General features: G+C 40.6%; 1 protein-coding gene across 1 annotated transcript; it reads right to left on the reverse strand.

The window, feature by feature from the left end:
* Positions 1-42,142: 42,142 nt before the first annotated feature.
* On the reverse strand, positions 42,143-56,160 carry slc6a1b (solute carrier family 6 member 1b). Its single transcript, XM_079596795.1, has 15 exons — positions 55,815-56,160; positions 54,646-55,004; positions 54,289-54,420; positions 54,102-54,202; positions 53,907-54,016; positions 53,507-53,639; positions 52,938-53,072; positions 52,760-52,863; positions 52,254-52,378; positions 50,766-50,878; positions 49,183-49,314; positions 47,990-48,092; positions 46,046-46,146; positions 45,794-45,961; positions 42,143-44,237 (listed from the first exon to the last, which is right to left on the reverse strand). Exons 2-15 carry the CDS (start codon positions 54,878-54,880, stop codon positions 44,130-44,132), a joined length of 1,800 nt encoding a protein of 599 aa, XP_079452921.1. The 5' UTR covers positions 54,881-55,004; positions 55,815-56,160; the 3' UTR covers positions 42,143-44,129.
* Between the last annotated feature and the right edge of the window lie 4,788 nt (positions 56,161-60,948).

The following is a 60,948-nucleotide window of genomic DNA, read 5'->3' on the forward strand; positions in this document are numbered from 1 at the left end:
GGGATAATCTCACGACTAGTGGTTTGAATTACGCCACTGGTTCCCTCTTCACCCGAACCCTTCCTCTGTCACCCCTCATCTTAGTGTGCCCTCTTTTGGGACTTCTTAGCATCAGTGTGTGTCTGGGTAATTATGCTCAAGCCGGGACAAAAAGCGCATGGCACTACACATTAGCATAATGATTTACGAGGGAGGTCACGCAAGGCAAAGCGGAGCGGAAATTAGCTGCTTCAGGCAACTGGCAGCAACATCATTATGTTATGCAAAAGACACTTGACGCTAATGCCTAAATAAATATGCTGCGTTTAGACTTCCACACGCAGGATAAATGCAAATATAAAAATAATTTAAAAAGTCCTTCTTCAGAATGGACTTTGCATGCACTGCGTAGGATTGCATTTCTAAAGAGCGGGAAACCTTTTTCCCGCCATTGATAAGCTGAGAAATTGAGCCAACGGCCGTTCTTTTATCGTTTTCTGCAATCTCTTTATCTAAGATGCTGCCGTCTGGTTGCTAATAGATAATGCTGAACCGAGAACTGATTTCAGAATATCTTGCAGTTTCAGCAGCGAAAAATGTCTAAATATTGGAAAGACTGTAGCATTACTGAAACTCCATAAATAACATAATCTAAGCTGACATTTAAATTTAAAATGAAGTAGCATTAGCATTGAGTCCTTGTGCAAAAGGCTCAGCTTGTCTGCGCTATTTCGGGCCTCCTCATTGAAGATAGCCACATGTGAAACTCGCGCTGATTGCATTACTATGTAGATTGATGCAATTGCCAACTTTGCCAATTGCTGATTTATTCCCGAGTGTGTTTGTTTCATATTCTGTGAGGTACTTGGCTTATTGAGATGGCCTGTGTTATGTCATTTCTTTCTGTTTCTCCATATTCTAAAGATATTTCTAAGGATAAACCAGCGATCATGTTCCAGACTGCTTTGCTGGGATGTCACTCATGCACATTGTCTCCTCTCTTGTGTTTTCAGCACATGCCGTTTCAGTGTTTTTCTTATCTAGTCATGTCCTCAAAATATTTCAGTTTTCTCTCGGTTCAGTTTGTATCATGTTCACGCTAATCTATTGCATTATTCCCATGAAGGCATTTAAATGTCTCTTTCTCTGTTGTTTTCAAGAGTGTGTTAATATACCATACCAATCTTACTATAGATATAGATATTTGGGACATATAGAGTGTGCCACCTTCTGCCCATTTCGGATGGCCTTTCTAAACATCGGCTAATACTGATCATACATCAAGTGCTTAAAGCTTCACTCGGCAAATCTGGCAGATTGAGGGGACTTAGGCCCCATCCACACTACGGAGACCTTTTGCTACGTTAGCACCTCCCGTCCAGACTACAACGGCAAAAACGAAGACCTAAAACGGAGAAGTTTAGAAACGTTCTGACCCCGTTTTGCGTTTTGAATCTCCGTAGGGTGTTTTAGTGAAGACGGTAAAACGGAGGACTTTAGAAACGATGACGCAGAGGTTCACGCTCGGCTCTATGATCGGGTGTCATCAGTCATGGCGTATCCTTCCCTGATTCGTCAGCCACCCATCACATGACCCGTCCCCGGGAAGAAAACATACAAACAGCCTGGACTACGTAACGTTAGCGACTGCAACATGGATAACGAAGATAACGAATTACAAGCGTTACTGACGTTGATGTCTTTGCTAGCAGCTGTTGTGCAAGTAAATTCTGCATTTTACAACGCTATACTGCCTACATGCGGCTGTGTACACCGGACACGCACGCCCAGTGTTGGTGAGTGCTCACGTGATCCGGTTTTAATGTGGACGGAGATCAATTCTAATACGCAGCTAAAACGCTGGTGTGGACGGAGATCGTATTCGTTTTAATTCTCCGTTTCTAAACTAAAACGCAGTAGTGTGGATGAGGCCTTAGCCAACATTTTTTATGTTTACAACTCTCACGGCCGTCCCCCACTGCCACGAGAACCCTCCCATCGAGTTTGTGCTCGTCAGCGCGTGTGCACCAGATTTTCTGTGAACGCGCCCGTCCCTTTAGCATCGATCAACACCATGGAGTAGAAATAAAGTCAAGGGTTGATAAAGCACAATTACCTGTCGAAAAGAAATGTGGCAAGCTCTGCATCCAGCTTGAACCCTTTGAAATCCCGTAGATCCCTCCATCTTTCAAATGCCGATGTTGATCCTGGTTATATTACAGGCACGGTCGCTTTCTTTCTTTGTTTCCTTCTTTTCTACAGGTGTTTTCTTTTTCTTTGGTTGTTTTAGACTAGAGGATGGATACCCGACCCAAGCCCGCCGGGGCGGGTTCGGACAGATATTTAGAAGTTATGTTCAGGTTCGGGTCGGGCTCGGTCACATCAGCGCGATAAGGCATTGAACATTTTAAATTTAAAACAGATTATTATGTAGGTAGCCAATGTGCCTGATGCTTTCACTTGATGCAAACGTTCGTTTTTGCGATTAAAATACATGTAAAATATTACCATAACATCCGTCTTCCTGTGTGCGGACATTTGTTTATGTAGCCGTGACAACGACACACGTGCATGCGCGCCTGTGTTAGTGCGCTTGTTGCTCCGCGCGCTGATGCGCTCATCTGTTGACATTTCCGAATGCCTTCCTACAGTTGCTTACTAAAAGCGGCTTTCCACACAAACAAACGTATGTGTCATTAGTATGAGGAAAAAACGGGATTTTAACTGCCGGGCTCGGCTCGGGTCGGGCTCGGACAGAAACATTCGGCCCGATCCGCACTCTATTTTGGACCTCATGCTCTGGTTGTTAACTGAGGAATTGGAAGCTTGTTAGTAGATTTTCTCTCCGCCATCACGCTTTGTACAATCCAACACACCTGCGAACTTCAGGTGCGCGAGGGGGGAGGGGGGGGGATCTGTGGCGTGTGCATGAAATGAAAGCTTTAGCGTAAGTTCTGCTGGGAAGACTCAATTGTTGCGTCACTTATTATCTTCTCATCTATCCAATCACGTTTTAATACTAGAAGTATAAAATACCCGTACTTACACTTGAGTTCGCAGATGCTGACGCTTCACTATTCATCTATTCTCCGAGTCTTTCTGGTAGAACTGTGATTGACAGTCAGATCTCACACAGCCTGCGCTGATTGGACCAGAAGAACCGGGAGCGGTGGGTTTTTGCAAAACAAATAACAGGCTCCAGGTGGAGGTAGAAGCGCAGGTTTTCTTCTAAAACCGGCTGATTTATGTTGTTCTGTCGGAGCATGGTGTCGGTTTCAGTGAATATGATAAAAAAAATCTTGCCGACTGTAGCTTTAATTAAAATAGTGCCTTAGTTTGCAGATCAGTACGATGAACTATGTTCTGTGATTGTCTGTAAAACACATTTACCACATAAATCGCGACTTTGGCTCAGCGTCAGCTGTGATTGGATAACTGGAGTAACCAGCGGACCAATGGCATCGCAGCGTCTCTAATGTTGGTTTGGTGTTTCTGAAAGTCAAAGTGTGTGATCAGAATGATGTGGTGTAACTCCCTCCAGAAGCGTCTCACACACGCGAGTGTGTTCCCGAACACCAGCATCCGAACGCTAGAGAACACGACAGCGTTTACTGTGTTTCTCTGACATTATGATGGAGGGAAAAGAGTCCGATTGCAGAAACGTACATTTTTATTATTGATATTTTGCACCAATTTCCCATGAAGTGACGATTTTGTTCTCTTGAACACATTCACACAATTGGAATATGGCACAAAACATTTGCGAATAAAGCAGCGCTTCCATCCCATACGTTCAATTTACAACTTTGGATGGAAACACACCTAATGTGACTGTGAATTTAATAGGCATTCTGGTTGACTGCCAACTGTATGTTGACGCTCACAGCTACTCAAATGAGTTCGCCTTCACTGGTGTACATAACGTTGCGTGACATGCTTCATTTGGCATGTATAGCTCCTGTCTCATATTCTATACCATCACTGCTGTCCTGTGTTCATATTAACTAGCCCTCGGTGAATTCCTAGAGCTCTTGAAGAACCATTAGTATAATTGAAATGCTAACATATCACCAACATTGCCTTAAGCAATGCGAGAACTCAAACATTAGATGAACTTTTAAAAATCGATAAATGTGTTTCTTGCTGAAAAACACTAATGAAGTAAACAATTACTTATATTAGTGAAAATGGGAAGTGCAAATAGAAAGTCCCACTTGACTAACATTAAGAGTCGAACAAGACTGTTTTCTGGTTTGAAGATTTTAATATGTCATACATGGTTAAACTCATGTTTGGGGCATAAGATCACAAAGTAATTGCTTTGTAAATTTCATTGCCATGTGATGGTTCATTAAGACAATCACTTAGCGATTCATAATGCAAACATTTCTAAAACCCCAAACCCGAGAGAGAGAGAGAGAGAGAGAGAGAGATTGATTAGAGAGAAAGATAGAGAGAGAGAGAGAGATTGGAGAGAGAGAGAGAGAGAGAGAGAGAGAGAGAGAGAGAGATTGGAGAGAGAGAGAGTTAGAGAGAGAGTTAGAGAGAGAGAGAGAGAGAGAGAGAGAGAGAGAGAGAGAGAGAGAGAGAGAGAGAGAGAGAGAGAGAGAGAGAGAGATTAGATGGAGAGATTGGGAATTAAAGTCCTTGGAAAATTACAGTCCTCAGGAATTCTTCTTTGTTTGCACGTCCCCTTAAAGTGCATCCCCACATTCACAATGTTTTCATCGCCGCAGGATTACTGGGACACTTTGATGTTTAATATAAACGGTTTGGTTAAAGCACCTCATGCAAAATAGAAGAAATCTAGTTCAAGTCTCTTTCCTCTTCTTCTCCACCATTTGGTTACTGGATTCTTAAGTCGACATCAAGATTAATTTAGGAAACCGTTTACACGCATATATGTTAACATTTTGATTGCACTTGCAATTGTTCCTCTGTTTTGATTCTCATTACTCTTGGGAAAAAAAGGTCCAGTGGGGTTCTACACAGACTTGGTTTTAAAGAAAATGTTCTGAAATGTCTTAAATGATTGGGTAACACTTTATAACAACGTTCAGTTGTAAGTCATTTATCTACGATAAATGGTAATCTACGAATGATGTGTAACAGATTTACAAGTGATGAATAGTGTACACTTTAGATTAGGGGATGCAGAAAGTGTTGTAAGTGATTAATTCATGCGGTTACACATCATTGTGTTAAACTGTTACTTTCCTACAAATGATCTGTACGTGTGTACAAGGCATTACAACACTTTCTGCACCCTCTAATTGCTACATACATCATTTATTAAACATTTATGAAACGCATATTCATGTTTTGTTAATTATTAGTTAATCATTAACTAATCACTTGTAAATGACTTATAACTGAATCTACAAAACATACATAAAATATTAGCATATCACTTACTAATCATTTATGAATGCTTTGTAAATTATTAGTTAATCATTACCTATCACTAACTATCTCCGGGTCTGGCGGTAGCACTTTTAGCATAGATCATTGAATTGAATCCGATTAGACCGTTAGCATCTCTCTCAAAAAAATGACCAAAGAGTTTCGATATATTTCCTATTTAAACCTTGACTCTTCTGTAGTTACATCGTGTACTAAGACCGACGGAAAATGAAAAGTTGTGATTTAAAGTTGTGAGGAAAAATATCAAAACTCTTTGGTCATTTTTTTGAGAGAGATGCTAACGGTCTAATCAGATTCAATGATCTATGCTAAGCTATGCTAACAGTGCTACCGCCAGACCTGGAGATCGGCTGATTGGATTAGAAACGTAAAACTGTTTAACTCTCGGGGGGATGGAGAATGAGCCTATTTCCAAAAAAAGTGGAGTGTCCCTTTAATAATAGTCCAAATAACAGGCCAACAGGCTGAGCAACACACGAAACGCAAACGTTACCGGACACTGAATGAAGGAAAGGTACAATTTAAATAGGAACTCAAGGTAATTAATGACACACAGCTGATTCAAACAAACTCATAATGACAGAAACCATGACAACCAAGGAGTGGCGGGGAAATGAACAAAGGGAGGGACCGTTTACATGACAACGATGTGCTAAAAACGGAAACGTTTTTCTTTGTAAGATGACAACATTATCAAAATGATCCCCGGTTACACAGATCTGCGAACGCGACTAATAATACAACTAATAATGCTGTATTATACATGCCGGAGTATTTGGCGATGTCACTGCGCCAGCGCACATTTACAGTGTAGTAAAAACCGAACGAGCCGAACGCACATGCCTATAGACAAAAATGACATAATTTATAATGTTTTTGACCGTTTTTCATTCTAAGGATGTTAATCTTGATAATACTGTATTACTACTTTGTCTACTGGGTAAATTTGATCTTTAAAGCCAGAAACATTCACTGAATACGGTAAAGTCCCGTTTCACTTTCTTTAAGTAAATGTTAAAACCTTAGAACACAAAGGCTTCGAAAACATGCATCACCCTCGAGTCTGTTTTCTGTTGAAAGGAACTTTTACTTTTTCATGATGACAAAATGCTATATTGTGTTATTCTTATAACTAGGGCTGTAAACGATTAATCGCGATTAATCGAATCCAAAATAAAAGTTTGTGTTTCCATAATATGTGTGTGTATTGTGTATAATTATTTTGTATACATAAATAAACACACATGCATGTATATATGTGATAAATCTTTGCATGCATATATATTTTTATATGATTTATATTATATATAAATAACAATTTTTTCTTAAACGTATACATGCATGTGTGTGTATTTATATATACAAAATAATTATACACAATGCACACACATATATTATGGAAACACAAACTTTTATTTTGGATTCGATTAATGGCGATTAATCGTTTACAGCCCTACTTATAACCACTTGTGATGATGTCCGTATGCCCCCCTTTTTCTTACTGTTAATATCTGTATCCTTTCAGTTGCAGTACACTAAACACAGAATAGCCTATGCATGAAGTCACCGTTTTCAGAGGTTCACATTTTTGTAGTTTACACAGAGATAAGGATGTCGGTTTCAAAAACTTGCACTTTGAAAACCTGTTTTCAAAAGTTTGTTTTCAAGCCACCAAAACGCTGTTGTCATGTAAATGAACGGTCAAAATGCATAAAAAGTTTTCCGTTTTTAAATGGGCCCTAAAAGTCAATGATAACTAAACAAACTGAACCTAATGAACCTTAAAACTTGCTATAGTTATTGCTGTGCAATTTAATTCCAACAGCCTCTGGCTTTTCACAAATCATTTCTTTTGCGATACAGTGCATTATGTAATGTTTTGACAGATACCAACTTGGACAGTTTGTGTGACATGCCTTCATTCTACAAGGCAAATCAAAACAATCCCGACTACATTAGATAAACAGTGATAAACATGGTTTGAGCACAATGTGTTTTGAGTAGTCAATGACTTACATATCATGTATTCATTTGAATATATTTCAGCATTTGATTTTGCTTATTTTCATCTCAGGAACAATTGTGCCGCTCTCACTTATTACATATTTTCTTATATGCTTTATGCATTTTCGAATTTACTGTATTATTTGTGGTATTGTGATGATGGTGTGGCTGCACACCAGTTCCACACTTGGGATCAATAACGTGTCTGTCATTCGTCCGGTCAGCATGAGTTTCCATCGCTTTCAGTTCTTTACAACTTAAAACCATGTATAGGAATGTTATTTTGTTGAGGAGATCCTCTGCTGTGCTAGTAACATAATGGAGCACAATTATCTGAGGAAGAAAAGCACAGTGGCACTGACAAATGTAGCTTTTCCCATGCATGAAACATTATGCTCCTCCATCAGGGGCTAAATAACCCCTTGTTTATCTGCCTGAGGAAAAGAATAGATTTCCAGGAAACTCTCGTGGTATATGGCACATGGTATATGTTCCATGAAATCTGGGCTGAAGAGCTCCTGACATATTTTGTGAATTTCAATTAGTTGTGGTTGTTGTGAAGCCAGGCATTTGTACCTTGGTTGGCACTGCTCAAATAGGCGCTGAAGATCTGTTTAAAGAGACCTTTCATCAAGTACGATCCACAAAGGCTTTTTAGTTGTTAGATAATTCAATATGAACTTGTCCACAAATATATTTAAATCATAGCCATCGTAATGTACCATTTATCAACCTCGCTTTTGTTTGTACTACACCTTTTGAACCTTTTAAATTGAAAGCGATGGAAACTCATGCTGACCGGTCGAATGACAGACACATTTATGATCCCATGTGTGGAACTGGTGTGCAGCCACAGCATCATTAAATACCACAAATAATACAGTAAATTATAAAATACATAAAATGACAAGTGATAGCCAGTGTTGGGGGAAATGCATTACAAGTAACTTGAGTTACGTAATCAGATTACTTTTTCAAGTAACTAGTAAAGTAACGCATTACTTTTAACATTTACAACCAAATATCTGTTACTTTTTCAAATACGTAACGCAAGTTACTTTGTTTTCCCATTTATTGACTGACAGCTCTCCTGTCCTCATGTTGAGACAAATCAAAGTGCAGAGGCGTTGTGTGTGTGTGTGTGTGAACATGATGTTTATTGTAGTTCTAGAGTGAATGTGAGCATTTACTCATCTCACTTGCACAAAAAAATATTCAATATTCCTCAAAATGTATAAAATCAATGAAATGCAGAATATATTCAAACCTCCAAAAACTAAATATGGTAAATAAAACATAAATTTTTTATTTAACTTTATTGACCAATGTACTTGCTTCTGACCTTCGATGATTCAGTTATATAAGCAAAAATTACTACAGATAGATAGAAAGGTTTGCTGGTTTGCTTTCCTCTACTGTACACATGTCATTTAGCCTGAGGATTATTATTTCACTTTTGGTGTGAAAGGCTCTTTACATTTGCCCAAAAATATAACTTTTGTGTTATAAAAAAAACAAGTCCAGCCCAGGTGGGAAAAAAAGTTACGCAAAAGTAACGTAACGCATTACTTTTCTAAAAAAGTAACTAAGTAATGCAATTAGTTACTTTTTAAGGGAGTAACGCAATATTGTAATGCATTACTTTTAAAAGTAACTTTCCCCAACACTGGTGATAGCACCACAATTGTTCACAAGACAATAAGCAAAATGTTTTTTTTTAAATCAAATACTGAAATATATTCAAATGAATACATGATCTGTAGTCAGTCATTGACTACTTAAAACACATTGTGCTCAAACCATGTTTATCACTGTTTATCTTAATGTAGTCGGGATTGTTTTGATTTGCATTGTGTAGAATGAAGGCATGTCACACAAACTGTCCAAGTTGGTATCTGTTAAAACATTACATAATGCACTGTATCGTATCTCGCCAGAATGAGCCAGTCGTGGAGGTAGTTGAGAATGCGAACGCCATTTGTTTGTACTACACCTTTTTTCATTTAAAAATAAATGTGTACAACTTGTACAGTTATACTTTTAGGGGATTCTTTTTTTAGGGATGCAATACTGGGTTCCCTATCAGTCAGTCACATTCAACGTTACGTCAGACGTTGACGAATTGGGATCTGGCCTGAGAGCCACCGCTGCACATTCAGCTGTTCACTTCGGAGCCGAGCGGTTCTTCTGTTCCTGCTCTATCCAGTCACAAGAGTGAAGATGACGAGTGTCTGCGAGTTCTTCGGGAAGAGGTCTCGGCTGACGGCATTGCAGCAGTGGTCACGATCTCCTGAGCAGTTCTCACAGTTTATACAGCCCTAAAAGAGTTTTCTGCACACTGCACTATTTCCTGCCAGCTGTGCTGCGGACATTTCCCCTAAGCTAATTTTCCTGAAAGAGCAAACACAATAACCCACGTGTTTCTGGATGTGGTCGTTACCTACCAGCCAACATTTGTATGTGGGGCCGATATGGGTATGAAATGGTTTGAAAAATTGGCCCCATATAGCATTTTCTGCGGGTTACATAATGGCCCCATATTAATTGCCCAGATGAATTTAATCTAGGATTGAACTACGTACTAGGTGGGACCCAAGTGGGCAACATGCGCAAAACCCATCTCGGTCCCAGCTAAGCTGCCGACGGCTGACAGTCACGATCGGTATCGATTGGTATCTCGGGGCGGCCCGCACTGGTTCTCAGCGCTCCGCCCTATTGCCATTCATTCCGGAAGAGCAGTTTCCTCTATCTCTATCTCTCAAGATGGCGTGGATGGCGGTGTGCGACACTATGCCTTGCCACCCGGGTCCCCCTCTCCCATCGCCAGTGGGCAGCAGCGTACGGTTCAAGGGCGCTATGCCTTCTCACGCACCCCCTGCCTGACCGTGGAGCCAGGTAAGTGTTGTACCGCACACTCAAGCCCCACTTTGGGATGCTATGCCTTCTGAGTCGGGTCCCTGTGCCCCACTGCGGGTACATCTGTGGTCCCTCTGGTCCCGCTTCTACGGTCTCTGAGGGCCTGGCTAGTGCTTTCCAGTCCATCTCACTGGCTCATTCAGACCATCAGACTTGGCTATGAGATTCAATTCACCCGGTGTCCCTCCTGTCTTACTGGCGGAGATCGCAGTCATACTGGTGAAGGATGCGATAGAGCCAGTCCCTCCAGCCGATATGAAGTCAGAGTTTTACAGACCCTACTTCATTGTACCCAAGAAAGGCGGTGGGTTACGGACAATCTTGGACCTGCAAGTTTTGAACCAGGCCCTTCACAAGCTCTAGTTCAAGATGCTAATGTAGAAACGCATCTTCGAAAGCATCTGTCTTTGAGATTGGTTTGCAGCTATCAACCTAAAGGATGCGTACTTTCATGTCTCGATTCTCCCTCGACACAGACCGGTCCTGTGCTTTGCGTTCGAGGGGCTAGCATATCAGTACAAAGTCCTCCCTTTCGGGCTGTCCCTGTCACCTGGTGTCTTCACGAAAGTCGTAGAGGCAGCTCTTGTTCCCATGAGAGAACACGGCGTTCGGATTCTCAACTACCGTGATGACTTGCTTATTCTGGCCCGGTCACGAGAACAGTTGTGCAAACACAGGGACATGGTGCTCAGACATCTCAGCCAGCTGGGGCTTCAGGTCAACTTGGAAAAGAGCAAACTCTCCCCCGTGCAGAGGATCTCTTTCCTTGGTATGGAGTTGGACTCAGTCATCCAAACAGCACGCCTCACAGAGGAACGTGTTCGCTCACTGTTAAACTGCTTGAATTCACTCAAGAGCAGGACAGCGGCCCCACTGAAATCGTGGAAAGGTGGGGTTGGGTGAGAATGAGTGTAGGTTTCACAGAAAGGTGACCAGTGTAGGAATCGGTGTTGTGTCAGGAGCCAGGTTGAGGTTGAGTGAGGAATAAGTGATCCAAGGTATGCAGTGGAGTAACCAGCGTATGATCGATGGAGCAGTACCATGTGTAAATAAGGTCCAATTAGTTACCTTATTTGTGAGTAGCCACAGTAGACACTTTGGCTGGATGATGACATCATGGTTTTCTCCAGAGCGGCTATATATATATTAGGGCTGTCCGTTAAACGCGTTATTAACGGCGTTAACGCAAACCCATTTTAACGGTGTCAATTTTTTTAGCGTGAGATTAACGCCTAGCAAACTTTGTCGTTTTTTTTTCACATGCTTTTGCAACAACTAGTAACGTTATTAAAACTACAACACCACACCGGATCTAGCTAGACCAGAAACAAAACAACGGGCACACACTTGTTTGGGTTTGCGATGCGAACCGGCCAAAGAGTGGACGAAGAAGCACAGCGCCGAGCCGCGTCTAGGACAACTCGCATCGCACATCGGATGCGCATTTTCTCAGTTTATGGTCAGCAATAAAAACGCAGAATGGCGCCGCCGGTGTGTGTACACTCATAGAGAATAATGTGTTTGAATTTTAAATACGATGCGCGATGCGGAGCTGCGCTTCTCGTCCGGTGTGCGAACCCCTTTAACATTACGTTTTCAGTGGATGAATGATGAGCGTGAGACGCCGAAATGGATGCCAATAAGATTCTGAATGGAAAGTTTACTTTTAAAAAGTTGCCAAATGGTTCAATTGACAAGACCAAAGTGATCTGTGTGTTGTGTCATTGTGAACTGAGCTGTCATCGTCCAGTCTGAAATACCACTTGATGGTCAAGCACACACACCGCTGATGCGTTTCTACGCCCACTCGTCATCAGTAACGTCACCTCGTCAGTATTTCTTTCACCCTTTTATTGATGGACAGTGTTACATTGTGTGAGAGATTATTTGCTCCAAGTGAGAATGTTAGTGTGAAATTGAACAGTATAATGCCAATGTTGTTTTCAATAAACATTTGCACAAAGCAAGCCGATCCACTTTTCCATGTTGATAAGAGCATTAAAATGAGAAAAAATAATGGGACAAAATGAAATCAAGAGACATTTGGAATAGATAAAAATGTGCAATTAATCGCAAGTTCACTATGACATCAAATAATCAAATAATTTAATCGTTTGACAGCCCTAATATATATATATATATATATATATATATATATATATATATATATATATATATATATATATATATATATATATATATATATGAACTAAATGAATAACTAAAAAAACACACACAAATGAAACATCACTGAACTTAAGCTGGACTGTGACACTATCTTCTTCTGGAAACAAACTTGTTGCATTATTTTCCTGTCATCACTGTAAAGCTGCTTTGAAACAATATGTATTGTAGAAAGCGCTAAACAAATAAATGTGACTTGACTTTCTTGAGGTCACACAAGGCTAGCAGATTGTGGAAGTCTACAGCCTGAGGTTTTACTACCAAAGGAGTATCATCCTTAGGGAAGGTTGAGAGTAAGACATCCAACTCCTCCATTAGTGTAGAGGACTGCAAGCGTGGCAGTGTCCTCATGTCTGATCCAGGTCTCAGTCGGGCCATGAGGTGGACACCTGACTTACTGGTAATAGATGTAAGGAAGTCTGCTTTATTTACTGCTGACTGGCAATTCCAGAGACCAAGAGGAATATAAAATGATGTACTACAAGACATAGGGAATGCGTGCAGTTTGTTAGGATTGTGCCTCCAGTGTTTGACGCACGGTTTACGAGTGTTAGTGATAGAAGGGGTTTGGATGCACATAGTGAAGACATGTCAGACACAGAATGTGAACAAACTGTTGAAGAGATGATGAATAAAGAGACGTGTCCTGGCTCGGTGAACTCGCACAGGTGCAATCGCTGGTCTTCACACTCTTTGGTCTTCACATGATAAGGGCTTCACATTAGGGCTGTCGTGATATATAAACCAATTATGTTCCTGCCTGATACATTACTGAATTCAACATAACCTTCCTTGCTATTTAACAAAACAAAAGGACTCCTCTAGCACACCTTAAAAGCTTAACCCACACCACACCACACGGAAACAAACACAACTTTAGCATGTTAACACCAACAAAACAAGCATTTCCTATCAATGACAACTGCACTAAAAATAAATGAGACAAGAAACAGATACACTTAAGGGCCGTTCACACCAAGGATGATAACTGTAAAGATAACGATAAAGATAACTATATATGCGTCCTCACCAACGACCGATAACGGTCTTTTTAAGCACGCGATGTCATCTGTCATTTCAAATGCGCGAGACCTTTAAATTAGAATGGATTCTGATTGGCTGTTAGTGTTTTATTGTTCGACAACTGGAAAAAAATCGTTCTGAAAGTGATCCCAACGATATCGTTCCTCATATCTTTATTGTTATAGTTGTGGTGTGAACTCTGTGATTCGTTAATATGGAGAACGATTTTTAGAATTATATCTTTATTGTTATCTTAATAGTTTACATTTATGCATTTGGCAGACGCTTTTATCCAAAGCGAATTACATTCAAGTCAAGTCAAGAATATTTGTATAGTGCTTTTTTACAGATTGTATCAAAGCAGCTTCACAGTATTAAATTAAAATAATAATAGAACGTCCATGTTTGGTAATGCTAATCAATAGTATTATTCATTGATTAATTAAATTTAATATCCCCAACTGAGCAAGCCAAAGGCAACAGTGGCAAGGAAACGAAAAACTTCATCAGGTGACCCAATGGAGAAAAAAAAAAAACTTGGGAGAACCCAGACTCAGTCAGGTTCTCCTCTGTCGATTATCCTATACATTTATACATAGGTATGTGCAATCCCCTGGGATCAAACCCACAACCTTGCGTTGTTAACACAATGCTCTTTCCACTGAGCTACAGGAAAGCTTGTTATTGTTCTTGGTGTGAACGGCCCTTTCAACTTATTCTAATAACCCTAACCTAGTTGACATGTACTGTAGTTGCAAAGTTGGTAATATCTAAAGTCTAAACTAATCGAAATAGAGTAACCAATTTATCTTTTTTTTTTTTTTACATCCTCTGCATTTCACCTCCGTTCTAGCTTGTGTACTAATCTTCCTTTGTACTATGAATATTGCCGGTTCATATGCCAAATTACTTTCTTGTGTATACTAAATTAATGAACTGAAATGTAAGCTAAACTGAAAGACTGTAAAGTTCTATCATTGGACAAGAAAAAAATCTACACACAATACAAGATAACACTATACTTCTGTCTCATATACCTCAGCAGAACAAAACTGCTTGTCTTTGGTTGAAGTGGTGGTGGTAATGATTAGGGGTGTAAATCGGGGCCTTCATGACGATTCGATACGATACCGATTTCTTAAGCCAACGATTCGATTATTTTCGATACTTCAGAATTCCCCGCGATACGATTCGATTCGATTCGATACGATTCAATGCTCGATATTTTTACATGATGATATCTATTAAGTTTCAAAATAAACCAACAAAAATAAATCATTTAATTAGCCTTTTATTGAGAATACAGAAACAGTATTCTATCTATTCACATAATAATGTGTATGTTACACTATAGCATTTTTGCTCAATGCACTGCAAATGAACAGAAAATAGAACAGAGATTCGACGTGTTGCTGCAGTATCTTATCTCACACTGACAGGGGACATTCTAAAACGACCAAACTCAGTACACATCATATTAATAAACCATATTATGTATAAAAAATCAGATGAGCCCAGAATATCAACGCGACGCGTTAAGCGTTTTCTTATAGTGGTTTTCTATGGTAAGAACATGCTTAACGCGTGATTAAACGCGTCGCGTTGATATTCTGGGCTCATCTGATTTTTTTATACATAATATGGTTTATTAATATGATGTGTACTGAGTTTGGTCCTTTAATATCACTGTCTTCGTACAGTAAGCCACGTTAAGCGTTTTTCACGTTAAGCGTTTTAGAATGTCCCACTGACAGTCTTTCTCTTTACAAACGGCAACATCTCTTACCAGTGCTCCATCTATTTTCCTGAAGCCAATATACTTCCACACCCTTGACTTGACGCCGACTGGAGTGTGTAACGTTTCACTTTCATTGCCAGCTCGCTCTGACGGTTCCATCGCTCTTGGAAGTCAGACTCAACAGTGTGTGAACTGTGAACATAAACGTAATGCGCGCGGCGCGTGAAGCAGTGTGACGTAGAAGACAATAATGAGGATATCGCCACCCGCAGCTTAGGAGTAGGTTGCACGCATATGTCGGAGTGGATGCTGAAAAATGACAGGCGGCAAAATAAGCACATTAATCGATATTCTTGCGGACGCAACGATGCATCGAATCGCCGGCTGTATAATCGATGTATCGATACGAATCGATTGATATTTACACCCCTAGTAATGATCTTGTTCTATTTCTCCATCATGCTTCAACATCTCAACAACGGTTGTTCAGAGAAAAAGAGCTATTTCTGGCCGGTACATCGACTGAGGGTTAAATGCATTTTTCTCTCCACAGAAATAAGGGTCTAACAATACTTGTACGTTACTTACAACTGTTGTTGCAGCATTTTCTTCTTTGAAAAGGAAATGTGTTTGCTATAAATAAATATTTTGATTGTTTATCCAGTGGATTGTTCATTTTGTTGCATAGAAACATTCTGTTACATTCATCTTCTAGTGGAAGGATGGCACTTAATTAATAAAAAAATGCTTAAAATAATGTTTTAATGAACATTTGTATCCTTAATATTTTTATGTAGCAAATGTTTTATACAAAACAAGACACAAACACTATGTCACACTGTCTGAGGGTATTCATTCAGAAGTAGTTGTGCACAGGCGTTTTATAAAACGGGTCCTTAATGCTGATTGGTCAGTAGTCAATTCACCAAACAGATCTGTGTATCAAAACAGTTGCTATGGCAACTGAAGCTTCTAATGGCTGCCGCAGAGATTTGATGACTTCACCAATCAGCGATTGACTTTTATTTAGAAAGCGGGACTTATTCCACCCTATTGTGCACCCTTATACTGTTCCATGTATTATGTTTTAGTTTTTTGAGGCCACACCATTCCCCATGTCAAAGTCCATCTCATGCGGGAGATATATTGATGTGTGCATGCATTGTGGAAGCCTGCAGTGCAGAGTTAATATTATTTGAAAATAACTTTGGCTTTAATATTTGTATTGGGTGGTAACTGTTTTATGAAAAAGCAATAAGGTACTTGAGGAATGCTGTTTGTATTGTGAATATAGTCATGGCTGAAGGAGTTTCAGGCACAATCAGACCTTATTGGTTTTTTTAACAGACACAATCAACCAATTCTCAAACTTATTGAATTTGTACCATAAAAAAACACCTATAAAACATTTGCAACCAGTTCTGCAATGACACACCAACACGAGAACTGCGAGTTGGTAAGTAGCCTAGCTGAAGGTGGGTATGCAGGTAAGTATTAAAACTGACTTCAGCAAACTTGAAAAACATAGGCTTGAAGCGATCGGTACACTGAAATCCACTGGACAGTATTTCAAATATTTAAATCAACTCCATAACTGTCTTTTCAAATAAACAGGGAACATAAACTTTACGCTTGAACTTCCATAAACAGAAATGCAAGCAAGTATTTCCAGGCCATACACACAGATAACTTTCACATCCAACTCAGAACATCCCAAAAGCAGGTTAACAGGCTATTCAGATACTCACAGGTCATAAAGAGTCACTTATCTTGCCAATCGTGGATAGACAACAGAGTAAACATGCCGGTCAATTCTACCCACAGAAGCATCTCTTACCTTGAACATATGAGTAGATCATGAGTAGATCATGGATAAACTGGTAGTAGACACAGGTAAGTACAGTTCCTTTGAAGCAGAGTGAATGGCGTATCCTATAATGATACAACAATGCCAGCCGCTGCCTGAGGCTCCTAATGCCGCCATTTTAGATTGCGTTCCACTTCGTGAAGTGGACGAGGGAAGTTTATATGGACAGACCCTCGTTCCCTCGATTTTGACCGAGGAAGCGAGTCTACTTCATATGTACACTTCAGGCAGCTCCATATACCACAATGCAACACGATTGTGACGTCAACACATATTGCGTTTAACTCACCCCACCACAAACAACTCTATGATATATAAATTATTTAAAAATGTTTTTTTAAACAACTCAAACACATCTATATACATATAGAATGCTGCATTCGTAAGGGGAATTTTTTTAATAATAAATCAACCCCATAATGGATTCCAAGTGATCAAGGGCTTCGCACGTTCCAATTCAGCCGATTGCAGTTTCCGCCAGTAGTGGGCACTCATGCAACGTAAGCAATGACGTACATCTGAGTGAACGAGACGGAGGGAAGTTAGCGAGTGAAGGGCATGACGATTTTGGATGGGAACGCAGCCTGAGAGCAAGTGTGGGGTCTAAACCAGGTGCTGATGAGCTGCAGGTGAACATGATTAGGGTCATTATTATATTCATATATGAATGAATGAATGAAATGAATGATTAGGGTGATTAGCTGTCTGAAGTCACCCCATTTACCCTCACTCACCATTCCCTACATTACTCCACTAATATAGTTCCCTAAGCAGTGAACGAAAACAAGTGTGAGTGAATTCGGACACTGAATGCGTCGGAAGGGATGCTGTTTTTTAATAGTTTGTACTTGCTGTTTTAATAATAATTAGAAACTTAGTAAATTAGCAGCTCCAGTAGTAATGAAAAGATTTATCTCGAACTCTGTCATGAAAACTATGTATAAACCTTAATAACAATTTAAAACTCAATTAAAAAGGAATTTATACATGTATTACGCTGTAGCCACATTGGACCAGCGGTTTGGGAAATTGGAAATTTATTCGGCACACAATCCTCACAGTGCATTATGGGTATTCTCTAGCCGATGAGCGTACATCAGTTGTACATTTATTATTGCAGTGCATTGTGCGATTGAATGAGTACCCAGAAAAGTACCCAGAAAAGTATTAATTTAGCTTTTTAAAAAATTATTTCCCTCATGTTATACTTGAATATTTCAGTATCTCTATGTCAGAGTGCGGCTTGTAATCTCCAAGTTGAGGCATTAGCATTGTCAGAGCCACCAATGATTGTGTCAAAGTCAAGGAGAACAAGCTCAGTCACAGAACCTGTCTGAAAGGAAGGGAGATCTCCCACTGTACGAGGCACTGAAGTGTCAATAGATTTTTTTTGGTCCCTTTGATTGTAGATAATTACCTCAGTGATTTGAGTGTGGGCAGCAGGGGCCGGCTGAAGGGCCATTACCGCCCGCTGCCTTTCACCGTTCCCTGGGAGAGAACAAAGAAACCATGACCACAGTCAACCCAAGCCCAGTGTAAGGATGAGTGATGTGAAATCATTTTCCCTCATCACCTGCCGGGAGGTCTAAGATGATGGGCAATGGGAGCCTGATTGGACCTTCAATAGCATTATACTGGACAGCAGAATCATGTCTATGCTTAGTCTCAGACTCAGCTCATAAATAACGATATGCACCTGTCAAAGATTATGGGCTCTATCGTACACCCGGTGCAACTGTACGACGCGAGTGTGTTCTGCTAGTTTCAGCCTGACGCAGTTTTCATTTTCACGTCCTGCGCCGCGTTGTTTAAATTGCAAATGCATTTGCGCCCATATGTGCGCCCATGAGCTGCTGGCCTGAGAACGTCCTTAAAAATAATGGGAGATGAGACTCTGATTGTTTTTTTAGCACGTTACGCCCAAAACACACCCATTACTCATTGAGAGAATATGGACAACCATTTTAGATCATGCTCCGGGAGCGCCGATAATTTTTTCCCCGTCGTTAAACTAGCAAAAGTGGATTTGGACACACACTAAGTACACTTGCACTGTGTGCTTTAGACCATGCGCTTAGATCAAGTTACAGGAAGTGGTGTAGCGCAAATCCAGGAATTAATGTTCAGAAGTGAAGGGAACTTCATGTAGTAGCTGCATGGGGACCCTGTTAATCAGAACACAGTTCATGGAGGATTGAGAATCACTGCATTAAACTAAAGTCACCCAAAAATGAAAATTCTGTCAATTTACTCTTGTTCTAATATAGTAAATCAGTAAATGTTCTGCAGTTTGTGAAATGTTGTAGAAATATTATATAGTTCCCCAACAGTTTTTCCCTTACATAATATTACATCACCAGTCTTTTGTGTTTCAGAAACATACAAGACATGCTAGCGGCAAAGAACCTTTAAAAGACAACAAGTAGCATTCACTCTTTAGCATTTAGTGCCTTTTATGGTATACAGAGTCCAAGTCTAAAGAATTCAGTCACAATACTTCTCAAAATCAAGGAATGCCTGTGGCGAGACTGGGAGAAGGATTACTCATTGGAAATAATACAGTTGAAATATTTAGACCTTTATATTATGATCTATAAAAATAAGGGATGTCAATAGATTAATTTGTTTCAATTACAATTAAAGTAATAATTGAGTGTATCAAGTAATCAATCACAATCAATTACTTCCATGTCATTAGCAGAGTAATTTTTTTAGAAATTTTTATTTTTAAGAGTAGATTTAAATGTGGGTACTTTTACTCGAATACATTTCTAGTGAAAAAATACTTAATTACGCTGGGCGACGTTCCTCTCATTACTTTAATGCAATACATGTTTAAAAATGGATAGTTTATTCAAAGCGTACTTATCTGACAGTTACCAATTTGTAGCTGTAAATGAAGAGATGTCATATCGATCGCAAATTCAGTATGGAGTACCACAAGGCTCAGTACTAGGCCCGTTGCTTTTCATCCTGTACATACTTGAGAGATATCATTAGGAAGAATGGCGTTAGTTTCTGTTGTTATGCTGATGATACTCAGCTCTATATTTCTTTGCGGCCAGACGAAACTTACAAATGCACAACATGAACATGTTTTTTTTTTAAATGGGGCTAATCTTTAAAATTTTCTTGTAAAATGGGTCATAACAGGCAGAAGATCAGGACAGGCAGCAAACAGCAATGGGAATAATCCAGGCAAACAAACAGGTTTCTTCCCCGATTGCTGCAACTTCCATTTTTATTACTGATATTTTGGACCAATTTTCCAGGAAGTGATGATTCGAATAGGATGGAAATAGTGCTCATGCGTTATTTTGCGCACATGTTAAATTTGCTTTAGATGGAAACATATAAATTGAGGATACATCTAGAAAGCTTAAATCTGAAAGCTTTTTGCTACATCCAGTGGGCAACATAGACCATGTATCATTCAAAAACGCATCCCTCTGGGCAAACACCCATTAAATCAATTCTGAAATCCAGAACCGGAAAGGGAAAGTGAATGTGCCCGTAATAATACACAAATTAATTCAGAAACACATTGTCAGATCATGTTCTGTTTCTATGGACTTGAACTGGCCGTATATGACACCATTTTCAACTAAAAACTGACAACTTTTTATGTGTTTTGGGCATTAATTTACACTCTAAAAAATGCTGGGTTGTTTCAACCCAATTTTGGGTAAAATATGGACAAACCCAAATGTTGGGTTAAAAATGTAATGTAAAAATTTAACCCAACGGCTGGGTTTGTCCATATTTTACCCAAAATTGGGTTGAAACAACCCAGCATTTTTTAGAGTGTACACGACAACGCTGTTTTGGGTCCTGAAAACTGAAACATTTGAAAATGGGTTTAAAAGTGCACGTTTTTAAAATTATACCGTTATCGTCTCTATATAAACTATTAAAACGTAAATTTGTGAAAACAGTGACATCCTTATGCATTGCTTTGGCTCGAGGTCATGGTGCAAAGGACCCTACACTCTAAAAAATGCTGGGTTGTTTCAACCCAAATTTGGGTCAAATATGGACAAACCCAGCAGTTGGGTTAAATGTTTTAATTAAAAATGTTAACCCAACGGTTGGGTTAGTCCCTATTTGACCCAGATTTGGGTTAAAACAACCCAGCATTTTTTAGAGTGTAGGTTGAAATTACTCCGAACCATCCCTTTAAATTAATCAAATTTATTGTCAAACTCTATCAATTTATTTATTACTTTATTAGAGTATATTTTATCCAGTAGATGTGCGATTGAATGGTAAAGACTGACCAGCACACTATTCAGAAGAAAGAAAGTCATATGGGTTTGGAATGAAGTGAGGGTGTGTGATTAAATAGTTTTTTGTTTTTACATTTTTAGGTTAATTAATCCTTTAATAACTCCCAGTCCTCTTTCAGCTACAGTGGTTCTGAGAAGCATGACATTTCTGATAAACTAGTTTCTGGTGCAAGATTAAATGTCATTTGTGTTTGTTAGCCTCATGTGACATCTCGCTGTGTGTGCATTGGATAGATGATGTAAGATCTAAAGAGCCATTTGTCCCGCACACAGTCTTCGTTTTCCTCCCCCACTCTTTTAGACATGCTAAGTTGCTCTGCCTCCAGGCAGCCTGTGTCTGGTAGCACTTAATATCCTCTCAGCAAAGAGCCCGATCTCAGCCCATTTTCACTGAGGTTGACACAAGCTCTTGAATGGCTCTTGTGGCACATGGAATTTGAAAATTCATTGGAAGATTATTGGGGGGAAAACAAAAAAGGCAGCTGCTTTTGGCAGGCACGAATTCAATGTCATCCATAGCTCAGTCTCCCGGCCACAGTAGACCAATGAGAGACGAGCGCTCTCAAGCTGAAAACACAACAATGAGAGGCTTTAGATTGACAGGGCTGATTACAATCAGAGGAGGGTGGGGGGGATGAGCCCATCTTTGTTTGCAGTCTACATCTGCAGAGCCCAGATAATTTGTGACCAGTATGGAGTACAATTATGCCGTATTCACTAGGTCAGGATCGTACACACTAGCTAATTTTGTGCCGGTAAAGCATCTTTACCAGAAAAAGGCAGCATACTACAGTACCAGATACTGGCGATGGATTCTTTACGTTTCATATTCTCATATGTGTACTATTCATCGTTTGAGACGCTTCTGCAAGGGAATTAAACCAAATCAGACGTTGACTCAAGCATATGTGTTTGAAGGCATTTATAGACTAACTGTCCTTCACATGTAAATCAGGCATTTCTATCAGATCTACATCCAGTTACAAAATAGAATATGAATGACCACAGTGTAAATGCAATCAGCTAAAAAACATAACCCTGAAATATTATGTTTAATATATTAATATTATGTTTAAATTGGCCACAAATTAGGAATTGCAGATTTATTTTTTTACGTTTTGCCTAACTTTTACAAGAAATTGTAAATGCAATCAGCTTAAAAAAAAAAAATTAAACAAAATGCATGCTAATGTTATGTGTAAAGACAATTACAGATTTATTTTTCTTTTGGCCCAAGTTTTATGTAACTTTCACAAGACATTGAGTAAAGCACACACGTCTAAAGAGTAAAATATGTCCTCACCTTTAATCACAAGTGTAGTCTGTCATCACTGCTGCTTTCACATATTATCCTGAGACGTGACATTTGACTTTAAGTCCCAAACAAACATAGCATTCCTTGATTAACCTGGCAGCTCAAAACCGCTTGTTGACTCGAAGCAGAGCGCAGTCTGGACTACAGAACATGATTATGTCATATCTAAAATAAAGTGTTTGTGTAGATTGTTGACAATACAGTGGAATCTCAACACTTAAAACTTAAATCAACCATGCATTCTGGGGTGAGGTGGGGTCTTTTGAAGCACTTTAGCACATTTATTTATCAACCACCCACAATACTGCTTTACCAGGATCTGCTAGCACTGAGATTGTGCCATGCTTTCAATAACACTGTGTCCTAAACTGACGTATCAGATTACAAGTGATTTGTCTGTCCACACCAGAACAAACGACACGACTACAAAACATGACAAATCGATCAAATATCACAGCGAATCAGAAGAGCTTGTGGGTGGAGTCTCTCTGCAAGCGCTCTGCACTCACAACCAAATCAATCAAGAATCACAGCCAATCAAAAGAGCGTGTGGGTGGAGTCTCTCTGCAAGTGCATTGAACTCACAACCAAATCAATCAAGAATCACAGCCAATCAGAAGAGCGTGTGGGCGGAGTCTCTCTGTAAGTGCACTGCACTCACAACCAAATTAATCAAGAATCACAGCCAATCAGAAGAGCGTGTGGGCGGAGTCTCTCTGCAAGCGCATTGCACTCACAACCAAATTAATCAAGAATCACAGCCAATCAGAAGAGCGTGTGGGAGGAGTCTCTCTGCAAGTGCACTGCACTCACAACCAAATTAATCAAGAATCACAGCCAATCAGAAGAGCGTGTGGGCGGAGTCTCTCTGCAAGTGCACTGCACTCACAACCAAATCAATAAAAAATCACAGCCAATCAGAAGAGTGTGTGGGCGGAGTCTCTCTGCAAGTGCATTGAACTCGCAAAGAAATGGATAAGTACATAAACCAATTCATAAATATTACACCTTTGTAAAATTATTAAAAATACAAACTGAGTGACTGAAACTATCTTTTTCACAGAATACACTTGTTTGTTCACAGTTTGAACATTCTCATGTCCTTTAATTTATTTTCAATATCTGAGGTGAATTATCCATTGTTGCTTTCAGTATGGCTATAAAGATCAGACAAAATTATATTTCAGTCAGGACTACTTTGAGAATTAAATATATGGACAATCTTTGGATTTGGTGAGAGGCTTAGGCTCTAGTGCACGAGCTGCCATATACAGACAGCTTGAGATACATCCCTGAGACACAAATCCCCCAAGCCTTTTAATAACCAAATGTTTCTTAGCATATGTTTACAGAAGGAGATACAATGATTACGTGCATAGAGTTTCTATACAGAATCCACTGCTCATTATGAAGATGCTAGGAGGTGAAGGGGTGGAGGTGTGTGTGTGTGTGAATGAGCTTAAATACTATAGTTGATTAGAGTCATCATCTGAGCATCCGCTGATATAGTTTAGCGGTCACTGGTCTGCCTGACCCACGCTTCAATTCCATTCGATCACTCAAGCTCTATTTAAACTTGTATTAGACACCCAAATAAACATGAAATAAAGCATATGATACCTGAGATTATCATAATTATACTTTGTATAATTAATTATACAATATTATATCTAATATTAGGGCCGGGCGATATGACTAAAACATGATCTGGAAATTGTTTTTCACTCTAAAAAATGCTAAGTTGTTTCAACCCAATTTTGGGTAAAATATGGACAAACCCATATGTTGGGTTACATTTTTACATTTTTAACCCAACGTTTGGGTTTGTCTATATTTTACCCAAAATTGGGTTGAAACAACCCAGCATTTTTTAGAGTGAATGTTGATCAATATCGATATTTATCATGATATATAATTTGATAATGCTGACAGCTTAAATGCACAGTAAAATTGAATTTAATTATATATGTTAATTTTATGATTTTATTAATGATTTTATAATAATTTTATTATAACATATTAAATATTGTTACACCTCTAGCATATGCATTCTTTATTGTGTCTTCATCTGCTTTGAGTCCAGTAGCATCTGTTAAAAAATTCATAGTTAATCAATTTGAATTTTAACGAACAGTAGTCTGCCATTTCGATATGAACTGCTTCCACATTTCTTCCTCGATCATAATCCATAGGTCTCTTTCCCAAGCCACTTTAAGCCCACTAAAGTCAGGGGCATTGCCGTCTCTATATAGTATATAGTCATACTGTATTGTCACGGGTATGGTGCGGATGAAGACAGGCTGAGGCCCAAAGTTCCTAATTCAAACTTTTACTATAATAAAACTTAAACAAAACTGGTACAGGCAAGGGTAACACTCTCCATACACAATAACATATACAAACAAACACATTGACCGACCACTGAAAGAAGAAAGACAGGAACTTAAATACACAGAGGATGACGAGGGTACAACAGGTGATGACAATGAAAGATGATTAACTGATTAACTAGACAGGTGATGAAAATGAACTAATGAAAATGACGACAGAGATGAAGAAAAAACACTGAATGAGAAAAACAACCTAAAAGTCCATAGAAACAACAGAAACACATTAACAATGTGACAGAACCCCCCCCTCCCCCCAGGCGCGTCCTCGCGCCGTAAAACATCCAAAGGGGTGGGAGGGTGGGCGCCCTGGAGGCTGATGAACAGGTGGCCGATCTGGAGCAGGAAGCCTCCAGGGCGGAGCAGGACGTGCAGGTGGCCAGGGCGGAGCAGGATGAGGGCGTGGCCATGGCGGAGCAGACGGACCCTCAGGCGTCCATGGTGGTGAGGACCCTTCGAGTGGCCACGGCGGAGACGACCCCTCGGGCGGCCACGGTGGTGAGGACCCTTCGGGCGGCCATGGCGGTGAGGACCCTTCGGGCGGCCATGGCGGTGAGGACCCTTCGGGCGGCCATGACGGTGAGGACCCTTCGGGCGGCCATGGCGGTGAGGACCCTTCGGGCGGCCATGACGGTGAGGACCCTTCGGGCGACCATGGCGGTGAGGACCCTTCGGGCGGCCATGGCGGTGAGGACCCTTCGGGCGGCCATGGCGGTGAGGACCCTTCGGGCGGCCATGGCGACCGTGTCGGCAGGGCCTCCACGATCCCCTCAGAGGACTTATTGCCCCCCCCCAAAATTTTCTTGGGGAGGTCAGCACTGGACTGGACCCGCGGCGAAGAGGACTCTGAGCTGACCGGGGCCAGCGGCGAAGGCGGTCCTGGGCTGGACGGGATCAGCGGCGAAGGCTCTGGGCTGAACGGGACCAGTGGCGAAGGCCCTGGGCTGGACGGGACCAGCGGTGCAGGAAGCTCTAGGCTGGACGGGACCAGCGGTGCAGGAAGCTCTGGGCTGGACGGGACCAGTGGTGCAGGAAGCTCTGGGCTGGACGGGACCAGCGGTGCAGGAAGCTCTGGGCTGGACGGGACCAGCGGTGCAGGAAGCTCTGGGCTGGACGGGACCAGCGGTGCAGGAAGCTCTGGGCTGGACGGGACCAGCGGTGCAGGAAGCTCTGGGCTGGACGGGACCAGCGGTGCAGGAAGCTCTGGGCTGGACGGGACCAGCGGTGCAGGAAGCTCTGGGCTGGACGGGACCAGCGGTGCAGGAAGCTCTGGGCTGGACGGGACCAGCGGTGCAGGAAGCTCTGGGCTGGACGGGACCAGCGGTGCAGGAAGCTCTGGGCTGGACGGGACCAGCGGTGCAGGAGGCTTGGAGCTGGACGTCAACCGTCCAGGGTCGGAGAGGGACCAAAGCGGAGAATGGTGTCGGGGTCCATCTCGACCACCGCCTCTACTGCGGCCTCCACGGGTCCCGCGAAATCTGGCCAGACGGGTTCCCTCATACGACCCTCCATGGGCAAAGGCTGGGAGATCTTGGCTCTCCTTGGCCAGGACGATAATTTTTACCCAATCGTCCATTTTAGGGGGGTCGGTCAATCTGTCACGGGTATGGTGCGGATGAAGACAGGCTGAGGCCCAAAGTTCCTAATTCAAACTTTTACTATAATAAAACTTAAACAAAACTGGTACAGGCAAGGGTAACACTCTCCATACACAATAACATATACAAACAAACACATTGACCGACCACTGAAAGAAGAAAGACAGGAACTTAAATACACAGAGGATGACGAGGGTACAACAGGTGATGACAATGAAAGATGATTAACTGATTAACTAGACAGGTGATGAAAATGAACTAATGAAAATGACGACAGAGATGAAGAAAAAACACTGAATGAGAAAAACAACCTAAAAGTCCATAGAAACAACAGAAACACATTAACAATGTGACATGTATATGGCATCTATATATATATGGGCATGGCGTCTCTCTAATAAAGGCAATTTCCAAAACCCACAGACAGACATAAACAACCATTACTTGTGGAAATGAAAAAGTAAAGTATATCTAGTCTTTGGAGTTTGGTGTGTTGGTTAACAGGGGTTTGGCCGCAGTATTGCATTAAATCTGATAATGTTTTGCAACTTATCAAAACTTGATCAAAGAAATATCAAATGCATTTCCATTTAGCAGACACATTTATCCAAAGTGACTTAAACATGAGGAATACAACAAGCGAATCATCATAAAGAGGCAATGCACACAAGAAGTGCTGGTAATACAAAGTTTCAGACATGGTTACAAGCAAGAATAGAGAGAGATTAAGGAATAGTGAAAGCATATAAGGGAAGATTTTCTGTTTTTTATCTGACGGAAGAGACGAGTTTTCAGTTGTTTCTTGAATATAGTCAGGGATAAATGCAGAGAAAGGGTCTACAAATGTACAAGTGGCATAAGACTATAGTTACTTTAGCCCTCATAATATGAGTTGAATTATTTATGACCTGTTTACAAAGATCACTAAGAAAATAGTGAATTTATGCACAGCTACCCACTACTGCAACGACTATTTTCTCCTAATAGCAACTAAAACTTTTTTTTGAATGAACTATTCTTTTAATAATGATTTATTCTCATAAACGTTTATCTCTATATAGACATTTTCTTATTGAAGTGGAAATAAATGAGCGCTGACATGAGAATGAATGCACTGGAAGATGTTTTACTACAAACAATCCTGCTTTATCTAAAAATAAACAGCATGGGTTCCCAGGATGATTGTAAACTTTTTTTGTGTGTGTGGAAAAGAGGGATGCCCAATTTTTTTGCTCTTTTTTCCCCCTTTTCCTATTTCTTTTTCAGAAAACCTTCAAAGCCGAAGTTGTTCAAAGGGCCGGGGGTTTGGGAGGAGGACCAGACAGGGCTGTTTTTAATTCATCCTTCTTAATTAACAGTCTGGGCAGCAGCTCCCAAACACTGAGGCTTGACTCACTGTTTTCTCTTATTTTCCCCAAACAGAGCAAGGGTTCAGCATGAGAACGAGTGCTGGGAAGAGAGGGTGTTTAACACACTTCCTGAAGCATCTCTGCCACCTTCATTCAGATCCTCTTTTCAACATTTTGCTGGAAGAATCCAAACATACTGTAGTTGTTTCGATTTTGAAGTTTGCTTAAAGTTCTTTTAAGAGAGAATATCAAGTGTGTTTATGATATGTTATGGTGTATTCAAACTTGTAGCTCAGTTCTCTTAATTGGTTCTTTTGGTCTACAAAAAATAAAGAAATGCATTTCACTTTTATTGGCAAGTTTTGTTTTATTTATTTATTTATCTTTAGATCTTGGTATAATTTTTCTTTTTAAGTCCAGACCAAAATAACAAAACTCCAACCTTAGTGATGCAGATTTGAAGTGACTGTTATGAAAGTGAACCAAGAACCACACCAACAATTACAGGTTTTTTTTCAAAACTTTACACACAAATCCAAGAATTGCACACACAAAATGCCTCACATCTCTTGCAAAATGAAGCACTGCATTCAACATATCACAAACATCTCAAAAGCAAACATTTGTCTTGCGTAGCAAACCTTTGCCATAATATAATATTTTTGGATATAACATATACTGTACACAGAGTTATTCAAAACCTAAAGCTATTCTTTCATGAGCTCATATGTACATTTCTGTACAAGATTGAAAGTAATTGTCAGAGAGATGTTGAAAAATTCACGGTAAACCCGAAAGCCAGACTGAAACCAAACTATTTGTATTTTCACTGTAAGCATTTGTGGTTGTGAATACAGTATTACACAGTCTGAAAAACCTTCAACTCGACCTTTGGCCTTTTATAGGCCTATTCTAAAGCCATGGTTGGTTGGTGTTCGGTAAAGCAATGAGTGTTTTCAGATGTGAGGAGTGTGTGTGAGCGTGTGTAAGGAGTGTGTGTGAGGCTCTGATGAATTACTGTGGCATTTTGACAGGTTGTGTTTGACTTCCTGTTATATTTGTGTGTTACATAGAGAATTGTGTGTTGTTGTTTTTTTTTTTGGCATTTATGGTTTTGCAGATTTGGTTTGTGGTTCTGGTGTCTGAGTGTCAGGTTAGTGTGACAAGTAAGGATTTTGTGTGTTAGCAGTTGGAAAAAAAACCCTGCAACCATGTTTTCAGCTTCCCCTTTTCCCAGATGTACCATTTTGTTTATTTCCGTTCTTGACACTGTGGCAATAATGTGTCTCGCTGCTAGTTTAATTCTGGCGTCAGACTGTAATTAGAATAAACGCAGTTCAACGTCTTCTGACGAGAGACGGTCCTGACAGGCATGACTTCACTGGTTCCCGTCTCACATGTCCCATGCTGTGGATACATCAGTGTTCTTCATCAGCTGAGCTTTCACCTGCGATCAGTGCTCAACATCTCAACATCTCACTGATTGGCAGCACTAATTACAGCGAGCCGCCAGCTCTCCATGTTCGCACCAAACCCTGTGCTCTGACCTGACATGCCTTTCCCGTTCAGAGCCTGACGGATGTGTTTAAACATTGATCCGGTCACTATTCGGAGAGAAGGTGTAATAAGGACTGTGGCCACACATTTGTGGGGATTACTTTCTGGCAAGAATTGCAAAAGCGATTTCAAGCTGAATTTTTACTGTGTGAATTTAATTTCTTTTTTAGGATATTATATTTCATGTAGTGTGTAATAGAGCTTTTTGTGAATGTAAAATGTCTGCAAAGTTTTAAAGATCACACTGTAAAGGTCTTGTCTCCTAAAAGATATAATCAATTCTGAGCTGCCTAAAAATTAGTCGTCAGCAATTTCAGTCTCACTTCCATAAATTTGCATAACGCCCATCTCTGGTCTTGATTGGCTGAGCAGCATATCTTTGCCCCGCCCACAAACACTGTAGTGTATCTGAGACTGGAAGAGTTTGGTTCATGTTGTTCATGTGGAGAAGACACTGTTTTCTGCTGACAAAGCAAATCCACTTTGATGAGATTGATACGGTAAAACCCACGCCATCATTACTGTTCGTATAACTGTGATCAAGAGCTGAGATTCAGATATGATAATGAGCGTTTGCTTTCTGACCAATCAGAGCAGAGCAGCTCTCAGAGAGGCGTCACACTGGGCTGTCAGTGACAGCATTCCCTACGGTCATAGCCCAAGCTATATGTTTCACAGGAAAACTTCCATAAACATAGTTTAATGAAGGCCTACCTGGGTCTGCTCAAGAGCCTAGGACCACAACATCAAATTAGAAGCTGTCTCTTCTAGGGAATGTGGCTAGGGAACCTGAAGGAACCCCAGCCAGTCACTATTCGGGGACGTACCACCCAAAATGCCACCAGGACGGCCTGACCTGGTGTCACTTACATAAACACTTCAGTCTGGCAACTTCCTGTCTGTCTGAAGTCAGAGCCTCTGGACACTTGTCTTTAGGAAAGGCATCCAACCCGAGGGACTGCGAAGCTGGCAGTGAACCACTCGATCCGGATCTCCGAGACTCAGCATAGTGCATACAACCCTTGCTAGCGAGGGGAGTTACTCTGCTCGATCCACGGATCTACCCAGTGCTTATGTTTCAAAGCACTGAGGAGGTCTGAGAAGGTCTAAGGACTGATCTAACTGGGAGGCCTCATGAAAGGCCTACGACCGTCTGACCAGACTCCGGAGTCTGCGTACTCATAGTAACCCTATGATAAAAGGGGGGCACATGGTCCGCCTGGTAGGCAAACCAGGCTGTAGGCAGGATAAAAGAGGTTCCGGGAGGGAACCAGTAGCAGAGAATGAACACTTTAGTCGAGCCAGGGCGCAAGCTCGCCTTCAGCAGCTGCCTGATAAGGCCAGATGAACTGATAGGAAGCAGCCACTAGCTGCCTGAACCCAGCACTGCTGGGAGACCACTCACAGGGAGGCCTGGTGAGGCCTACTACCTGATAACCACCATAAGTGGAAACTCCTTCAGGGAGGCCGGGTGAGGCCTACTACCTGGTGACTACCATGAGTGGAAACTCCTCCAGGGAGGCCTGGTGAGGCCTACTACCTGACAACCACAGCATGAGGGGACTCACCTTCAGGGAGGCCTGATGAGGCCTACTACCTGACAGCTACAATATTTGAGAGCTCACCTTCAGGGAGGCCTGCTAAGGCCAGCCAGTCCTGGGGCCCAGTCTCGGAGCGGCCTGTTTTAGCCAGCCTCTTGAAAGTCTTCCTATGAAACCTACCACGGACCAGAGAGGTCGGGGACTGAGCTACATGGTGGCCTGATATGGCCAACTGCTGCTGGGGACTCGCCTATCAGGGAGGCCTGGTCAGGCCTATTAGCTGATAGCAAGTATATTGGGAACTATACTATTTAAACATAACTATTGGGCCCACCCACAGGAGGCCTAATTAGGCTAGCTACCTGGTCGCGAACATAATGTATGTCCCACAATGTTGGGACCCACCTCCGAGGAGGCCTGTTAATGCCTTCTACCCATCAGTGAGTCTACTGCCCGAACCACAAAGGCCAACCACCTGAGGCAAGCTGGCCTAAAAAGCCCTCTTGGAGGCTGCTCGGTCAAGTAGGCCTGCTGAGGCCTACTACCTAAACATGCAGCCTTCGTTGGCAGAAAAGCTGTTTATACAGCGCCTACAGCATCCTGGTACCTAATCACATTGCCAAAGGCAGTGTACTCAGCAACAAAGCAATACCCTTTAAGCAAGGGGAGTACAGCATACGCCACTCTGCCTCAGTAGAGGCCCCAGATTGAGGGGCCTACCATCTAAACGCATCGGCGTGAAGGAGAGTGTAATAAAAAAACAGAATAAAATGAAGTTTAGAACTCTCCGCTCAACCGATCCATCGTGGTGTGAGTTAGACTGATACAGAGCTGAGAATGGAGTACTCAGAACTACCCTGAGTCGACGGGGGAGCAACAACCATCTGCCCCTGATAATTTTAACAGGGTGCCTCGACTACCAACCTGCATTACTCTTAACACTCCTGAATTCAGAGAAGGGGGCGGGCCTTTGCCGAACAATTATTATGGGAGGAGACTGTAATCTAGGGAGGAAGGAAGCCCTCACATAGTGAATGGCAAAAATGCTTCAGCAGAACGTCTCCACTATCTCTAGCGTAGCCTAGGCCAGCTACAGAGGCGGCCCAGGTGAGGGCCAGCCTGCAAGCATAGATCTACCTGAGGGCTCAGAGAAGCCACAGCCTTACGAAAAAAAAATATCGACCCGATCAGATCCGAACAGCCTACTGAAAACCCAAACAGAGCTCAAGGGGGCGATGAACTCAGGATAAAAATGTCAGACCGTCCCGTGGGCCGTAAGGAATGCCTGGGGAGTCGGGAAGAGAGGAGAGGGCTGTGATGTAATGAAGCCCTCCGGGGAGATTATCCATCAGCGATGCTGTGTGCGCTTGTGCTGGATAACCTCCCTCAGATCCCTGTTCTTGCGGGAGTCATGCCTCTTCTGCGCCCTGCTCCTCCATGGAGGGGGCGCACGAGAGGGCTCTTCAGAGGGCGAGACCGGCGAATCGAGGAGAAAGGCCTTCTCTATCTCCCAGGTTTAACCACAGATGCCTCTCCATGGCCACCATCGCCGCCATCGACCGACAGTTTGTTTGGTGGCCTGGAGAGCAAGGTCAGTGGTATGGCACAGCTCAGTGACCGCCTCAGGGGACATCCCTGCCCCCTGGTCGAGATCCCGCAGCAGGTCGGCCTGGTACGCCTGTAGTACCACCATGGTGTGCAGAGCAGCACCGGCCTGACCCGCTGCCATGTATGCCATTCAAACGTGCTGATGTTTTTAACGGTTTGAATGGCAGAGTTGGAGCTCTCAGTGTCGACGCCCGCCCAGACACAAGATAGTTCGCAAACGTCTTGTCAATGGGCGGCATCGACACATACCCATGCTCTGCGATCCCCTCAACATCAGCGAAACTACCCCGCTGATGTCTGTGAATACGGGCAGAGTATGGGTTCTTCCATGCCCTCTCGATCTCTGTGTGAAGATCAGGAAGGAATGGAAGGCTCACCGTTCGTCAGTCTCTCCCCTAACGCGCCACCAAGGAAGCTGCAGCCTGCCGGCGGAGTGCTCCATAACGTCCACTAGCTCCGCATATACGGGGTGGAGTGGTTGAGAGGGCTCAGGATCTACCTGATTGTCACCCTCATCAACCATCTCCTGCTCGTCCTGAAGAACACTCGCTGCAGGAACAGTAGGAGAATAATTCTCATCATCCACCTGCAACTCACCCTCGTCAGCCGTCGAATAGTCTGAGAGGTTTACACCCCTCCATCTGGGAACCCCATGATGCAAGTCGCCGCTCTGCTTCAGCATGAGCGGGACCTGAACCATGAGGTCCAGATGCTGAGCTCTCTTCACAGTTTGCTCGAGAACCTCCCGTACGTGCTCTACACCCAAGTAGAAAACGCAGAGTTCGTGTGTGTCACCTGGCGTGAAAAACCGTGGGCACGGGTCGGCACACTTCAGAAAACGGTCTCCGTGCGTTTCATTGTAATCTTACCGTATCTCCTCTTTAGAGATACAGACAGAACATTCCTTGTCATGTTTGCAAGGCGCCCTTTTATATATCCAGGTCGCACGTTAATCATTCACGCTAATGATTCACGGGCTGCCTCCGGTCAACATGATTGCCGTGATTTGATAGTGATTTCAGACACCTGTCACGCCTGAGGCATTCCCCTAGCGTCATTCGATGCAGTGCGAGTTCCCTTTCGAAAGGGAACAATAATGTTCTAGGTTCATGTTAAATTATATCAACAGCATTTGTGGCACAATATGGATTATTAAAGAAAACAATTTGGACTTTATAGCAGCTGCGCCTATGATGGCAAAATTGACTTCATATATCATCGTTTGTGAGATGGAGTGTAATGCAAAAAAACAAAAATACAAAATATTCCCTTTTTCCATGTTTCTAATCAGTGATTCTAATTGCAATGTCTTGCAACATTCTGCTCTTTCTTTGTATCTTCACATTATGCAATAAACTTTAAATAGCAGTGTTTAATCACTTGGGGACAATACAATTAAAGGCAAACAAAATCAGTTTGTCATATACCTTGCATCATTAGTTTCTTACAGCTCTCTAGAAACTGCAAACCTATATCTTTTACTTTCCACACTTTCATTTATCCCCTTTCAGTAAGCCAGTGGTGTCCACCAGTCAGCATTCCCTGCTGGTTTAGTTGATGACAGCTTCAGTATAGCAATTTTTTCGTACTTATACATTTTTAGTTCAGTGTCCATATCAGCAGCGAAATTTGTTGTTAGTTTCATTGTCAAATGAACTAATTCTAAGTGACTGTGCAATTGCAGCTGAAATTTATCGCAGGGAAAACTTATATTATTGCAATATGATTTTGCAAAGCAACAGCATAAAACCCACAGCTATCATTGTCTTTGTAGTCGGTAACATGAGAATACAATTCTTCAGTCATAATATAACTATTATATTATATAACTAATATAAGGCTTTCTGTGGTGTAAGGCCTTACTTGTATGTGTGCTTGTATGTAAAGAGAGAGACCAACAGTCAAATATACATATTATATACACATACTGTTATACAGGTGAAACTGGAAAAATTAGAATATGGTGCAAAAGTTCATTTATTTCAGTAATTCAGCTTAAAAGATAAAACTAAATAGACTCATTACATGCAAGGTGAGATATTTCAAGCCTTTATTTGTTATAATTTTGATGATTATAGAATATGTGAAAAGGTTTTCATAAGCTGTAAGTCATAATCATCAAAATTATAACAAATAAAGGCTTGAAATATCTCACTTTGCATGTAATGAGTCTATATAATATATTAGTTTCACCTTTTAAGTTGAATTACTGAAATAAATGAACTTTTGCACTATATTCTAATTTTTCCGTAATTTCAGTAACTTCAGTGGTGTGATTGACTAATCAGAAAGTATTCCAGAGAATCATGTAAATCAACCTTAAGGATTTATTTGATAAATTCAGACAAAAATTATATCCTTAATTCTATCCTCATATCCCTCATTTGGATTATTTTCCTGTTTGTATTCAAATGTTGTGCTTCCAGTCTCCTTCGGCAAGAGAATATAAGATGAATGTGAAAGTTGAATTTTTTCTCTGACTATGAGCTCCTTATATATTAGGAGACTAATGTAGCATGTCCGAGGCTCTCAGTGTGTGTGCAGCACTAGAACGCAATAGTAGGAGGCAAATGGAAATGCCATCACTCAATCTCACAAGTGATTAGACAGCCAGAGACTGTGCTTTGCTCTCAGCTGATTTCTCTCACCCTCAGGGAGAATGTTAAAGTGTTTTGTCTTATTATCAGAAGTGGAAGAGGAAATGATCACCCCATTATGAACTCATTTGTGTTGTAAATTCACTTTAAAGTGCTGCCATATGCTGTCAAATGCCCCCCCCCCCCCCCCAAAAAAAAAAAGAATAAATCAATCAATCAATCAATCAATCAACCAATCAACCAATCAACCAACTAATCAATCAATCAATCAATCAATCAATCAATTGGGGCATGTTGTCATGTACACTTGTATTGCTATAGATTTGATCCCATCCAGTGATGATGTGAGCAAGCCTTTGAGATCTGATTGTATTTTCATGTGTGTGTCTTAACTTCTTATGTACAAAGAACTGAGAATCTGTAATCAACCCAGACAGCAACAAAATAATTACAATCCACATGTACCAGATGTGGCTGGGCCGACACTATGTTGCTTTCTGGGAATTGAAATGGGTAACTGGAAGCTGGGTACAAGTGACAGTATAAAATAATTTACCCAAAGCTGAACTTTTTTTTTCACTCAACTTTAGACCATAGACAAAGACGCTCAGGACCTGCTGGCTTTTTTAATTAAGTGGCGCTCCGATTGCAAACAATAAAAAATATATGCTGGCATCAGGAAAAAATACGTTGGAGACACACAGTTGTAATCAAGTATCAGTGGAGGTGGTGAGGACTAAAACTGACATTGATTTGTAAGTGACTTGTTACTGTAAGTGAGGGGAAAATGTACAGATAACATTCATCCGTCGCATTTGAGACTGTCATTAATAGGTTAAGTTTATGAACATGCAAATGGTTTGTTTATAATTGCAGTGTCTGCAGAGCTGCAGTATCATGCTCAACCAGACCTGTGTAAATTAGTAAGTTATTCATTACAAAGCGGTTTATGTTTCAGTAAGATTAAGGAGATCGTAATTGTAGTTTTTTTTTAAATGTTGTAAATCTAATTAAGAGAGCAGAACTTCTTGCAAGATGTGTTATTTATGATAGGGGTGACTTCATAAACTCCATGGTATTTAACTTTTCTAATGTCCTAGTTCAGAGCAGTATTAATTACAGTACATTTTAATCAGTTTTTTTCTTGTCATGTTTAATTTGAGGGAAAGATTTTGAGTGTAATATGGTAGCCAGTGCACATGGAGTACTGGTCTAGTGGGATTAGCCTTTTGCCTAGCACATATTTTGGTGCACTTGTAAACATGGTCTGGTCTTTGAAGCAAGGCAAGGCTTTGCAGTTGACCTTATTGCTAATTACATATATCATTCTGTTTTACCTAGTTATATATATAGCCGCTCTGGAGAGAAAACAGTAATGTCATTGTCCAGCTCAGTTCAGTTCTCATATAATGGTGTCAATGCAGGCAGATCAATAATATTGTTGAATATTAAGTGTCCCCAACTAAGCAAGCCAAAAGCTCAGTAGACCGGGCTGGAGCCAGAGGGAAAGAAGAGCCTGGTGGAGTCGAAGGGCTGAAGGGATGAGGCAGAGCCGGAGGACCAGAAGTCAATGGCGCAACCAGGGTGATGACTGACCAATGTGGAGCCGGAGGGGCGAGGGAGCCTGGCTGGGTCTGAGGGATCACGGTGGAGCTGAGGGAGCATTGAGCCGAGGTGGAGCTGAGGGAGCATTGAGCCGAGGTGGAGCTGAGGGAGCATTGAGCCGAGGTGGAGCTGAGGGAGCATTGAGCCGAGGTGGAGCTGAGGGAGCATTGAGCCGAGGTGGAGCTGAGGGAGCATTGAGCCGAGGTTGAGCCGATGGGTCGGATGGCCGAGGTGGAGCCGATGGGTCGGAAGGCCGAGGTGGAGCCGATGGGTCGGATGGCGAAAGTGGAGCTGAGGGAGCATTGAGCCGAGGTGGAGCTGAGGGAGCATTGAGCCGAGGTGGAGCCGATGGGTCGGATGGCCGAGGTGAAGCCGATGGGTCGGAAGGCCGAGGTGGAGCCGATGGGTCGGATGGCGAAGGTGGAGCTGAGGGAGCATTGAGCCGAGGTAGAGGCGATGGGTCGGATGGCCGAGGTGGAGCCGATGGGTCGGAAGGCCGAGGTGGAGCCGATGGGTCGGAAGGGCGAGGTGGAGCCGATGGGTCGGATGGCGAAGGTGGAGCTGAGGGAGCATTGAGCCGAGGTGGAGCCGATGGGTCGGATGGCCGAGGTGGAGCTGATGGGTCGGATGGCGAAGGTGGAGCTGAGGGAGCATTAAGCCGAGGTGGAGCTGAGGGAGCATTGAGCCGAGGTAGAGGCGATGGGTCGGATGGCCGAGGTGGAGCCGATGGGTCGGAAGGCCGAGGTGGAGCCGATGGGTCGGAAGGCCGAGGTGGAGCCGATGGGTCGGATGGCGAAGGTGGAGCTGAGGGAGCATTGAGCCGAGGTGGAGCCGATGGGTCGGATGGCCGAGGTGGAGCTAATGGGTCGGATGGCGAAGGTGGAGCTGAGGGAGCATTGAGCCGAGGTGGAGCCGATGGGTCGGATGGCCGAGGTGAAGCCGATGGGTCGGAAGGCCGAGGTGGAGCCGATGGGTCGGATGGCGAAGGTGGAGCTGAGGGAGCATTGAGCCGAGGTAGAGGCGATGGGTCGGATGGCCGAGGTGGAGCCGATGGGTCGGAAGGCCGAGGTGGAGCCGATGGGTCGGATGGCGAAGGTGGAGCTGAGGGAGCATTGAGCCGAGGTGGAGCCGATGGGTCGGATGGCCGAGGTGGAGCTGATGGGTCGGATGGCGAAGGTGGAGCTGAGGGAGCATTAAGCCGAGGTTAGGCTGAGGGATCCATGCTCCAAGGCAGAGCTGACGACTGGGAGCCCAAAGGCTGATCTGAGCAGCATGGCTGAACCACTGGTTGACCTGCGAACTGAAGGGAGACATAGGAATAGGCTGTCTTTGGCAGCAGAGGAGGGAGAGGGAGGCTGGGCGGGACCATCCACGATGAAGGAAACTTGGGGCTGGACAACAAAGACTTTTCATAAACTTAACCCATTGATGACCACCAGCAATACCAGTAACAGTAATACCGGCTCACACACCTGGTCAGACTTGGCAGGCTTTGGCATTGGCTCTGGGTTTGAGGCTGGTGAAAGGAGTGAGGAAAGACCACACTCAGTCCTATATAAATAGAAACATAATTTTTGTTATTGCAACACATTTTTTGTCATTGTAACAGATTGTCATTTCACACCCCTTTCACATATGCAAACGTTTGTTTTCATTGGTTATCGATCAACCTTTATTTAAATCTCAAATTTTTCGGAATTGCTGAATATAACTAAATAAAAATATGGAGCTTTAGGCATTAAAATGTCATCTCAAAAAAAATCTGCTGGACAGTCCAACTAAAACCAGCTCAAGTTTCTGGTCCAAGCTAACCTACACATTTGATTGTCAACTAATGTGGACCTAGCTGAGCTGGTGGACCTTCTTTTACCAGAAAAAGAGATGCCAGACCCCTCTGAATCTACTCGTGCACTCGTCCATTGCACACTCCCTCCTAAATCTCCCTCGTATCTGGGTCACGCGGCACTAATGTAACTGTTCGGACTCGCACCCGCCCCGAGGCCAGGGGACTGAGGTTTACCAAGCTTTGCTAACCGGCCTCCATTACACCGGCTTGGACCAGCAGATACCAGAACATGCTCTGCAACAAACCTATAAACTAAAGCTGGTTTTAGCTGGATTATCTACAGGACAGAGCTACTGTTATTTCAAATGTACCTTGCTGTACAAGTTAATTTATTTGGTTTGCGTTGGCAAATTTAATTTACCTTTTATTAATTACCTTTAATTTTGAAATTAATTTACTGAAAGCTACACTTACACATACCCGATTACACTTTATGTACTATAGTGTTATTTAGGACTATGGTTTTTATCACTGCACCAGAATCCTGTGCTGGCCAATCAGAATCTCATGCAGGGAACCAGACAAAAAAATTACAAAAAAAGAAAACCGGTAACACTTTACAATAAGGTTCATTAGTTAACATTATTACCTACCTTAGTTAACATGAACTAAGAATGACCAATAGCATTTATTCATTTTAGTTAATATTAGTTTCAACATTTACTAATGCATTATTAAATCAAAGGTTGTATTTGTTAACATTAGTTAATGCACTGTGAACAAACATGAACACACAATGAACAGCTGTATTTTTATTAATTAACATTAACCAAGATTAATAAATACTGTAACAAATGTATTGCTCATTGTTAGTTCATGTTAGTAAATACATGAACTAACGTTAAATAATGAACATTATTATAAAGTGCTAATTCTAAAGTGTTCATTCATGTTGTCCTAATCCTGCACTTTTTTTTTTTTTTACACTGAAACTGTTAAATCTGTGTAGCCGATTTCACTTCTACGCCACACTAATATTATTGTGTGCTTCTTCTGCTGTACGGGACTGGAGGCTTACATCATGAGGCTGGTCTCTGTTCTCGCCAATTGCTCAAAATAAAATCTAGGCCAACATATATTTATATTGCTTGTTTAAAAATGAGCTAGATTCTTCTTCTGTTCTCCTACAACAGCCGTACTATAAGTATGACAAATAGTTCCACAAATACCACAAATACTTCTCATGTTGAATTTTAGGATTCATGCTCCCCCAGTGCTGAGGTCATCTAACTTTAATAATAAAGGCTGTGACTGTTCTGATTGGCTGTCGTTGCGTGAGCTGCTGTCATAATAAAAGTTAATAGTCTGTAAAAACTGAACAACTTGTGAGCAACAAAGCAGAAATCTGATCCTCTCAAAATGAGCTCGAGCGCTCCTTGGAATATCAATTTCTCGAAGTGCTTTACTCTTCCTCAATATGTATGAAATTGAGTCATTTTTCGCACAAAAAAAAAAAAAAAAGGCATTGTAAGGACCTGGGCCACCTTCAGGTTAACACACCATCTATATTCATACACCATACACACTCTTTTAAAATGACAATGACTTTATAATAAATGATGAATGGATGCATGAAACCAAATACTATTTAAAAGAAAAAGATCATCTGCAATAACTAAGATGCATCAGTATTGGTCCATTCAACATCAACAGAGGCAGCGCAAAATAAAGAGATTATTTCATCCGAGCTTTTACAGCATTGACTAAAAAGCCATGACATAGATTTGTCAAAAACAAAGGAACCAAAAAAGACCATTTCAAAACACTTATTAATACAACATACTTGCAGAAATGTGACATGCCAAAAAATACAATAATAAAAACTCCATGTTTCACGTGTCATGACACACCACAGACGCTCTGCTACTGATGTTCAGTTCCTCGCTTGTCCTCTGTAGAGCCATCATAACTCTACAGGCCAATTCATTAGCAGAACTAACAGAGAACAGAACAGATCAGATGTTCAGCACCTGTCGGTTTTACACATTTCAAATACATATATTTTACTGGGCATGTGTGTGTGTGTGTGTGTGTGTGTGACATCAAGATACAGTTGAAATGATTTGAATAAATGCCTTAGCTAACAATGCATATCCTGGCCTACCATGTGCAAAACACTGATAAGAGAGTGTGTGTGTGTGTGTGTGTGTGTGTGTGTGTGTCTGTGTCTCTCTCTGTGTGTGTGTGTGTGTGTGTGTGTGTGTGTGTGTGTGTGTGTGTGTGTGTGTGTGTGTGTGTGTGTGTGTGTGTGTGTGTGTGTGTTTGGACACATTTATTATCTAAACAACATTTAGGACTGATCGGCAATGGCAAGTATTGCAGCTTAACATTTTTATTTCACGAAGTCTAAATGTCAGTACAGAACAAATGTCACAGATATGTGGCATACACACATTAAGGCTTAACATTTTGGTTTAGGGCAGTACAAATACTAATATTAATAAAAAATAAATAAAAAAAAGTGCCAGTTGAATTTTGGCTCTTAGTTATTAGGCTTCCAGGCTCTGAGGTAATGCTTTATTGAAACAGATTTACAGTTAGTTTGCGCTGCGCCTGAAGTGATTCTGTGATTGGTTGAGTCCTGACGACTCCCGGGAGAAAGTCCTCGTCTCGTCCTGATCAACCCCCCGCCAGACTACATTTAACATGCCAACCGGATCCACGAGCACAAGCTATTATATCACAGCGGCGGTGAACGCGGGCCACGGGGAATGTCACAATATGGAAATCTGCGATGTAACCTCTAGGCTGAACCGTATGGATATCAGCTAAATATCACATAATAGAGGAACTTCCAATAAAATAACATTTGTGATTGCATTCTGAACTGAAAGGTTTGTATGGAATATTTTAGATGATTGTGAGCGTGCATTTAATAATTAAATTGTGTCATCAGATTTTGGTATATAAATAATTTGTTGTTCCATTTGACAATCAGAACTAGATTAATAACGCAGCTCCATTGGGACAATTAAGGAGTTATTAGGAGATGAATTATAATTTCTGGCCAGAATCCACCAGGGCATTTATTAATCCACGAACAGGTCAGACCATTATAATCAAACATCATCATCTGAGCACCACTTAAAAACGTGAAATTGCTTATGTCTCTCTTAATCATACAGCATATATATTTTTTGTAATGATCAAAGCTTTAATGTTTGTGCACCCAAACACTTTCTTCTGCTTCTTATTAAACATGTATTTAGCAATGTCATAACAGGAGAAAAGGATAACATTTAATTAAACTAACTTAACCATAAAATGAATTTTGACAAGCACTAAATAATTATTTGACACAAGACATAAAGCACACATTATAATCTATAATACTTTATTTTTTTTTTAAATCAGATAACATATGGCAATCATGCTTTTATATAACACCATCTAAAGACATTTATTATATATATATTTTTCTTTACATAGAATATTTTACATTAGGCCCAAACAGTTAGAAATATACAAAACAATATTTTGTTCGACTAGACATATTATCTATTCTCGTATAATCTTCCATCATTGTTATTCATTTGTTATTACTATTCTTTTTTACATTTCATAAAGATATGTGCTTTAGTTTCTGAGATCGATGCATTATTGCAGTAAACAGCAAATAATATAAGGTTCTTCAACAAGACAAAAACCTCAAAACGGACATCCACAGGTACTTTTACACGGTACAGTTTTACAACATTGTTTCAGAGAGAAATCTGATGAATGGTAAATTTATACAATTTCACAAAAAAAAAAAAAAAAAAAAACTCTTATTGATTGCACATTTTCATCAGACGTCTTGCAGAGAATAAATCGACTAATTAATCCAGATCTCTGTCACATGCAGCTGCCGTAGAAGCAAACTAACAGTGCTCGTTTTCAGATACATTTGTGGCTTGTGAACTTAAAGCTTTGTGCTTTTCACCAGTGGCATTTCAAAATAAAACAGTGGAAATAAAACACTCACTTCTCTCTGTCTCACACACACACACACACACACACACACACACACACACACACACACACACACACACACACACACACACACACACACACACACACACACACACACACGTATATGCCTTTATATTATTCAATGTAAATGATTTATTGCCCAACTAGTCTTCTGTAGATTTAAAAAGAACATAATTTTCCTTCACATTTTCCTCATTCGAACGACGGCTTTGTCTGCTTTTGACACATAGTGCTGGTTTTCAACGATGTCTGAAAAAAATGACCCTAGAAACCATGGCAACAGACTATAGCTTCTGCTCAGGACTGATTATTCGCTGAAGGCTGCTCACAGCTATAATCGTTTTCGATCCAGGAGAGCAAATTTTGGTCACTTTGGCCATTTTTCCTGAGGAGTGGCACGCAAATGTGGTGAGCAGGATTAACAGTGGTTTGGCGGGGTACGTCTGCCCCAAAAAACGATTTTTCGGACCCTGTGCAGTGATACGGTGCGACGCAAAACAGTTTTTCAGATCTGTCAGTAGCATAAACATGAATTTGGTCCTTCTTACTCTCACATAGAAAACATGTACTAAAATGATCCTAAAAAACACATACAAAGTTATTTTTTGTCTTAGAAAAAAAATGAAAAAAAATAGTAACAGTCTTTTTTGACGTCAATTTGCCCCCGCGGCTGGTAATGCATGACGGCCCGGGGCGTTTGTAAACCCAAATCCATACTGGTCTTGTGCTTTTCAGGGTTTCACCCGAGGGCTGGACGGGAGAAAAGGGCTTTTTGAAACTGTAGAGTCTTGAAAAGTGTATTCTGGCTAGTTAACCTTGACGTCCAAGGTTCAGTGTCGGCCCGTTGCACACTCCCATATTCTTACTCTCTGCTTTTATATAGCTATATAGATATAGTATATATATATAATTTTTTTCAGATACAATCAGATACAATTCGATTCTAACCTACAACTGCATTTTAATACATTAATTACATGTAATATCAAATTAACACTGTGCTGTTGGAATTACGTTGGGACGCCAAATCTTGAATTATCATTTAAATCCTGTGCTTACACTGTGACCCTTTGTTTGTTTTTTTTAAATCTTGCATATGAAATACAGATTAACCATAGAACATTGCTGGATAGATTTTTTACACCATACGTGTATATATATATATATTTATATTTATATATATGTACCAAAAGAAGTCAAACTGTAATCAGGTTGGGTTTCCCTCGGAGGTAGGTGAATATACTTTAGACATGGAAGTCCTTGGTTGTGATCGACTCTTTAATTCTCTCTCTGAACGCTGACCTTTGATGATTCGGGTGGAGGAGGACGGGGGTTAGATGTAGGCCTCGTCGCTGGCTGGGATGGGGTTTTCCGGCTGTTGCTCGGGACCGTTCTCTTGAGTCCGAACCACCGATGTGGGCTGGATCATTATCCGGAGGCGCTGCAAACGGGAAGGAGAGTCGTCAGCTGCTATTTCAGGAAAGACAAACTACACCCTAAAGTCCTTCGTGGGATCGATGGACGTTGCTGGGTTGTTTCAACCCAATTGTGGGTCAAATATGGACAAACCCAGCCGTTGGGTTACATTTTTTAATTACATTTTTAACCAAACGTTTGGGTTTGTCCACATTTGACCCACAATTGGGTTGAAACGACCCAGCATTTTTTAGAGTGTACACTGTAAAAACATATTGTTGGTTTAACTTAAACAAGTCACCTGGTTGCCCTAAAATTAAACATTTTAGTTAATACAACAAAGGAGATTGGTTTAATAAATAGAAACTCAAAATATTATGCTATCTGAAGCACATTCATTAACTAAGTTGATTTGACAGAAGATAAAAAGTTGCGATAACAAATCAAGAACATTATTTTTTACAGGTAGCCTATGTAATCACGGTATGTTTTACGGTATGTTTTTATTTATTTATTTATTTGTATCCAGTTATAATGAAAAATGTAAATGCTGTTTAAATTGTGTTACAATTTTTGATAAATAAAATTACAACTACACTTAAAAATGCTGAATTGTTGTTTGAACCCATGGTTGGGTCAAATATGGACTAACCCAACCATTGGTTTACATTTACATTTAATCATTTAGCAGATGCTTTTATCCAAAATGAGGAGAGCAATAGAAGCAGTTAAACTAAGAAAATAGGAAAACAATATACACTCTAAAAAATGCTGGGTTGTTTCAACCCAATTTTGGGTAAAATATGGACAAACCCAAACGTTGGGTTAAAAATGTAATTTAAAAATGTAACCCAACGGCTGGGTTTGTCCATATTTTACCCAAAATTGGGTTGAAACAACCCAGCATTTTTTAGAGTAGTGCTGTGACCCTTCCCAGTTTAGTCTAACACAGTTTTTTTTATTAAATAGATATAGAATAGAAGACAAGTAAAAGTAAAGAGAAAATAAAGTATGCATCAAGTGTTGCCGAATTCATTTTTGAAATAAAACATTTTAAACCAATGGTTAGGTTTGTCCATATTTGACCCAAACTTGGGTTGAATCAACCCAGGATTTTTTTAGATTGTACGGCAAAGAACGTACAAATGAAGAGTGAAAGCATAAATCATGACCTTGATTGGTACAATTAGGATGTAATTGAAGCCAAATCTAAAACAGTGTGTCAGGATCATCACAAGCTGCAACCACAGTGAATTGAGATTGCTGCTCTTTGTTCCTAATTACCCGTCTGAGAAACCTGAGGTAGTGAAAAACACCTCCAGCCGAATCTCTCATTTCTACAATCAGTCCAAGTCGGTGATTGCATGCTCAAATGGCAAGAAGTGAAGACTAATTGATGCAATTAGAATGAATCCGATATCCACGAAACAGAAACAGTGCATGCTTCGCCCCATGCTGGAACATCTGCATTAATAATGCATGCAGTCTGAATCAATTACGCCACTGTCGTCAGTGGAGAGACTTTCATGTTCCCCGACACTCGCACCTGTGGCTGCGGGGACATGCAGACGCTAGCGATACCTCTTTATATGAGCCCTTCAGGGTGAGGAACATGTAGCCCATGTATCCTGGGATAAGAACCATGGATGACAGGGCCATGCACCAGCCCACGCCTTGGCCCCACTTCGGGAACACGTAATTGTTGAGTTTGAGCGGAACCATCTGAACGGCGCTGAAGATGAACACACCCTACGACAGAAGGAACGAACACTCAGTCTGTATTTGCATCTCGAAAATGCTTCCAGTGCACAAAGACTCGCTGACTCAACTTACCCCCACGATCAAAGGAGTGAACACGACCCAGCACAGCTTCCACCAAATGCAGGGCTGGTAGCCAATCATCTCCTCAATATTGCCGTAGAATTTATTGACACCTGCAACCGGCACAACATGAGAATTAAGAGGCGAGGTATACGGTTACAATTGGGGTGTGCACAAATATCCGGTCTGGAGTCAATTAATCATATTATTCTGGAGTAATAATCATATTATTAGGGGTGTAACGATTCAATACATATCACGATACTGAACTCACGATATGATATTATTGCGATACTCTAAGACATCTGGTAAAAGGTAAAAAAAAAAACTGTTTATTTGTTTATTTATTATTCTGTTGATTAAAATGCAAAATTTGGTATGTGTGTAAATGAATAGACTTGGACTTGGTGCTGAAACCCAAAGCACAGGACAATAGTGACACCAGAATAACAATATTCATGATTCTGAAGTATTTTTCCATACATATTGTTGACAAGATATATTGTTACACCCATAGTCATTATTTTTCGAAAAATAAAAATACTATTCAGATTTTACTATGTCGCTTTGCTGGTCGTAAATCCATGATAAATCCCAAGCACTAAAACTCGCAGTTATGAATAAATGCACTAGGTGGCGCTGTGGAGCGTGTTTAACCAGTGGATTGTTTTTGATCTCATAACGTTTTCGTCTGCTTCCTGAAGTTTGGAATTACTTAGATTAATATTATCTTACTAAAGCTTGCTTTATAAGCGTTTCCCCGTTCGCGCAGCGCTTAAATGCTTTTGTTCTTTATATTTTTTGTTTACACATATGTGACCCTGGACCACAAAACCAGTCATACGGGTACATTTTTTGAAATTGAGATGTATACATCATCTGTAAGCTGAATAAATAATCTCTCCATTGATGTGTGGTTTGTTAGGATAGGACAATATTTGGTCGAGACACAACTATTGAAAATCTGGAATCTGAGAGAGCAAAAAAATGTAAACATTGAGAAAATCTCCTTTAAAGTTGTGCATTTATGTTCACAATTGTGCTGCATTCACTCACAAAAATACATGTTTTATATATTTACGGTAGGACATTTACTAAATATCTTCATGGAACATGATCTTAATATCCTAATGATTTTTGGCATAAAAGAAAAATGGATAATTTTGACCCATACGATGTATAGTTGCTATTGCCACAGATATACCCGTGCGGCTCCAGACTGGGTTTGTGCTCCAGGGTCAGATATTGTTTCATGTTTTCAACTAAAATAAAACCTTAATGAAAGCTTCTGTGTATATTGGCTAATTGGAAACTTGTTCAGAAATGGCGACAAAAACTTGATAAATACATCTTGAACACGAACATCTTTCTAGTTAAACTTCATTTAAATAAACACATATTCGAGTATTCGATTTTTCTGAGCTTATATTCGAATACAATATTTGTGTAAAATGGCCATTCCTAGTTACAATGCATGAGCAGTTTGAGGATTACTGGAGGTCTGCGCCTCGCTTCATACATGCTAATGGAGAATCGTGCAGTAGTTTGCATAATCAAGCCTGCCATGCACAACAATTAAGATTCTACAGGTTCATATTCATTCAAATCAACTGACTGTGGAAATGAGTCTGGCACCGAGATTAGCATGAATTATATTATCTGTGATAATAATTAGCATGCGTTGTGTGTTATGTCTGGATGTGAAGAATAAAAAGCAAACGAATGCATAATTACAAAAACCTATAAGCAAAGCATTCTTTGATTTCAATGATGGTGTGATGAACAGATCAACATATTTCAGATGTGATCACTTAATAAATGACGTCATTTAAATAAAATGCATGTTAAATATGTCAGGTCACTTCAGATCATGCTTGAAATATCAACTTCTCAGCAATGTAATATCGGCTTGGAAAAGGAAATGCATTGATTTATTGGATTTTTTGGCATATTTACCATAGAACCAGGATATGGAGACGCATTCGAAGAACACCAGGAACAGCAAACACATCCCACTGGCAGAATAGTAGTCGAACAGTTTGAACACGTAGAGACCGCCCTGTGGAGAGAGCAATCGCCACGGTTAGCAAGCCATGTGGACTCGATTGGTTCAGAAAAGCGCTCGCTCATCTAGCTAGCAGTGTTAGCGGGTTTCAAACATGCACTCTAAAAAATGCTGGGTTGTTTCAACCCAATTTTGGGTCAAATATGGACAAACCCAGCCGCTGGGTTACATTTTTTAATACAATTTTTAACCCAATGTTTGGGTTTGTCCATATTTGACCCAAAATTGGGTTGAAACAACCCAGCATTTCAACCAGGATTAGCAAAACCAGCTTCTCTTCTCTGCTTTGTTGAGTCACATGACTGTCCTGAAATATATGCAGTATATATTATTGCATATCCAACGGAGCATGTTAGTGAGACGCTGTATTACCACATGCACGTGTGTTCTTTATTAAGTCTACAGGAAATGATGTCAACAACACATTTTATTTCTGTAATGTGAAGCATTTCTAAGTTAAGCTGCCTGTTCAAGAAGAAGAAACCCAATAGAAATGGACTGGATCATGGCCATCATCATATACAATCATTCATGTATGCTGACTTTAAAAGACAAACATTCTTATTCCATTATTTTCCTGTAGCCTACATATCTAATCTAACCCTAAAGTTTCATTTAGATACATGTAAATCATGGACTAACACAACTATTTTTATTTGCTTTATTATCTATTAAATAAAAAACATTTCTGCAGTGTCCAAGTCTTCACTACACTCTAAAAAATGCTGGGTTGTTTCAACCCAATTTTGGGTAAAATATGGACAAACCCAAATGTTGGGTTAAAAATTGAATGTAAAAATTTAACCCAACGGCTGGGTTTGTCCATGTTTTACCCAAAATTGAGTTGAAATAACCCAGCATTTTTTAGAGTGTAGCTTTTATATAACAGTTTGAGGTTATATATAATGGTTGAGCACTTCAGATTCAGCAAAAACACTCCAATGCTTCTGTGCTATTAATGCGACTTCAAGCACTCTTATCCTGCGCTCTTTATGTGTGTCTGCCATATATCCCGTCACACGGTTCAGAATAACATCAGCCTCCGCGATGTGAACGTGTATGGAGATGAGATGTGTGCTTTCACCTGTGTGATGTTGGACAGGCCGATCAGATACGACACCAGGCAGACGACAGCGATGAAGATCTCTCGTCTTCCTCGTAACGCACGGGGAAACTCGTCTACGAGAGCCGTAATGAATCCCTCCACCGTGCAGAACTGCACACAACACAACAGCATTCGGTTTAAACCACATATGTGACCACAAAACCAGTCACATGGGTCCATTTTTTTAACTTGAGACTTATACATTATGAATAAATAATCTCTCCATTGATGTGTGGTTTGTTAGGATAGGACAATATTTGGTCGAGACACAACTATTGAAAATCTGGAATCTGAGGAGCAAAAAAATGTAAACATTGAGAAAATCTCCTTTAAAGTTGTGCATTTATGTTCACGATTGTGCTGCATTCACTCACAAAAATACATGTTTTATATATTTACGGTAGGACATTTACTAAATATCTTCATGGAACATGATCTTAATATCCTAATGATGGCATAAAAGAAAAATGGATAATTTTGACCCGTACGCTGTATAGTTGCTATTGCCACAGATATACCCGTGCGGCTCCAGACTGGGTTTGGGATCCAGGGTCACATATGGAGATTTAAACAGGACAACTAAACATTTGCTTGATTTGGAAATCTCTAAATAGACTGGGTTTATTTAAGTCAGAATTCAGCATATCATGCTTCACACTAAAGGGATAGTTCACCCAAAAATGCATATTCTGTCATTATTTACTCTCCCTCATGCCGTTCCAAACCTGTAAGACTTTCCTTTATCTTTGAAACATAAATGGAGATTTTTTTCAATGAAATCTGAGAGATTTCTGTCCCTCCATTGACAGTCTACGCAACTACCACTTTAGGTAAGGAGTAAACTAATGCGTCATTAAAATAATCCATGTGACTGCAGTGTTTTAACCTCAATCTGATGATGTTTGCACAAAAAACATCATAATTTACCACTTTACATTCATGCATTTGGCAGACACATTTATCCAAAGCGACCCATTGCATTTCAAGGTACATATTTACATTCTTATCAGTTCTTTGTTTATGAAATATTAATCTCCAACGCGAGTTCACACAACACGCCAACAACATGCACGCATCGTGGTGCTCTCGTGATTGCATGTTAGTGATTAATATTTTGTAAATAAAGTGGTCAATTATGTTTTTTGTGCAAACAAATCATAAAATTGAGGAGTCACATGGATTACTTTAATGATGCATTCACAGCCTTTCTGGGGTTTGAAAGTGGTAGTTGCGTAGACTGTCAATAAAGGGACAATAATCTCTCAGATATCATCAAAAATATCTATATTTGTGTTTTGAAGATGACAAAAGTCATTTTTGTGTGAACTATCCCTTTAAGACATTAGGTTACAACAGCTGTGATTTTAAGGGTCAGAAAATTTATAATTTCTACTAAATGTATGGTATATACAGTATCACAGTTCGTTTAGAGATTTGACTTGTAAAATAAAAGCTTCTCTAGCTTAGTTGTTATTTAGAAAAGACTGGAAATGAAAGGCTGCTTAAAGAGATGTAGAAGACTGCATGCCTACAGACACATGTACAGTAGTGCTGTTCTTTACCTGACTGTCAATGCCAAGCATGAGCAACATGGAGAAGAACAGGATTGCCCAGAGCGGGGAGATGGGAAGCTGTGTGACGGCCTCGGGATAGGCCAGGAACGCCAGACCCGGCCCTGGAGAAAACAACACGCTTTATTCCCTCTCATCCGCACGACGGCACAGATCTGCAGGACTACAGCTGTGTGTGACGTGTGTGTTCACTTGTGCTTGCGGTTCACTGTGTGTGTCTTCATGGGTTTGATCGTGTGTCCGGTTACGTCATTTATCCCGGTGTATTTAAACCCTCTGGTCATTCAGTGTCTTTGTCTATGTTGTGTTTGAATGATTGTTGTTCCGGTTATCTCCTGGTTTGATTTATAATTAAAGACTTTATTATTGATATTCATTTGTCATGCACTTGTCAGCCACTCACACCATGACTAGAGTAATATAATATTCAACAAATAAATCTCCAATGTTGGTCAGTTTTATGCACAGCACATTGCATATGTTTATTCCTAAGATGTTTGTTGAAAGGAGAAAATATGGATCGTAACTGTAAACCTCAAACGAAATATTAAAAATAGCCGTTTTATTTACAATGCATTTTATGAGGTTTGTAATATTTGCAACCCTGTTACTAAAAACCCTTATATGTCTGATGCTGGGTATTTTCATAATATTGTTTCATTCTATATATATATATATATATATTTTTTTTTAAAATAAAAGATAAATGATCAAAATGTATATACAAGTCATTTTTTCTGTTTTTTTGTTGTTGTTTTTCTACAATAATTTTGGCAGCAGGGTTGATGGTTGATCTTGCAAAATGCATATTGAGTTTGTATATTTGTCTTCATGTAATAAAGGGTCTAAATGATGGTACTTGTTTGAAGAGATGTTATTTATTTATTTATTTATTTGTTTATATTGTAAAGGGAATCAATAATATAACAGGGTGATGTGCAAAATGTTGGACAGAGCTGAACATTAAATTGTTTTGCTTATTATTTAAATTATTTAATAATTCAAAACATGTTTTACAGCAATGAACTGAACAGTGCAGCAGATTATATCAATTTCAGCACGTTGTATGATTTTGATTTTGGTTATTAGATGCAGTCGTGAAGATTGAGGCCATATTCATGATTTTTTTGTTAGTTACCGTGCACTGTAAAAAACAATCTAACCTCCCCAACTCAAAATTTTGTAGTGACTGGTCACATCTAAATTTTTCAATTGGCCCAAGTGAAATTCTGCTAATTTAATTTGATCAATTTGTAGAATTTCACTTGGGCTAATTGAAAATTTTATACAATTTGAGTTGGGGAGGTTAGAATTTTTTACAGTGTGACTTTAATGCAAAACAAATAAATAAAAAAGCATGCATTCTTCTGTACAGTGTTGCGCTATCATGAACTGCACGACTGCTTATGAAGGACACCAGGTGCCAAAGCCTGTGCAATGTCTCTATCCAGTGATGAAACTGAAGTCCATCATAATTACCTGACGCCGCCACGTCTGCTATGGGCCGGTGTGTGATGTGCGCCATGAAACCTACGATAGAGAAAATGACGAATCCAGCGAACATACTGGTGAAGGAGTTGATGCAGCAGACGATGATCGAGTCTCTGAGAAACACACCAAAGCATGAGAGCAGCGCTTACGTTATTCATCCCACTCGCAAAAATAAAGGTTCTTTATTGGTATTGATGGTTCCATGAAGAACCCATTGCAAAAATGTTGTAATATATTCATACGAAGAGGTTATTTTAAGAACTGATCACTGAAAGGTTCTTCTATGGCATCACTGCGCAAACCCTTTATTTTTAAGAGGTTATGATCTATCTATCACACTGAGGAAGCATTTTGTGTCGGCAAAAACTGTTTCAGAAATGCTTGGCTGTTTTGAAATACAAAACACAGAATAAAAAAATTCAGAGTGTCTGTACAGATCAAATTAGAGTTGCCATTTTGAATGCCCCTTAATAAATCTTACAATTGCTGCATACTTGTAAACATTGTTGTTGAACGGGTTGTAGCTCCCGAGGGCGATGAGCGAGCCCAGACCCAGACCGTACGAGAAGAAGATCTGAGTGGCGGCGTCCAGCCACACCTGCGGAGAGCACCAGCAGATTATACGCCTGTGAGAACACGTCCGTCACGCATGATAATTACACAGCGCTCTACCTCGGATTCCTTCAGCTTGCTGAACTCGGGCGTGATGTAGAACAAAATGCCCTCTTTCGCCCCGGGCAGCGTCACTCCGCGGATGAACAGGATGAAGAGCATGAAATACGGGTACGTCGCTGAGAAATACACCACCTGGAAGACACATGAACAGCGCTTTGATATCGTGCGATAACGATAATCGAAAGAAAGAGCTGCGTAAAGCATGACGGTATTTGCATAGATTGTGATCTCAAAGCCTTGCTTGCAGGCCTAATTTTTTTTCTCTCACAAAAATCAACATGCATACTTTTTTCTAAATGCCATAATCATGTTAACAAACAAGTATTCATTGCATTCAAATTATAACATTGTTTAAATTAGTGAATTTTTCGCTAACTGTGCACAATTTATATGCACATTTCTGAAATGCATAACTTGACAGTTTCCTCCCGACTGCAATGTGGACTCATGCATTTTCTGTAAAGCTGCTTTGTAAAGATGAGTATTGTGAAAAGCGCTTTACAAATACATTTTAGTTTAATTTGTCATTGTGTGTGTGTGTGTGTGTGTGTGTGGGTCATTCTTACCTTTCCAGTCCAGCCTACGCCCTTCCAGATGCAGAAATAGACCAGGACCCAGGCGATGGCCAGTGTTATAGCCAGTGGCAGTCTTATCTCTCCCGGCTTCTCCAAACCATCCGTCATCTGGTGCATGTTCCGTCTGACAGAGGAGAAGCATTATTAGAGAACGCAGATGAATATAATGCATATCTATCAACCCACGTAACCACAAACAGAGCAAGTCTAATTGCTGATGCACAACATTCAACTAGGGTTGTCTGCCAAAAATAGCACAATAGCCGCATTTTTGAGAAACAACACTGCTTCTTTTACACGGCCGAGGACAAAAGAAAGTGTTTGCATGTTGCTTGAATACCAAAGCGTTTCACCAAAAAAAGAAAAAAAAAGAAGGAAAAAAAGCCCTTACTCCCAGAACTCCACGACGGCGCTCGTCATGTTGATAGTGTTTGCCTGGCTGTAGTTTGAGAAACATTTGTCTGTATTCCAAGGGTTTTCACAAGATTTCCAGGGGAGCTCCTGAAACACCACATTTCAAGCAGGACAATTCACTTCTAGTCTAGTCTTAGTCATGAGCTATTCTGATACCGGAGCATGTACTTACTGTGGTGAAGGAGTTATACAGATAGTAAATTGCCCATGCAATGATGACTATGTAGTAAATGTTAAGCCAGAAGGACAGGACTGCTGCTGCCAGGCCAACACCTATGGAGACATGTGCGCTTAACAACCATATTTCACATCATTTACACGCGTAAACAGGGTTTATAGTAGTTAATCATGTTGGTTACCTTTGAACATAGGGGCCAGTTTCCACACTCCAAGACCCCCGATGGACGTGTACTGACCGAGAGACGTTTCCAGAAGAAACAACGGGACCCCAGCAAATATGAGGGTCAAAAAGTAGGGAATCAAGAACGCCCCTATACAGACAGAAGAGTAATATAATGAGACACATTCAAAATATGCATCCGTTCATAAAATCCACTGTTTAGGATCTTTGCGCTTCCAATGATCGCGCATGTCCAGCGCACATGTTATTGTGAGGGATTTTCGAAATCAGACTTTTTTTTTTTTTTTTTTTTTACTCCGTTCGTTTCGAGGGGGAAATAGTACATGGTACAAACAACCAGGATTTTTTTCTTTACCTCCTCCGTTTTTTCCGCATAGATAAGGAAATCTCCAGACATTGCCAAGTCCAATGGCATAGCCAACACATGACAGAAGAAAGTCAAATTTCCCCTGCCACGTTTCTCTGTCCGGAATGTCATTTTTCTTCTGAACTTTAACCACCAGAGTTTTTGGTTTGTCATTGGCGGTGGGCGCTTCGTTGACCTCTGTTAGCACGTGTCCATCGGAGGCTTTGGTGCCGTTCGTGGCCATGTCTCTGGGTTTGGTCCTGGCGGTCGGACGGAAGAGTTTAGCACCGGTCCACGTAGACAGCAGCTTCGCGGTTCGATTAACCAACGATTAGAGTCGAAAAACGCCGATGAAGCTTGACACTGACCTGGAAACCATTGAGAGAAAGTGTCATTTAGATATGCACATTATTGTGTTCGTCACATGCATTTTTATTAATACAATAATATTAAGATTAAAAAATATGCATTGAATAAAATAAGATGCAAACAGCATACTAAATAAAATACAAATGGGTGCATGTGAGTTTAGCGCGCGCGGCATTAAAAGCGCGTCTGTATATATTTCTTTATTTTTTGCATAACTTAGAATTGATGATGTGAATTTCTGTTATCTAAAACTTCTCTATGATGGTTTGCAAAATAGTTAGGTTACTAGAGGGCAAATTATTTGCATGTATTTCTGAATTCAAATTATTCAAACGGTGGATTTTAAATCGGTTTCTCTCGAAGCCAAATGACAGATCACACGTTATGTCAAACAAACCGTTCGAATAATCTCGTCAAATTCTAATTTAGAATGTTCTAAGTTCCAAGCGCGCGACGCGTTTGCAAAAGCCCGGAGTTGCGCGCGCGCACAGACGGTGAGCTCGCGCTGAAGCGCGGACTCAAAAAGTCGAGCAAAACTGTCAACTCGCAGCCGCGGGATCTTTTTTATCGGGATAAATGAGTGTGAGACTAAAATATTGATACAAAAAAACGCAAAACAAAAACTAAAATACATCCGACTAACATGCACAAGCAAGTCTGAAATGCGCGCACAAACATCGCGTTTTACAGGCATACAAGTCAGGCAGATGTGTGCTAAAACAGTGCGTTTTAGATGTTCAACTTTCAAACGACTCAGATTTTCCCAAAAGCATTAAAATGACTATAGCAGTTAAATATGATCTACTTACACCGGAACAGTTTTCCTGCCAGTTTGGTTGCGGCGGCGCGTATCCGTGGGTTCCTCTCAAATTCCAACTCTGGGAATTTTACTTGTCCAAACCAGTGCAAAATGTTTCCATAAAGTGAAGTGAGGCAAACAGCTATCCTGAGGGGAAAGGTGAGTGAGGGTTTGTCTGGTGCTGTCCAGTTGTGTGGTGCTGAAGGACAGGGGAAAGAGCCAGAGACAGGAGCAGCTCCTCTACCGTGAGCGTCCAGAGATGTTACATGAAGCACACACCGTCACTCTCAATGTCAGCTCAAAGTCGACCCTCCCCGAACACAACATCTCCACCACTGAAATCCCAGACACTGCATGGCCACCTTCTCTCCTCAGCGCGCTTTATATGCTTTGTATATGTTTTTTTCTTTCTTTCTTTTTTTTTTTTTGACCAACTTGCATTGCTCTGTGTTTGAGAGAGATCGTGTTTATCAATTGACGGACACTGCCCACTCACTGTAATAACGATTTAATTGTTCAATAATGTTAGTCTTGGAAGTTGCATGCATATGCGTTGCTCTAATAAACATGTGAATGCATTTGGCGCAGACAGAAAACAAACACAAAACAATTAAAATACATGAAGAAATGTTACAATTTTAAAGCACAGCCTCTCGTCATTAAACGAATTTGCTAGACAAGAGCAACTTTGACTACATTTTATAGTCGTCACAAATAAATATAGCCAGGCTGATTATTTTTCAGCATGGATGAAAATCCATGACGCATGTAGTTCTGTCAGTTCCCAAATCTTCCAACAAGCCGAGTCAATAGATAATAAACTTCATGTTCTGTTCTGAATTATTGTGTTAATATAGTGTAAAATATATCTAAGCAAAGTTAGCAAAAAAAAAAAAAAAAAAAAGATAAAAAAAAAATGCATTGCATGCATGCACATGCTTGTTATCAGCCATTAAAACCCCTATAAATGACGGTAACACATATAGTGTTCGTGTTACATGTGATTTTAATTAAGTGCAATAGCAAACACGTATTTACAAGCATGTGAATTACTCAGTACTGTAATGTACTTACTCTGCAAAATAAACATCAATGTGAAGGGTGATTAAACAGGGGTGAAAAAAAGGTGATTTTTTTTTTTTTTTACCTGACATGAAATTATTTCTCTTTGTATATTTTCATAGTTCAGAACTGCATAGAGCTCAAACAATGCACCACAGCAAACACGTTTTGGGTTGAAAAAGGCCTGAACTAATTTACTCTCGAAAAAAACATCAGTTTCCAAAGTGTCAGATTGGGATGACGATGCCAGTCATTCTCTGGATTCTGGTAAACCGTGATAAGGAAGTCAGTCAATAAGGAGAGTCTGGGGGTGGGAGATAAATTGAAAACTGGTCTTATAATCTTCTTAGCTGACTGCCTCCCGAAATAAAATACCCTTGCGGGGAAATCTAAAGGAACACTGTGCTCAGAAGTTAACTCCTATACAAGCGTAATTTAGTTCTCTGTAATTAGATGTTAAAGCATTCACCGACCAGACGTCTTCAGACTAGATGAGGAACATGGATTGAGGAAGACAATAAACCAGGTCTTTAGGACCGTCATCTCCAACAGGACCGCTGATCACGGTAACATCTCTGATGCTTCATGGTGTCGGTGATCACATCAGAAGGGTCGAGTAAAGAACATTTGGCTTTTTAATCTGCAAAAAATAAGCATGAACACAGTACATAGGACTGAAGTGTGCCATTTCTTCAGTGTGAACACTTCTCATATCCCAGTTAAATTGGCAGAGACAACATGTGCATTTATGTATTTTATCCAGAGAGACTTGCAGTGCTTTCAGGGAATGAGGTTTAATCTTTAAGAATTGAGCTTATAGGAATGGTTGATTCGGCAAAGGTGTAACGGATGATGACTATCAGTAACGTGCAGAGATTTAGGGGGACAGGTGCTCAAGTAGAAAAAAGGGCATCCTCCTCATAATTATTTATTAAAAATAAAGTGATGTACTCTTGAACATCTTTGAATTACACAAATGAAAGGTGTAGAATCCCGAAACTCCTGTTATTAGCGACACCGGTGGCTGTTAAGTGAACTGCAGCAGCGTGTTCGTAATAACTCAACGCCCTGATATAATCATGATCAAGATATTTTCGTTCTTCGCTCAGAAGTAAAAAAATAAGTTGGAAATACCTTTGCAGCGATACTATACTAATATACTGTTAACGAAGGAACTGCTGAGAGCGACGGTTAGATGAATATGTAAATATGTGCCGTACGCTTTCCTCTTATTAAACTAAATAAACACAGCGGTGAGAAAACAGCGGTTCAGAAAGCAGCAGTGATGTGGATGTGTTCATTTCACTGTTATGATTGATTATAAAGTATATTTGAGACTGTAGACTATATAGATCTGGCAATGTGAGATTATAGTTTCAAAGAATCCCTTTTCTTTGCGTGACACATTGACATTACAGTCCAGAAAGGCTCTTTCGACATTAACCTGAACATTGTCAAGTCAAGTCTCCTTCATTTATACAGCGCTTTTAACAATATAGATTGTATATAAGCAGCTTTACAGTGATAACAGGAGATTACAGTAACAGAGGTAGTTTATGGCTTTACAGCAGCTCTAGAATACAGTTATTGTCCAGATAAAGTTAGTTTTGATTGTTTCTCTTCCGTCGCAACGATCATTAGTTATTAACATAGGAGCCGCTAACACGACACCGCTCTCACAGAAAACACTTAATGCGATCCGGCGGCTCATTCGCACAAAACAGTGTCTGGTGTCTCGAGAATGCAAACCATGAAATACTTCTTTTTTTCTGCTTCCGCATAGCCACGTGAACCGGAATTATCCCAACACAGTTTTATCTGTACAGAGGTAAAGGAAGGTGGAGTCTCTTCACTAGTCTCTTCACTAGTCTCTTCACAGCGGAGAGACTAGTGGATACTTCAGCACTGCATTGTCGTCGTGTCCTGGCACTGGTCCTTCATCAGATCTGGATACGGCCTGGATCCGGCGGACTGCGGTAAACCTCAGATAAACAGAGACTAATATTAGCATAGATGCCATCCTTCTAATGATGTACTATGTATATTAGGATTTATGGGAAGTGTTCCCAGTTCCGGCTGACCTAATCTATGCAGCCTAACATTGAGTTATAGAAGTCTATAATGCATTATGTGTATGCTAGGTCAAAGAGATGTGTCTTTAGTCTAGATTTGAACTGACAGAGTGTGTCTGCTTCCCGGACAATGGTAGGAAGACTGTTCCAAAGTTTTGGTTCTAAATAGGAAAAGGATCTACCGCCAGCAGTCGATTTTGATATTCTAGGTATTATTAACTGGCCGGAAGTTTGAGATCGCAGTAGACGTGAAGGACTATAATGCGTTAAGAGCTCGCTCAAGTACTGCGGAGCTAAACCATTTAGTGCTTTGTAAGTGATCAGCAATATTTAAAATGTATACGATGTTTAATAGGCAGCCAATGCAGTGTTTTGAACGAGCTGGAGTTTGTTTGTTAAGCGTGCAGGGCAACCACCCATAAAGTGTTTATATAAGCATTCGTTCGATTCATGTGTCACTGAATGGAAGAGAGGCTCTCCGGAGTGTAAACGTCACATCCTTTTGATTTCCAGGCAAAAACCTCCCGAATCCTTCACATAAAAATCAGTCTAAGGCTTTTAGAGACCGCCTAGGAAGACGGGGAACGTCTCGTTTTTAAATGTTGAGAGAATCGTGAGTACAGAGGCGTTGTGTGCGCTGTGTGTGAACATGATGTGTTCTCTACATCTAGACTATAATGTGAGCATTTACTCATCTTACTTGCACAAAAACAGATCCACTATTCCTCAAAATGAATAAAAACAGTCAAATGCAAACTCTGAATATTACACAAACATGCAATAATTAAATGTTACATTGCACTAATACACGTTATGTATTTAATCTCACTTTATCAACCAATGTCTTTGCTGCTGACCTTCAAACTAATAAGCAAAACTGACTTTAAATAAACCATATTTGTGTTTTTATTTTTGTTTAACCCGCTGAAGTAAGAGTGTTGAAGTGTCTTCTTCTTCTGCGACACAGAACGGCAGCAGCCGAACGTTATTTGAGCTTTTGAGTCATTTTTACTTTTTTTTGTTATTAAAAACAAACAAGCAAGCCCCGCCCAGATGAGAAAAAGCAACGCAAAAGTAACGCAACACATTACTTTCCATAAACAGTTACTAAGTAACACAATTAGTAGCTTTATTAGGGAGTAATGCAAGTTAAAAAGTAACTTTCCCCAACACTGCAAGCCGTTCACACACTAAATAATACAAATCCATCTTACTAATTATCAAAAACAATTTATACTGAAATTACAATTGCATAAATAATTTCACAAGATTAAAGTATTAAATATAAGATATAGAATCACTTCTATTAGTATATATACAGGCAACTAATTAACAATATCTTGGTACTTGATAAATGATCAGAATTATGCTAATTCATGAATTAAATTTCCCTTATGCCAATCCAAAAGAGAAGAAAAACTATTGTAAAGCTAATTTATGAGTAACATTAAACACGCAACTGTTCACCAATTACTTCTAGCAGCATGACTTCATATCCACGGCCACGCCATCTCGTTCCACTTCAGTAAAGCATCAGCGCTGGCGTTGGAGAGGCGTCACAGATCAAACTTCTGCGCTTCTCTCAACACTGTCAGTGCAGGGATGGAAAGCCTGAGCTGATGGCAGATGGCGAGCCAATGAGGGGTGAACTAACCTACTAATGATACAAAATGAAATTTTGCATTTAGAACCCATCTGGTTTCTTCTGCCTCTGGGGAAAGACGGAGCCACACATTTGTGGACCTGTAGTGAGAATCAGTGTCTGGTGATTGTTGGTGGCACACATGATTACTCAACTGTGCAATGAATCTCATAACAGCAAACGCTGGCAGTAATCTCCACCTTCTGGACCGGCTGTATCCCTCACTTCATACTGCGAAATGCTAACTGTATACAGTCCCGAACTATACCTCTGTAATTATGTCATATTTTATCTTAACACTTCATCATTAATGAGCCATTTAGTTCCAAAATTGTTGAGATGTTGAATGCGAAGCTCTAAAAAGACAA

This window comes from Phoxinus phoxinus (genome assembly GCF_949152265.1).
Source record: "Phoxinus phoxinus genome assembly, chromosome: 22".
Taxonomy (NCBI): Eukaryota; Metazoa; Chordata; class Actinopteri; order Cypriniformes; family Leuciscidae; genus Phoxinus; species Phoxinus phoxinus.

Bases quoted from the DNA above. Each gene is read 5' to 3' on its own strand.
- slc6a1b (XM_079596795.1), bottom strand. From the start codon at position 54,880: ATGGCCACGAACGGCACCAAAGCCTCCGATGGACACGTGCTAACAGAG. The intron at 53,073-53,506 runs GTAAGAATGACC...TGTGTCTTCCAG, and splicing joins GCGTAGGCTGGACTGGAAAG to GTGGTGTATTTCTCAGCGAC. The intron at 52,864-52,937 runs GTAGAGCGCTGT...TGCTCTCCGCAG, and splicing joins GCAAGCTGAAGGAATCCGAG to GTGTGGCTGGACGCCGCCAC.